The 67,724-nt window shown below is 56.5% G+C and overlaps 4 protein-coding genes, 1 long non-coding RNA gene and 1 pseudogene across 36 annotated transcripts; 3 read left to right on the top strand and 3 right to left on the bottom strand.

Annotated features, from left to right (window-relative positions):
- The first annotated feature begins 8,700 nt into the window (after window positions 1-8,700).
- On the top strand, window positions 8,701-22,440 carry TTYH1 (tweety family member 1). Of its 5 annotated transcripts, none has more exons than XM_081514384.1 (14): window positions 8,701-8,921; window positions 11,818-11,996; window positions 13,853-13,964; window positions 14,789-15,009; window positions 17,203-17,298; window positions 18,581-18,653; window positions 19,061-19,136; window positions 19,560-19,615; window positions 19,752-19,844; window positions 20,183-20,275; window positions 21,427-21,569; window positions 21,697-21,742; window positions 21,899-21,979; window positions 22,100-22,440. In XM_081514384.1, the coding sequence occupies exons 1-13, from the start codon at window positions 8,796-8,798 to the stop codon at window positions 21,935-21,937; spliced, it is 1,353 nt and encodes a 450-aa protein (XP_081370510.1). In that variant the 5' UTR covers window positions 8,701-8,795; the 3' UTR covers window positions 21,938-21,979; window positions 22,100-22,440. The 5 variants fall into 5 exon arrangements, with proteins under 5 accessions (XP_081370510.1, XP_081370512.1, XP_081370509.1 ...); XM_081514386.1 differs by having other exon boundaries at window positions 11,818-12,155; XM_081514383.1 differs by lacking the exon at window positions 21,697-21,742.
- Window positions 22,441-25,356: 2,916 nt separating this feature from the next.
- On the bottom strand, window positions 25,357-27,631 carry LOC145515024 (uncharacterized). The gene is made up of 2 exons (XR_014060632.1): window positions 26,398-27,631; window positions 25,357-26,283 (listed from the first exon to the last, which is right to left on the bottom strand). It is a non-coding gene; the product is annotated as an uncharacterized LOC145515024 (long non-coding RNA).
- On the top strand, window positions 25,621-36,215 carry LENG8 (leukocyte receptor cluster member 8). Of its 26 annotated transcripts, none has more exons than XM_081514372.1 (16): window positions 25,621-25,735; window positions 27,413-27,505; window positions 28,124-28,298; window positions 28,643-28,747; window positions 29,336-29,428; window positions 30,261-30,513; window positions 30,684-30,822; window positions 30,938-31,126; window positions 31,406-31,684; window positions 31,766-31,906; window positions 32,054-32,339; window positions 32,791-32,892; window positions 32,965-33,033; window positions 33,136-33,265; window positions 33,347-33,554; window positions 35,033-36,215. In XM_081514372.1, the coding sequence occupies exons 2-16, from the start codon at window positions 27,468-27,470 to the stop codon at window positions 35,193-35,195; spliced, it is 2,370 nt and encodes a 789-aa protein (XP_081370498.1). In that variant the 5' UTR covers window positions 25,621-25,735; window positions 27,413-27,467; the 3' UTR covers window positions 35,196-36,215. The 26 variants fall into 26 exon arrangements, with proteins under 26 accessions (XP_081370498.1, XP_081370500.1, XP_081370495.1 ...); XM_081514374.1 differs by having other exon boundaries at window positions 30,681-30,821; window positions 30,922-31,126; XM_081514369.1 differs by having other exon boundaries at window positions 30,681-30,822.
- LOC145512486 (uncharacterized) lies at window positions 35,248-36,215 on the top strand (annotated as a pseudogene). The gene is made up of 2 exons (XR_014058518.1): window positions 35,248-35,258; window positions 35,372-36,215. The product of XR_014058518.1 is annotated as an uncharacterized LOC145512486 (transcript).
- LENG9 (leukocyte receptor cluster member 9) lies at window positions 35,954-37,877 on the bottom strand. Its single transcript, XM_081514382.1, has one exon. The coding sequence runs from the start codon at window positions 37,840-37,842 to the stop codon at window positions 36,259-36,261; it is 1,584 nt and encodes a 527-aa protein (XP_081370508.1). The 5' UTR covers window positions 37,843-37,877; the 3' UTR covers window positions 35,954-36,258.
- A 905-nt stretch (window positions 37,878-38,782) lies between these two features.
- Window positions 38,783-44,548, bottom strand: CDC42EP5 (CDC42 effector protein 5). Of its 2 annotated transcripts, XM_081508563.1 has the most exons (4): window positions 43,985-44,505; window positions 43,595-43,736; window positions 39,989-40,152; window positions 38,783-39,319 (listed from the first exon to the last, which is right to left on the bottom strand). In XM_081508563.1, exon 4 carries the CDS (start codon window positions 39,317-39,319, stop codon window positions 38,858-38,860), a length of 462 nt encoding a protein of 153 aa, XP_081364689.1. In that variant the 5' UTR covers window positions 39,989-40,152; window positions 43,595-43,736; window positions 43,985-44,505; the 3' UTR covers window positions 38,783-38,857. The 2 variants fall into 2 exon arrangements, with proteins under 2 accessions (XP_081364689.1, XP_081364690.1); XM_081508564.1 differs by lacking the exon at window positions 39,989-40,152 and having other exon boundaries at window positions 43,985-44,548.
- Window positions 44,549-67,724: the final 23,176 nt, after the last annotated feature.

Below are 67,724 nucleotides of genomic sequence, written 5' to 3'. Positions count from 1 at the left end.
TCTCAGTCTGCTCCTCCAAGTCTAAGCTTGTCCCTGCCTCAGGACCTTTGCACAGGCTGTTATTTCTGCCCAAAGCTCTCTCCCCGCAGCTTCTTCTCATCCTTCAGGGACCACCTTCTATCACTTCCTCCAAAATACCTCCCCATCATACCAAATAAAGTAGGTTTCTTGTTGCACCCAAGGGCTTCCCTGGTGGCTCAGTCGGTAAAGAATCCACCTGCAATGCAGGAGACCGGGGTTCGATCCTGGGTCGGGAAGATCCCCTGGAGAAGGAAATGGCAACCGACTCTAGTATTCTTGCCTGGGAAATCCCATGGACCAGGGAGCCTGGAGGGCTGCAGTCCATGGGGTCGTAAAAGAGTCAGACACAACTTAGCGATTAAGCAGCAAAACTCTGGTTATGTAAGATGTTAACATCAGGAAGCTTAAGCGAAGGGTATATGTGCCGCCTTTACAGCTCTTCCGTAGATCTACAGTCATTTCAAAATGACAGTGGAGGGGGTTCTTTGGTGGTCCAGTGGTTGGGACTCGGAGCTTTCACTACCTAGGGTGAAACCCTGGGCAGGGAACTAAGATCCTGGGTGCGGCCAAACAAATACAAGACAAAGCCTTCTCAAAGGGGAACATAAAAGGATGTTAAAAGAGGGAACAAGAAGAGCCTGGGAAGTGTCAGAAACGGACATTACCTTGATGGGGGTAATGGTTTTACAGTGTTTGCTTTTTTCCAAAGTCATCAAATGGCACACATTAAATACGCGTGCTTTTGTATATTACTTATATCTCAATAAAGCTGTTTAAAATACAGGGGAGTGGATTTCCTATATTTCTGCACTTTGAGGTAAGGGGAAAGCCCGTGAATGATAAATGCACGCCTGTTCTAAAGAGTAGCTTCATGAGACTTCCCTGGGGATCCAGGGGTTAAGACTCTGTGCTGCCACAGCAGGGGGCTCGGGTTCCATCCCTGGTCTGGGGATTAAGATCCTGCAAGCCGGTGGTTGGAGAAGGAAATGGCAACCCAGTCCAGTACTCTTGCCTTGAGAATCCTATGGACAGAGCAGCCCATGGGGTCGCAAAGAGTTGGGCACGACTGAGTGACTAACGCAGAAGCTGGTGGTGCGTCTAATAAATACATAGAAGTATCAGACATGCAGCGGCCTGTATTTTAAGACATCTCAGAGCCTCGCCAGGATGGAGCCGGAGTATGGTGGAAGAAGGCTGATCCTCTGAATTTGGGGGGTGTGAGGTTGAGGTGGTAGTCACTGGGTCGTGTCCGACTCTTTGCGACCCCGTGGACTGGAGCCCACCAGGCTCCTCTGTCCTGGGATGGTCCGGGCAGGAACACTGGAATGGGCTGCCAGGCCCTCCTCCAGGGGACCTTCCCCCATCCAGGGATGGAACCCCGGGCTCCCGCATTGCAGGCGGATTCTTTACGGACTGAGCCACCAGGGAAGCCGAGGTTGGGGTGAGGGGAGGTCAAGTTGAGCGACTGGTTGGAGCCGCCCCCGCTGGCACAGCCCACACACGTGCGCGCACACACACACACACAGCAGAAGCAGGTGTGACACCACGGGCGCCGCCAGGCAGTCAGAGCACCCTAGAGGCCTGCCCGAGGGGAAGAACAGGGGCCAGCGGGGTCAGGGCAGGACAGGAGACAGCGAGTGTGAGGGACAGGTGCCGCGCCGGGGACTTGCGGGGGAACCGCGACAGGCAGACTCCCACCGCGGAGTCTCTCACCGTCTAAGTTACTTTTCGCTCGTGTCCCGGTCTGCTGCGGGCCTCCCTGGACCCGTGGGGACATCCCACGCAGGACCCGAGAGACACGGGCCGGGCCTAGAGGAAATTTAGTGAGGCTGGTGGTCTCTGCAGATACCGCACTGGTCAGAAGCAATCATGCCCATCAGGGAGGAAAACGCGGGCAACTGGTGGGAAAGGATGTGAGGGAGGGATGTGAGGCTCGCGGCCGGGCCAGGACGGCCCCGCGGGATGCGGGCAATCTGCGCATCCCCGCCTCGGTCAGGGTCACTGCGCAGCCGCAGAACACACGCTTTCCCTGTAGACCTGAACCTGTTTCCTCGCCTGGTACCCGGTTAGCCTTGCTCTCCTCTGCCCTCCTGTAGACAAGATTTTTCTTCTTCCTTCCTTCCTCCCTCCCTCCCTTCCTTTTTCTTTCTCTCTCTTTCTGTACATCAATTTTAAAAATTGGAGTATAGTTGATTTACAATATTGTGTTGGTTTCAAGTGTACAGAAAATATGGGCTTCCCTGGTGGCTCAGCAAGTAAAAAAACCCTGCTTGCAATGCAGAAGACCTGGGTTCGATCCCTGGATGGGAAAGATCCCCCCCCCCCCCCCCGGGAGAAGGAAATGGCAACCCGCTCGAATAGTCTTGCCTGGAAACTTCCATGGAAAGTGGATCCTGGCAGGCTACAGTCCATGATGTCGCAAAAGAGTCTGACACAACTTAGCAACTATATTTATTACAACAACATAATATTTATATATTTAAATGAATAAACAACAACATTATATATATATACATAGAGAGAGAGAGAGAAATTCTTTTCCATTATAGGTTATTATAAGATATTGACTATAGCTCCCTCTGCTATACAGAAAATTCGTAAATCTCTTTTACGTGTACTAGCTGGTATCTGTTAATCCCACACTCCTAATGTATCCCTCCCTGCCCCTCCCTTTCCCGTTTAGTAACCATAGTTTGTTTTCTATGTCTGTAAGTCTGCCTCTGTTTTGTATATAAATTCATTTGTATTATTAACAATTTTTAGATTCCACATTGTGATATCATATATTATTTCTCTTTCTCTGTATGACTTCACTTAGTGTGATACTGCTAGGTCCATCCATGTTGGCATTATTTCATTCTTCTTTATGGCTGAGTAATATTCCATCGTATGTATCCACCACATCTTCTCAAGCCAGCCCTCTGTTGATGGACACTTGGGTTGTGTCCACATTTTGGCTATCATAAATAGTGCTGCTATGAACGTTGTGTGTGTGGCTCAGTCGTGTCCAGCTCTTTGCGACCCCGTGGACTGTAGCCCGCCAGGCTCCTCTGTCCCTGGGATTCTCCAGGCAGGAACCCTGGAGCAAACACTGTGGCAAAGACCCACAGACTCAGGGGTTTCTGCAACAGAAATTTATTTTCTGACAGTCCTGGAGGCTGAAAGTCTGCGATCGAGGTGTCGGCCGGTTTAGTTTCTTCTGAAACTCCTCTCCGTGGCCCGTAAGTGCCCCCATCCTCACTGTGTGCCCAGATGGCTGTCCCTCTGTCATGTCTGTGTCCTGATCCCCTCTTCTAATGAGGACTCCCCTCTAATGTCCTCACATTAACTTCATTACCTTGTCAAAGGCCCCTTCTCCAAGTATAGTCACATCTGAGGTGCTGAGGGTGACAACTTCAACGTGTGAATTTGGTGGGGACCCTGTGCAGCCCATGGACTTCCCTGCTAAAGAATCCACCACCTGTTCGATCATTGGATCGGGAAGACTCCCCTGGAAGAGGGCATGGCAACCCACCCCAGTGTTCTTGCCTGGGAAATCCCATGGACAGAGGAGCCTGGCGGGTTGCAGTCCATGGGGTCGCAGAGAGTCGGATCCGACTGAGCACACACAGCGTGCAGTTCGTAGCCCCTGTTCCGTGGTCTGTGTCACCTCTCAGCCATGGTTCTCTCCCACTGTGATGACTAACAAACCCAGCTTGTTCAACTGCAAGCAAGCGTGTTCCTGGCGGTCTTTGGCTGGAGAGCATCATTAGCGGCAGAAATCTGGTGCTGAGGAAGGGCAGCAGGAATTCTTGACGGGCTTGAGGGAAGGAGGAAAGGGGATTCCCGTGAGACAGAGAGACAGCAGCTGAATGCCTGGCACAACACGGGAAGCAGCGTCTATCTCAGACCTGGACAAAGAGGGTGAGGTGAGCAGGCAAATGAGCCAGGGGCCGGCCCCCTTACCCCCATCTGAGCTCAAGCCTCCCCTTGGAAAACAGGGAGTGACCGAGCTGGATGCCAGGGGGACATTCTGATATTAAGTTAGGCTGGACGGTTGACCCCCTGAAATCGGGACAGGTGGAAAACCCCCAGATGGCAAGAAAAATGTAGAATATCTGCTCTTCATATAGTGACGGGGGAGGGAAAGGGGACTCAGGCAGATGGAGTGTGAAGGCAGACCGAGAAGGAATGGAGCTGCTTCCTGTTCGCACCAGTGAGCCTAGACTTTTTTTTTTTACTCGATCATTTAAAAACAAAAAAGGGATTGCTTTATTTAAGTCAATTTTTAATTTTAGAACAGTTTTACACTTCCAGAAAAGTTTGCAAGGGTGGTACAGAGAGTTCCTATCCACCCTTGGCCCCCGTTGCCCCCGCCACTAAGATCTGACGTGGCTATGGTACCCCCGTCGCAGCGAGTGAACCTTGGTTCAGGCACGGTCGTTACCAAGGCCCACGTTGTATCTGCAGCTCCGTGGTTTTCATCTCCTGTCCTTCTTCTGTTCCAGGCCCCCATCCAGGAGACCACGCGACATGTCAGTCACCAAGTCTCCCGAGGCTCCCCTGGGCTCGGATGGTTTCTCCTCTTTTCCTTGTTTTTGGATAAACTTGAAGAGGACCCGTCGAGTGTTTTGTAGGATGTTCCCCCCTTGGGGTTTTTTTAAAAATAACTTTATTGATTCATCTGTGGCCATTGGTGGGTCTTTGTTGCTGCATGGGCTGCTCATTATGGTGGCGTCTTGTTGCAGAGCGCGGCTCTAGGGCAGTAGCTTCAGATGCAGCTCACGGGCTCAGTAGTTGCGGCTCCTGGGCTCTAGAGCGCAGGATCAGTGGCTGTGGTACTGGGGCTGAGTTGCTCCTCAGCACGTGGGATCTTCCTGGATCAGGGGCCCATGAACAGTTTCAAATGGTCTCCTGCATTGGCAGGCAGACCCTTTACCACTGAGCCATCAGGGAAGTCCCTCCCTTGGGGTTTGACTGATGCTTTTCTCATGATTAGCCTGGGGCCTGGGTCAGGGGGAAGAAAACCATGAAAGTAAAATGCCAGTCTCCTCACCCCACATCACGGCTACAGTCTATCAACAGGACTGTTGGTCCTGACCTTGAATTCCTGGCTGAGGCAGGGCTCATCAGGTTTCTCGACTGTAAACTTACTCTTTTTCTTTCACTTTCATGCCGTTCCTTTTAGAAGGATGTCATCGTGCTGAACCCACACTTAAGGACTAGGGACTCAAGCTCCACCTTTGAGGGTAGAGTATCCACATGGATTATCTGGAATTCTTCTGCGTGGGGAATTGCCCTCTTCTCTCTCCTCTATATATCACTTTATTTGATCAATTATTTATATCATTCTGGAATCACAGCCATTTATTTCTTATTTGGGTTATAATCCAATACTACTTTGTTGCGTTGCTCTAATCACAGCCCTGGGCTTCCCAGGTGGCACAGCAGTAAAGAATCCACCTGCCAATGCAGGAGACGTGGGTTCGATCCTGGGTTGGGAAGATCCCCTGGAGGAAGGCATGGCAACCCACTCCAGTATTCTGGCCTGGAGAATCCCATGGGCAGAGGAGCCTGGCGGGCTAAAGTCCATGGGGTCGCAAACAGTCGAACATAACTGAGCGGCTATGCTTAATTATGGCCTTGCCCTTTTCTTTTCGCAACATTTTATTATGAAAAGTTTCAAATAGACAAAAAAGTTGAAAGAATGTTACAGTGAAAAAAAAAAAAACCCACAAAGAATCTAATTATAAAATGAGCAAAGGACCTGAACAGACAAGTTTCTAAAGAACCCTACCCAGTGTTACATATCAATAATACCTTAATAAAGATGAAACACTAAAGAATGTTAAACTGAATAGATACCCACTACCTAGATGCTACCATGAATATTTTGCTTTATTACCTATCTATCACCCTGTCAATCCACCTTATTTATTTTTTGATGCATTTCTGATCCTTTTCAGGCTTCCCTGGTGGCTCAGAAGGTAAAGAATCTGCCTGCAACGTAGGAGGCCCGGGTTCAATCCCTGGGTTGGGAAGATCCTCTGGAGAAGGAAATGGAAACCCACTCCAGTACTCTTGCCTGAAGAATCCCATGGACAGAAGAGCCTGGCAGCCATGGGGTCGCGGAGAGTCGGACATGACTGAGTGACTAACGCGCACGCTGATCCATTTCACAGGAAACTGTAGGCACCACTAAACTTGCCCCCACACCGAAGCATGAACGTCATTAAATGGCTCTTTCTTTTTCCCTTGGGGTAAAATTTGCAGTGAAATGCAAAATTTGCACAAATCTCAAGTGTACTACAAAAGAGAAGCCACCCTTGTGCAACTCAAAACCTTATCAAGGTATAGAACAATGGCATCATTCTCCAAAACCCCTATCTGCCCTCCCACCAGTCGCCTTGCCCCCACCTCTAGAGGCAGCCGCCGTTCTGATGCCTATCACCCCCACAGGTTAGTTCTGCCTGTTCTTGAGCATCACCTGAATGGACTCGTAGCCATATGTACTCACAGTCAGTCCATGAAACAGAAGAGTCCCCCAGGGTTTAAGTTACAGGGAGCACAGGCTAAACTCTTTATCGAGGACCTGCCCTTGTCTTTCATCAAGAGAGGCTGATCAGGAGGCCTTCCTGGAGGAGGTGGCATTGCTGCCTCCCCAGGCTTCCTGCCTGTCTCTCTGGACTGCTCCTTCTCAGCCTCTTTACGGGCCCATTTCCCTCCGTTTGCCCCTTCCACAGCGATGCTGCTCAGAGTCTGGCTAGACCAGAGCTTACAAAAACCAGCCAGCTCCAACCCACAGACAGGTTTTATTTGGCCCACACAGTATTTTTTTTGTGTGTATTTGAATTAGCTTTAACATTTAAAAGCTGAGGGATTTTGCTTTTAAAAATATCTGCATTTCTGTCATCTCTTGAAAATTTGGAACATCTGGCGATGCAGTGTCCCGCTCCCCACATGGCAAGAACTGGCTGGGACAAAGTAGAATGACCTATGCTCTGAGCCCTCCCCCCATGGCAGGGTGGGAGGGCAGTCCTCGTACACCCAAGCTCTGAATTAGACACCTGTAGAGTCTGAGATGGTACTGGGATGCTTTTTCAGCCTAGGAATGCTCGGGGACCACCCTGGAATAACCACAGTCTTCCCCAGGAGAAGCAGACCCAGAGAGCAATTGCAGGAGAAGGTCAAGGAGAACAACTCTCTATCAGAGGGCATCTCAGATTGCCCATTCATCAATGTGATCACCATCCTAACGTTCATCACCACCAACTTCTTCATCACCACCACCATCATTATCCTCACCCTCACCTTCATCCTCACCTTTATCACCCTCACCATTATCACCATCTTCATCATCATCACCTTCATCATCACTGCCTTCATCATCACTGTCTTCATCATCACCATCACCTTCATCATCATCACCACCATCACCATCTTCATCATCACCATCTTCATCCTCATCCTCACCATCACCATCATCAACAGTCACTATTATCACTGTCCTCACCACCCTCATCCTCACCTTCATCACCGCATCATCACCATGGGCAGCCCCATAATTATCACCATTGTCATTACCTTCCTGACCCCCCCAACCAACACCATCACCACCACCATTATTTTCCTCGCTGGTCATGAGATGGGCAACTGCTCCCCAGGCCTTTCTCACCAATCTGCAGCAAAATATTGGGGCCATGTGGGTGGAGCACCACCTCCCCTTTCTCCACCCCTCACCCAGCCCATCTCATCTCCCCACTTCAAGAGAGGCCATGTATGAGGAGCCAGGTAGCAAAATCTAGCTAGCCCAGCTCCAAAGGTGTGGGGGAACCCCTAGGATAGATTCCTGGGAACTTAACTTCAGCAGTGACTGGCTGGGTGGTGGTGTTGAAATGGCCAGGTCCCCTCTACTTCCGCCTGTATCAGTGTGACATCGGTGGTTTCCTGTTAAGACTCAGCAGACAGAGTGGCTGGAAAAATACTCCATAAACTGTAAAATGAATGACAAGGGGCAGGGCGATCCTCACACACATGGAAGTAATGGTTAATCAGTTTAGAGAGGTTCTTTAACACATGGGAGACATCCTTATAAAGATGGGAGGGGTCCTCAAATAGGTGAGGAGGGCTGTTGTTCGAGTGGGAAGAATCCTTCTACACTTACACAGACACGTGGGTGCGCACTCCGGGGTGGTCTGTACACATAGGGAGGTTTGCATAGAGAAGCTGCGTCCTTATACAGACTTGAGTGGGAGAAGGCTTTTCACCCAAATGGGTTGCAGATGAGAATACGCTTATAGCAGTGAGGAATTTTACTGATTCAACGGACCATTCCTGGTAACTGATACTTATTTGTAAAATGCTGTGCAAATACTGCGACCCAGATACGAAGGTTCTTCCTGAAGATAAAGGGATCGTGGAGCTGTAGGGTGATACGACAGTACGAGCGGCCCTCTGTTGGATGTCGCTGTTTAGCCCATTCCCGCCAGGCGCCTCCGGGAGCAAAGCGGTGCCCGATCGCGGGCCGCAGGTGACGGTGGCCCCTGAGGGCCGGGGGCGCGGGGTGCCTGGCTAGCGCCGCCGCAGTGCGCCCCGCGGCCACCAGGGGCAGCACCGGCCCCGCCCGGCCGCACCGCCCCCCTCCTCCCCCAATCTCCGCCCCCCACCCCCTCCCTCCCCCCGCGCGCTCCCCTGAGCCCCGAGCCCCGCCAGACCCCGCTCAGCCCGCGCCCCGCTCCGCAGCCCAGGCGCCCGCAGCCCCGGCGTCGGCCCCGCGGAGCCTTCCCCCGGGGGCCATGGGGGCGCCCCCGGGCTACCGACCCTCGGCTTGGGTCCATTTGCTCCACCAGCTGCCCCGCGCCGACTTCCAGCTGCGGCCGGTGCCCAGCGGCTTCGCGCCCCAAGAACGAGAATACCAGCAGGTGGGAGCGGTCAGGGGGTCTTGGGGGGGAGCTCCAGAGCTTCTGGGTCCCGCGGGAGAAGGGGCTGGGGACCGATACTTATGTTCTCTGGGGTTGGGGGCCGGGCCCGGACTTTGGGGTACCCGAGGGGGCAGGAGCGTGGTTACCCGTAGCTGGAGGTTCCCCTGGGATGGGCGCAGGGAGCCAGACTCCTAGCTCCTTAAATAAGGTGGGGGCTGGGGCCTGGGCCCCAGGGTCCCAGAGGAGGGAGGGGACGGGGGAGGGGGGCCGTGGATTCCCGGGTCTCAGAGAGGATGCCTGGGAAGTCGGCCTTATGGGTCGTCATCAGAGGGGTAGGTCCACCGCGTCCTAAAGGATGACCCCTCCTGGGATCGGGGCAGTCCAGTTAAACGCGTCCCAGTTCAGGCGGGACCCAGGAGACAGGCGCTGGCATGGTGGAGGGGAAGAGGCTGGGGGGTGCCGCGCTTCTGGGACCTAATCGAAGCCTGAAATGGGGCAGGGGGTGTGAGGGGTCTTAGGGCTAGAGCTGGGAAGACCACTTGGAGGTGCTGGGAGAGGAGACCTCCAGCCAGTCCCGGGACGGGAGGGGCAGGGGGTGGGGGGGACGAGGTTCGGTTTGGGGGCTGGAGGGAGACAGAAACGGGGCCAGAGGGTGGGGCCGGGTGGGAGCCTTCAAGAAACCGGGGTCCCTGGGGAAGGGGGCCCAGCCTGGGTCACGCTCCACTCGGGGCCAAAGAACGGGGTCCCCTGACCCAGTTTAATTCAAGTCCTTGACTTTGAGATTAATAGGCAAGGCTTGGCTGAGCTGGGGGCGGGGCGGGGGTGGGGAGGATGGTGGAGCCTCGGGGTGGGTCCCGGGCTCTGCCTCTGAGGTCTGGACCTTTCCGATCGGTCCTGGGAAGCTCCCGGGACAGGGGGCTGGGGCTTGGCAAGCTTCGGAGGAGGGGGGGTCCCAGGAAAGCGGAGCGGGGATGAGTGCTGTGTTCTGAGCTATTTGGGTCATGGCTGGACTGAGCCGGCCATAAGCAGCTCCTCCCTGCCCGCTCCCCGCCACCCTCTCCCCACCACGCGGCCACCGCCAGCCCCTTGCCCACGGCCTCCGGTTTGCACAAGCCAGTCCACAGCACCTGCTCACGGCCAAGCAGACCTTCCCGCGCCGGTGCCCACTCGGCCACCGCCAGAGGCACTCGGGGAGACCCACTCTGCCCGGTTGTCGACAGTCAGGGTGTCAGCGCTGGGACCCATGGGCAGGAGGGGACATTGCCCCCTGGGGAGAGCACCCTGAGGGGACAGCTGGGAAGATAATCAGGGACTGGGCGCCACTGTGCTGGGGGGACACACTCACACCCAGCCAGACACACATTTGCACACATGCATTCACACACAGACATACACAGTCACATATGCATACATATACACCCATATACAGGCCTCCCAGGTGGCGCTAGTAGTAAAGAACCCACCTGCAATGCAGGAGACTTAAGAGACATGGGCTCAATCCCTGGGTCGGGAAGATCCCCTGTAGGAAGGCACGGCAACCCACTCCAGGATTCTTGCCTGGAGAATCCCATGGACAGAGGAGCCTGGTGGGCTACAGTCCATGGGGTCGCACATAGCTGGACACGACTGAGTAATTTAGCAAGCAAGCAAACACACCCATATACAGATATACATTCTTGCAACACTCACACATGCACACACATATATCACTCACATATGCACACATTCACACACTCATGTGTTCACACAGACACACTGACACCTACATTCACATACTACCTGTCTCTCTCACACACACACACACCCCACCACCACCAGAGACTACTCACGGATTCAAGGAATTGTGCTCAGAACTGCACAAGTGCACACAGATCACTCCCTCACACCTGCAGACGCAGGCGCTCCCATAGAGACACACGTACACACTCACCTACACACCCAGCACGCACACCCCAGTGTGAGGACAAAGCAGAGCCAGACTCAGCACTCGTGAGTCCAGAAGTCTGAGTGTGCTGCTGCTGTTGCCCCCCACGTGCTGTGTGGCTGAAGGGAAAGCGCAGCCCCTCTCTGGGCTTCAGGGCAGAGCCCAGAACTGCAGTGGAAAACCCTGCCTCCGACAGGAGCGCCCCGTCCTCGTCCTCGTGCAAAGGCTCTTCCGGCTGCAAACACGGCTCCTCTCTCCACCTCTGTCCTCCCGCGTTTGATGCTGTCTCGTCTCCATCTCCCTCTTTCCCTGAGTCTCTCCTCCCCCGCCACCCTGTGTGAGTCTCCCCCATCCTGCCTTTCTCTCCCCTCCCCCTGCTCAGCCCTCACTCTCAGCCTCCCCGTCCCCATCTCTGAGTCGTGTGCACGCGCACACGCCCTCCCCCTGAGGCCCTGGGTGACAGACTCACTGCGGTGGGTGTGCAGAGCTCAACCTTCGGGGAGAGTGAGCACGCAGGGAGTGGGAGGACCAGCGGGAGGAGGGAGGAGGAAGCCTGCCACCCCCAGCCTCAGACACACCACCAGGAGCCTGAACCCCCACCACCACCAGCCCCCTGATCCCCCATGGTTCCGGGGTCCAGACCTCTCCACGTCCTCCTATGGGGCTTCGTTCCAACTACCTGGTTTCGCTGGGGAGGAAACTGAGGCTCAGAGAGGGGACGGGCCCTCCAAAGGTCACACAGCCTTCGGAGGGCAGAGCCGAACTGGAACCCAAGACCTGGGCGTCCCAACTGGAAGTGCCCTCCAACCCTAAGTTGCACAGCTCCAGCACAGACCTGAAAACCACTGGGTGGGCTTGGCCCTCATCTCGCCAGGATGCCCGCCACCTGCACTGAGATCTCAGACCCAGCACCTCCGACCACTCGGGGAGGGTGCGCAGAGCCCCTCTGACGCCCATGTCACCCCCCCCCAGGCCCTGCTGCTGGTGGTGGCCTTGGCAGGCCTGGGCTTGGGCCTGAGCCTCGTTTTCATCGCCGTCTACCTCATCCGCTTCTGCTGCTGCCGCCCCCCCGAGCCCCCCGGGGCCAAGAGCCCCCCGCCTGGGGGAGGGTGCGTCACCTGGAACTGCATCGCTGCCCTTCTCGTCGGCTGGTAATGGGGCCCCAGGGTGGGCGGGCAGGGAGACAGGCTCCCCAAGCTCCCCATCTGCAGCCTTCCTGGTGTTGTCCCAGCAGGCAGACTTGCTCTCCCATTCGATGGATGGAGAAACTGAGGCCGGGAGAGGAGACATGACTTCCCCGGCAGGATGGGGTAGGGGATGAAGGCTGGGCAGTCAGACTGCTGGGGTTGATGTCTTTGAGTGGAACAGCTGTGTGACCTGCAGGAGTGGTATAACTCCTCCAGGCCTCAGTTTCCACATCTCTAGAATGGGCACTGTTGTCACACCCACCTCCCAGTTGTGGTGAGAGTGAGTGAAATGTTCAGTGCCTGGTCCCCAGCTGTGCTCTGTAAATGTGAACTTGTGACCTCATTCGTTAACTCATTGATCCATGCATTCAGCAGTTATTTCCTCAGTATCTACAACAGTACCAGGGAAGACTGACCAAGCCAGACAAGGGCCGTGCCCTCATGGAGCCAGTGATGGCCCAGTCAGGGACAGTAGGGGATGTCTCTGATACTGCAGCAGACCTGAGCTGGCCTGACTCCTTCCCACGGTGACCTCGCTGGACTCAGAGTTGTCACAACCAGTTCTGAAGAGGCAGGCTCAGAGAGAGGCAACTTTTCAAGGCCACCTGGGCCAAGTGGCAGAGTGCAGATTCAGACCCCAAAGCCCCAAGGAGCCCAGGGCCGCCTCCTGGGGTACCACCAGGGTGGAGAGGGACAGGGCACCTGGGGACACACCGGGTACCAGGGCCAGCTCTGAGGGAAGCCCCCTCCCAGCAGGGCACCCCCCACCACTCAGGACAGACCAGGGCGCTCAAGACCTGCCCCTTGAGTGGGGATGGGGGTGGGCCGGGTGGGCAGTGGCCAGAAAGATGGCACCCTCTTCTCCCCCCAACAGGCTGGGCTCTGCCACCCTGCAGGGAGCCCCCGTGTGGGGGATTGGGGGTGCGGGCGGGGGCGAGGGCTTCCTCCTCGGGCTCTCCCGAGTGGGGGTGTACGGGGGAGGCGGACAAAGGCCCCGCAGGGGAGCGGCACGGCCGGCCCCGTGGCCTGGGAACAAGAGCAGCTTTGTGGGACAGTGGACAATAGGTAGGGGCCGGTGTCCGATCCCAGGGCTGGGGGCGGGGCGGCGGGGCCTCCTCCACCCCAGTGCAGCCCTGGCTCCCCTCCGCAAAGGGACACAGTGCGTTGGGGGTGGGGGGTGGGGGGTGAGGGGGAGCTTGGAGACCGTATTCAGGCCCCACAATGGAGCTCTGTCTGCTGGCAACTGAGGGGGGGGGGCACCCGGCTGCTGGCCCATGGGCCCACATTCCCTTGCTTCCCTCCCAGCTGTCCAGACACTTGGGTCCCCAGGGGAGGGGGAAGGCTGGGAGCTCCAGGCTCCGGGACCCCCCAGGAGGTGGTGGCCCTATGGAACCCCCAGGAGGCGGGGCAGAGGACGGCTGGAGCCTGAAGGGACAGGTGCTGAGGACCCTGGATGTTTGGGGGAAAGAATAGAGGAGTTGCGGGTGGGGCTTGCAGACACCAGAGGTGAGAACTTCCCATTCTGGGGCTGGGCATGACAGGGGTTCACTCCGGGGAGGTGCGAGTTAAATCTGGGGGCCCCCCCTCCCCGCCACCTCTCCACCCACCATTAGCATCACAATGACGTTCCTGGGCTGGGGGAGTGAGACCTTCTCGGTTACCTTGGCAACCAGTGGGGGCCAGGCTGGAGACGTTCCTTTCCCACGAAGGGCTGGACCAATGGGATGGGGTGGGAGACACGATTGGGTGTGTGAGGAGGTGGGGGGGCGGCCCCCAGGGTCCCAGGACCGGTTGTGATTTCCCTTCCCTCCTCCTCTTAGCGCTGGCATTGGCATCGGTTTCTATGGCAACAGTGAGACCAGCGATGGGGTGTCCCAGCTCAGCTCTGCACTACTGCATGCCAACCACACGCTCACCACCATTGACCACCTGGTGAGGGGACCAGGCATGGGCCAGACCCCAGACCCGCACCCAGACTGCTTCCCCACACCTGGCCAAAGGAACCCCCTGCCCCCAGGAGACAGGATCTGAACTCGGAGCTGAGGCCCCAGATGCAGAATGTCAGGTTCCAACATGCAGATCTCAGAGTGTCCAGCCAACCCCCAACCCTGACAGCCAGTCAGGGTTTCACACATGGCACCCTCAGAACCTCAGCCCAGATCTGGGATTAGAGGCTGAAACCCAGACCCCCAGACTCATTGCATCCCCAGCCCTGGGCTTCAATTCACAGCCCAAACCATTCAGAGACCAAACACCAAGACCCTGCCCTCGGGGCAGATCCAGGGCCAGAAACCTGGCCCCTGGCCAAGTGCGAGGTGGGAGACCTGAACACTGAGACCCAGGACTCAGCCAGGAAGCCTCGCTCTGACCCCCAAGATTCCAGACGCAAGGCTGAGACCAGCCCGACCTCAGACTTTAGACTTCACGTCCGGTTGCAGCCCTGGGCCTCGGAACCCAGACTTGCGACCCCAGACTCAGGAAGGCAGGTGCCAACCTCAGTCCTAGGATGCCAGGCTTCATCTCAGCCCTGGGCTCACCCGCTCACCTCTCCAACTCCTGAAAGAAGCCACAGAAGCGCACAAGCCAAACCGCAGGGCCCCTCGTTCGCTTCTTCCATCCTCAGATGCCCTAGCACCCAATCCCGGACAGCCGGCCCCGCTCACTCCTGCTTCACCCCTGCCACCCTGGCCCCTGCCCTCCCACCCAGAGGACATCCTCTCCTGACTCCAGATGCCACCCCCCACCCCCGCACCCAGGTGCTGGAGATGGTGGAGAGGCTGGATGAGGCCGTGAGGACGGAGCTGACCACGCTGGAGGAGGTGCTGACGCAGCGCACGGAGCTGGTGGCTGCTGCCCGGGGTGCCCGGCGGCAGGCGGAAACCGTGGCCCAGCAGCTCCAAGGTCTGGCCTTCTGGCGGGGGGTGCCCCTGAGCCCCCTGCAGGTGGCCGAAGATGTGTCCTTTGTAGAGGAGTACAGGTGGGTGGCCTCTCTTCCTGTCCTGGGTGGCAGGGCACTGCTGCCTGGGGGGCTGTGTGTCCGAAGGACATCAGGCAACGCCTGGAGACATTTAGGTCACATCACAGCTCGGGGAGGGGATGCTACTGGCTACTGATGGGCAGAAACCAGAGAAGCTTCTGAACGTTCTACAAGGCACAGGACAGTGCCCCCCTCCCCGAAAGCACTACGTGATGTGTCAGAAGGTGACAGCATAGAGAGACAAACCAAGTGATGTCACGCCCACCGAAGGACTCATCCATTCACTCACTCCCTCAGTTCACTCATTCATTCATTCATTCACCCTTGACCCAGCCATTCATCAATTCACTCTTGCACTTCACTCATTCACTCCCAGGCTAAATACGTCACCCCTTCAGTCATCCATATGACGTGTATCCTTTCAACAGACACTATATTTATTTACATCTTCTGGGGAGAGACGTGTGCCCACGTGGTCAGGATCAGGAGCTCTAAAGCCAGATGGCCACTGCCTAACCACGTGCTCTTAAATGAATCACGTGCCAGCTCTGTGCCTCGGTGTCCCCGTGAGGTACCCGTGGGAGTAACAGGTGGCGAGGCCCTCATTGGGTTGTGAAGAGGCAGGCGAGTCTGTATCTGTTAAGTGCTGAAAGGGGCAACCAGCACACGTTAGCCAGGTGCCTGTAAAATGTAGGTTTTATAAGGTAGAGCGGTTTCCGCCTGTCACGCAGCAGGTGAACAAATGCACAATTGAGATACTGTCTGTAGGTGAGTGGTAAGAGCTCTGGAGAAAATTAGGCAGGAGATGAGAACAGGAGGGTCTGGGGACAGAGGCTGGCAGTTTTTGGAGTGGTGGGGGGACAGTCATTCCAGGAAGGCCACATGGAGAAGGTAACATTTGAAGGAGGGGAGGGAACCAGTTATTGGGACATCAGACAGCCGCCCATCCCAGCGACCAACATGCTGGAGTCCTTGTCGCTTCGTCCACTAGGAATGATTTCTTTTGCTCATCCAACACCTGGGGGCCCGACCAGACATGGGGGCGGAGAGACAGAGAAGACTTTTGTCCTGGATTCTGTGCTCCAGGGGGAGGCAGACCCGGTTTGAAGCAGCCCATAATTTGGATGCCCACCATGGGCATCAGACAGGCCTGGGTCCCAGTGAGTTCAAGTTCTGGGTTGTGACCAAGTCCAGGGGCCACAGCTCCATTTCAGGGGGACTGGGGGTAGGAGTGTAGACTTTGCCAGGGTGAGGCAGACCCACCATCTATAAGAAATAGCTGTTGGATACACCCAAGAATCTACCTGCAACACCAGAGACGCAGGAGATGTGGGTTTGATCCCTGGGTAGGGAAGATTCCCTGGAGGAGGGCATGGCAACCCACTCCAGTATTCTTGCCTGGAGAATCCCAGGGACGGTGGAGCCTGGTGGGCTGCCGTCTATGGGGTCGCACAGAGTCGGACACGACTGAAGCGACTTAGCAGCAGCAGCAGCAGCAATGGGCCAGCACTGTGCTGTAGCCTCACGGGCTTTGTCCTCTGCGGTCAGAGTGTGTCGATTATTAACTAATACTGAACTCTTCGGTACCCTTTAGAGTCCCCTGATTTGTGTTCAAGCTAACGTTTAAGTGCGGCCACGTGCTTGGCATGCTCCTCGGTGCTTTATGGGTTCTCTCAGCCTTATGACAGCCTTAGGAAGTAGGTGCTGCTATTCTCCCCAAGAGTTACCAGCAGGGAAACCGAAGCACAGAAGCTGCGGGCTGGCAGGAAGCGGAGGGGCTGGCGTTGCGGCCCAGCCCATCTGCCTGCAGACACTGAGCCCTTGGGTTGTGCCCTGTGATGCTGGATGCAGGCCTGGGAACAAGTCCTGCTAAGACTCTCCAGCCTGCGGTGAAGGGGCTGGGGCTCCAAGAGGCCAAATCACGGGTGTCAGTCACATGGCTCGTGTGTGGCTTGGTGCCGGTATGGTTCCGGTGACCTGCCTCAAGCCCTGTGCTCTAAATAGCTATAGGGACTGGCCTCCTGTGCACCCATTTCACAGACGAGCTTGGCTGAGGCCTGGAGACTGGGCATCAGGGAGATCACAGAGATCCAGGCAGAGGTGGGCCCTTCTGCCGTGTCCCAGTCCGGGAGCCTGGCTGCTCAAAAGGCTGGGTTGACTGCTTCCGCCTCACCCCTGTCGCCCCCTCCCCAGGTGGCTGGCCTACGTCCTCCTGCTGCTCCTTGAGCTACTGGTCTGTCTCTTCACCCTCCTGGGCCTGGCAAAGCAGAGCAAGTGGCTGGTGATCGTGTAAGTCCGGGTGGCCTTCCTGGCTGTGGCGCATGTCACAGGGCGAGATCCCACGGCGCTCTTATGAGAGGGGCCGCCGTCTTTCCGAGGCTCACGCTGGTTTCATTCCCTTGCCCCACAAACCTCCAGAGAGTTCCTGGGGTGGGCAGGCACGCAGGGACACAGAGCGGCCCAGGAGGGGCTGGGGCAGCAGACTCTCCTTATGGCAGGGAGTGCACCAAAATCCCAGAAAAGCAATAACAGTAATAACGCTTGTGCTGAGGACGAGGGTGATCACTGCCCCCTTTGGCTGCCATGACAACACCGTGAACCGAGGTGCTGTCAGAGGTCTGTCTGGCAGGCAGATGAGGGCTGCAAGGCAGAAGGCTGTCAAGTGGTATGTGGAATTAAGGACCACACTCTTACCGAAAGGTTCGTTATGTATGCCTGATGCTCTTCTGGAACCCTTGTGTTGACCTTATGAAGAGGTCCTTCCCGTCTCCCCATTTAACAGAAAACGAGACTGATGATCAGAAAGGTTAGGTCACTTCCCCAGGGTTGCACAGCCAGAAAGTGCTGGAGCTGATTCCACCCAGGCCAGCCTATCCCACTCACAGGAGCCCTTGTATCCTCTCTGGCCCTGTGGGGGTCCATGCTGGCACCCACCACCATCCCCATGCGCCCCCATGGGGTGAGTGGGCCTGCTATTCCATCCAGGCCCTCCTCTGAAGCTTGGAGATGGTAAAGCATGGCCGGTGGTCTGGGACTTGAGGCCGGGCCTTCAGTGTGACCCCCTGCAGGCACCCTTCTCGCTTGCGGACCACCCTCCAATGCTGATCCATCCCCCCCAGCAAAGAGAAAAACCAGGAGGCGATTTCAGCTCTGGAGCTGAGTCCACTCCTGGGCTGAGCTGGAGGCTGACCAGTGGGTGAAGCTGGGAGTGAGCTCCTGCGGAATTCAGAGCTGGGAAATGGGGCCCCGGGCCGGGCAGTCGCCCTCCCACGGTCCCACAGTCCAGAGCAAGGCTGGGGCAGACCTGGGCAGGAGCTGCCCGCACAGGGCCCTTCTCACTGCCAACCCCCTGCCCCCCGCCCCCAGAGGGGCCAGATGTTCAGTTTGACGTCAACACCTACAGGTCCACCCCTCCCCCTCCCCCACTGCTCTGCCTCTAACTGTTATCCTCTTGGCTCCAGAGGTTGGTGGGGGAGGGGGTGGGGCTGTGATGTGATCTGGGGTGGGAGGCGGTGAGGTGGGAGGTTAGGAACCCCAGAACTCCAATCCCACCCCTCCTCCCCCACTACAGGATGACAGTGATGAGTCTCCTGGTTCTAGTCCTGAGCTGGGGCTCCATGGGCCTGGAGGCAGCCACAGCCGTGGTGAGGACCAGGGGCGGGGAGGTGGGGTGGGGGGACAGGCACCTGGGATCCAAGACTGCAGGTGGCTGAAGGCCCCTGACTCCCAGGCCCTGGGGCAGAGGGGAATAGAGGCCTTAGATTCTGAGAGGAAGGACTTGGGAGACAGCATCACAGGTTCTGCGGTTTGAAGCCAGTGTCCTAGGTGCTGAGGGGCTGGAGTCCTGGACCCCTGGGTCTAAGGGAGGAGGTGTGAGGTCTGGACCCTAGGGTCTGAGGAGGAGGGGCTGGGGGCCTGGACCCCTGGGTCTGAGGGAGAAGGGGCTGGGGTTTGGACCCCCGGGTCTGAGGAGGAGTGGCTAGGGGCACTGAACCCTGTGGCGTGTGAAGCAGGGGCATGTCTGTCCGAGCCCCCTCTGTGCCACTCTCAGGGCCTCAGTGACTTCTGCTCCAGTCCAGACAGCTACATCCTGAACCTGACCCAGGAGGAGACCGGCCTTGGCTCAGGTGATCACACCTCCGGGCGCATGCCCTGCATCCTCAGGCCTCTACGCCTGGGGTGGGGTAGGGGTGGCAGCCCTGCCCAGTTCTGTCCAGCAGAAGCTCTCAACACCTGCCCTGGCGGGCTGGAAAAGAGGGAAGGGATAAAGACGCTGAGAAAAGGGGTCAGGAAGAGGGGCGGGCTGGGCCATTTGGAGAAAATGGGGAGCACAGTTGGGTCAGGGAAGGTGCAGAAGCAGGGCTGTGGGGGTGTTCAGATCAGCTCGTTCGGGCTGTGGCTGCAGCAGAAGGGAGTAGGGGCTCGGAGAGCTGGGGGCTCGGGTCCTGAGCCGAGAGGGTGGAAAGTGTGGCCCTGCCTCTGCCGCCTGTCCGCGGGGAGGTTCCCGGGGCTCACGCTCACGGCCTCCCCTCTCTTCCCTCCCGCTTCAGACATCCTGAACTATTATTTCCTCTGCAACCAGGCCGCCTCCAACCCCTTTCAACAGGTTAGGGCTGCAGGCGAGGGAGCCAGGGGAGGAGGGCGCGGCTGGGGCCTGGATTTAGGGACCCGGATGTAGGAGGAAAGGGGGCTAGGGGGTGGTCAACCGCTGGGCCCTCCTCCCTCCCTCTGTCTTCTCGCAGAGGCTGACTCTGTCCCAGCGAGCTCTGGCCAACATCCACTCCCAGCTGCAGGGCCTGGAGCGGGAAGCTGTGCCCCAGTTCCCTTCTGCGCAGGTCGGCGGGCTTGGTGCTCCCCCTGCACCCCAATCCCAAGCTGGGGAGGGGGCGGGGCCTGGAGAGGTGGGCGGAGTCCTGGGAAGGGGCGGGTCGGCGGTTGTGGGCGGGGCCCGCCGAAGGGGCAGGCCGAGGGCTGTGGGTGGGGCCCCGGGGCGTGGGGCGGGCGGAGGGGCGGGGCCTGGAGAGGCGGGCGGGGTCCTGGGAAGGGGCGGGTCGGCGTTTGTGGGCGGGGCCCGCCGAAGGGGCAGGCCGAGGGCTGTGGGTGCCGCCCGGGGGCCTGGCGCGGTGGGCGGAGCCCGGAGAGTTCCTCGGATAACACGCCCCTCCCACCGCAGAAGCCTGTGCTGTCCTTGGAGGAGACGCTTAATGTGACAGAAGGAAGCTTCCACCAGTTGGTGGCACTGCTACATTGTCGTGGCCTGCACAAGGTGACCCCTGTCCCCCTCCCCAAATTATGCTCCCAGGGGAGCCTCTGCCTGGATCCGGAAGCCTAGGCCTCTCCATGTGGCTTCCTGCCCCTACCCTCCTCAGCCCTTCCTCCAGCAAGTCCTTCTGGACTCCAAGCACAGCTCACGCCGGCAGCTCCGCTCCCGACGGCCGGCCGCAGAGCCTCTTCCCTCTCCCCACAGCAGCTCGCAGCCCAGCGAGCCTTTTAAACGCAATCTGATCTTCTTCCTCCGCTTAGAAGCCTCCAGCAGTTCCCCCCGCTTGCGGATTAAAGTCCTGGCTTCTCGCCTGACCTGCAGGGGCCCATGTGGTTAGCCCTGGCTGGTTTCTGGCCTCAGCCCTTTGCACCCCATCCTCCCCCTTCAGGGAGTGGTCAGGGACCTCCCACCGCAGGGTTCCTTCCTGCCTGTACCATCTCTGCTGTAGCAGGGAGGGGAGGGGCGCCCAATACTACTTTCCAAACCGCCGCTCTCATCAGCTCCTTGTGGTCTGAAGTGACCTTCTGGGGCTTGGTTACCGAAGTCGCCCCAGCGCTTGGAGCAGCAGGCCAGTCCCTGCTGAATGCCTTAGAGCCCAGCATTCAGGAATCGCTGGTTTCTAGGGATGACAGCCGTGTCAGCCAGTGCTTCCTGAGCAGGCATTACCGTGCAGGGGGCAGGTCTACGCCAGGTGTTTTGCTAAAGCCATCTTCTCACTGTTGTTCTAAGCCAGGGATTTTTGCCCTGGGGGACAGTTGGCAGTGTGTGGAGACATCCTTGGGGGTCTCAGCCCCGGGAGAGGGTGCTGTGGGCGGAGGCCAGGGCTTCACCACCCCCCGCCCCCTGCCAACACAAACACACACGCAGTGTGGGAAGTGTCCAGGACAAGAAGCCTGGCACTCAATCAAGGCCAACCGGCGGCAGTAGCTGGGTGTGGGGTGGTGGGTTCTCAGTGATGCACAGGAAGTCATGACTGGGGTCATGCCTGCGGGTGTGATAAACGACAGTGACCACAGCACACTGAGCGCTTCCCGTGACAGGGGAGGAAACTGTGGTGCAGAGAGGCTGAGGGATTTTCTCAGTGAGGCACAGCTGGGTGGACGGTCCGGGCCATGGGCGTTGGCTGCTGACCCCTCCCATCTCTCCCGCCCCAGGATTATGGCTCAGCCCTGCGTGGCCTGTGTGAAGACACCCTGGAAGGACTGCTCTTTCTGCTTCTCTTCTCCCTCTTGTCTGCTGGGGCCCTGGCCACAGTCCTCTGCAGCCTGCCCCGCGCCTGGGCCCTCTTCCCACCCAGGTCAGCAGGGGAGGGGGCTGAAGTCCTGGGGGAGGGGATGGGGGAGCACCATCAAGCCACTGCTGGGGACCGCGCCCTCATGGGTCCCCCTTCCTGCTTCTCTGCTACTCCCATTGTTGCACCCCAGTGATGACTACGAGGACACAGATGATGATGACCCTTTCAACCCTCAGGTACCAGACCCCCGGGCTCGGGGGAGGAGGGGCTGGGGGCCTGGACTCCTGTCTGAGGGAGCAGGGGCTGGGCACCTGGAATCCTGGTCTGAGGACCCACATCGCCAAGCCCAGTTCCCTAGTCATGCCCTCTCCCGCCCCACACCTCCCTGGCAGGAATCCAAGCGCTTCGTGCAGTGGCAGTCATCAATCTGAGCCCTTTCTCCAGTCCAGACTGGAGCCTGGTCTCCATCTCTGGTGAGCATCTAGACTGACACCCAGCTCCCAAGCCGGCCTCCAGCCCCTGACCTCACCTCCTTCCTTCATTTCTTCCCTCCCTCCCACCTGCATCTGGTTTGTTTTTGCCTCTCTCTGCAGTTCCTTCGCCGGCTGCCGGAGAAGACCCCACTAACCCAGCCTCACTGGGCTCCCACCACTAACAATGCCCTGGCCACGGACACCTTAAACAGGACTGCCTCCCTGCCCTGCCCCTCTCGGTGTCCTTAGCCCTGAAAGTAAGCCCGGAGGGCAGGCCAGGGCCTGGGGGCGTTGTGGGGAGAGGGGAGAAAGCCAGCCCCGCCACCCCTCATCCCTGGAGGGATGAGAGTGCCCTCCGGCCCCCGCCACACCCCAGAGGACTTAGAGCCCCACTCTCCACTTGCAGCACCCAACTTGGGAATGGGCCGATTTGAAATAAAAGGGAAGACTTCATTTTACAAGCAGCTGGGTCCTTATTTTTCCCTTATCTTGCCTCACAGTTGGGGGTGGGGGTGGGCAGAGAGCCCATCACCTCTGCTCCCACCTGGCTTCCTGGCCCCCAGGTGTTTCTGCTCCCGGTCCCGATGCTGCACCACTTTCTTTACCAAAAAAAAAAAAAAAAATCCCCCCTCCCCTGGCCCCCTATCTAAAGCAGCACACATGTCCTGACACAGGAAGAGACGCAGATCCCTGGAACAGAAGACAGTCTAGAAATAGATCTCAGAGTGCGTGTGTGTATGACAGAAGACAGATTTCAAGTCAGGGCAAAAAGGACTGGTTTCAAAAGAATGCTGATATGATTAGCTTTCCATCTGGAAGAAAACAGTCTGCATACAATACAGGCAAAAAAATCCAAATGCAGACGAGTAAGGGGCTTCCCTGGCGGCTCAGATGGTAAAGAATCTGCCTGCAATGCGGGAGACTTGAGTTCCAGCCTTGGATCTGGAAGATCCCCTGGAGGAGGGCATGGCAACCCACTCCAGTATTCTTGCCTGGAGAATCCCATGGGCAGAGGAGCCTGGCTGGCTACAGTCCATGGGGTTGCAGAGTCAGGCACGAGTGAGTGACTAAGCATAGCACAGCACAAGGGGACAGAAGTATTTCAAGAGAAAGGAGGAGACTCTTGTATCTCTCAGTTGGAGGGGGAGGGCTTTCAGTGAGACATCCTGAAGACAGAAACGGAAAAATAACTTATTTGACAAATTGTGGAATGAGAAAAATACCATAAAGTCCAAAGGCAGATTGATGGTCTGGGGAAAATTAAAACAAAAACAATAAAATAGATAATTCTTAATACATACATATAAGCTGCAAAGTTATATCCACAAATCAAGAAAAAGACCACCCAACATAAAAATAAGCAAGGGAGAAGACCATTCAACGAAATGAAAATCCCAACACTGGTGGACAGACTAAAAAGCATTCAAACCCTGATGATTAGGAAGTGAACTTTAAAACTTTGGGGGTCTCCAGTGGCTCAGTGGTAAAGAATCTGCCTGCAGTGCAGGAGACCTGGGTTCGATCCCTGTGTCAGGAAGATCCCCTGGAGAAGGGAATGGCAAACTGCTCCAGTATTCTTGCCTTGAAAATCTCATGGACAGAGAAGCCTGGTGGACTATACGGTCCATGGGATTGAAAAAGAGTTGGACACAACTGAGCAACTGAACAACAAGTTGCCTGTCTGGTGTGAATGTCCATCTATGTCTCTGTGGGAACACTGATGGGGTTACTCCTGATGCTGAGCAGGGTACTGAGGGTCATGTCCTCTGTGGAAAATAAACCAAATGTTCTCTCTTGAAAATCTGAAAAAAACAGCCCCGAGGGTTTCAGGACAGGGCTTGTTGGCCCAGAGCGCCAGATGCCCAATGTGGGGCCTGCCATGGGGGGGACTGCTCCATGCTTGCTAATCATTTCCATCTTGTGCACTGCAAGGCATGTTCAAGAAAGCCCTTGACGTGTGGGCCTGAAGCTGGGAAAGAGAAATGGACCATGGTTTCCAAAGAGGGACACCGGGGCCCACCTGCAGGTCACTGTCATTACTGTGAGCTGTTTGGTGCCCTGTTGAGGGGTTGGCCCGGAGGCTCTTCTAGCCGCTTTGCTCTCAAATGCTGCCCTCTAGTGCCTCTGAGTCTGTGTTCAGAAGCCGATGCCCCTGGATGTGTTGGACATTCAGAGAGTACTCTGAGATTCATGCTGCCTGATTTCCTGGGAGTCTTCATTAACTGGGAAGCCTGGTGGCTCAGATGGTTAAGAGACTCCCCGCAATGCAGGAGACCTAGGTTCAATCTCCCCTGGAGAAGGGAATGGCTACTCACTCCAGTATTTGTGCCTGGAGAATTCCATGGACAGAGGAGCCTGGCAGGCTACAGTCCTAATCAAGGGAAAAAAACCATTTTGGTCTAACTTTAACAAAAAGTAAACCTATTTTCATTTTCTGGGCAAAGTGGTGAAATTCAAACAAAGTCTGCAGTTAACAATATTGTGCCAACGTTGGTGTCTTAGTTTTAACAAACATACTACAGCATTGCAGGGAAACTGGGTTTAGGGTAGGCAGGACTCTGAATTATCTTTGCAACATTTATTGTAAGCCTAAACTTGCCTTAAAACATAAAGTTTAATTTAAAAAGTGAAGGGGTGAAAAAAAAAATGACCAACTGTGCTAATACTAACAAAATGACACGCAATTATCAACAGAAAAGTTTTTAATAATAGAAAATTGGAAAGAAATCGCTGCTTCTTAAATACCACCTACTGCAACTACAGTGACCTGCCCGTGAACTGCAGTGGATAATTCTATCATTCAGAATCGTGGGTGGGAACAGGATTACTGAAAAGATTACTTGCAAGGAATCTAAAGACAGGCCTTTTTAAATTGTGCGTGTGTGTGTCCAGTCGTTTCAGCCGTGTCCGACTCTGAAACAGCCTACCATGGATTGCAGCTCTCTAGCGTCCTCTGTCCATGGGATTCTCCAGGCAAGAATACTGGAGTGGGTTGCCATGCCTTCCTCCAGGGGATCTTCCCTGACCCAGGAATCAAACCTGTGTCTCTTGTGTCGCCTGCAATGGCAGGCAGGTTCTTTACCACTAGCACCACCGGGGAAGCCCTTTTTAAACGGGAGGGTCCCAATTCTTCAGCCGGACAAGGATGGCCTTTCAGGACCTGCTACCTGCCCACATCCACAGATCTATCTCTTGACGCCAGGACCCCTGACTTCTGGTCCCCCAGAGCCACCCCCGCAATCCCCAAGCTACGCCTGCTTCCCGCCCCTTCCAGTTTCATTTTCTAGGGAAGTCCCCCTTTCCGGCCGGAGGCTGTTCTTAGGGCCTATCTTTGGGTCCATCGTTCCACATCACTGCACGGTGGGGACTCTCAGAACTACTCAGCACACCGATTTATACCTAGAAATAGTAATGGCTGCCACCAACTGGGCCAAAACAAGGATGCCTGGGAGGGCATGGGGCCCGAGCGCTCTACCGAGCGTGTCCCCTCAGGGCCACCGTCCGCAGCCCGGCTTCCGCCTTGTCTTAAAACGCCCCCCATGGTTGCGTCACAGGAGGGCGGGTTCTAATCAAGTCCGCGGCGTCTATTGGCTGCCGGTGGCGGGAGGCGGGGCGAAGCATCGGCGTGACGTCAAGACGCCGCGGTCCGGACGTCGAAACTTAAAGACAGGAGCCAGCCGGGTTGAGAGCAGTCGCGGAGCCCTGTTGCCGTTGTCTGGAACCGCCGCTGACGAGTCCCGGGGTCGTACGGCCGAGGTGGGTGTGGCGAGCAGGGGGGCCGGGCGGGCGGGCGGAGACGACCTTTCCTTCTGGCCTTCCGCCCCGCAGCCCCCGAGGCCTTGGCGGCCGTCGCACCAACGGACGCCGCGCGCGAGCGACGACAGGGTGTGGCGGGGGCGCGGGCCAGTGCGCCTGCGCGCGGGGAGCGGGGCGGGCGGCCGCACACCCTCGCGCCTGCGCCGTCGGGCGCCGCTCTCCGCCCCCGCGCTCAGAATTCCTGGGCCCCGAGCACCCCTTTCTTCAACTCCCATTGACCCGGCGGTTCCACCTGGAGAACCGCGTTGCCCCGGGCGACGGGCCCCCTTGCTCTTTCTTCGCCGCCTCGCGCCGCTCCCCGGGACGTGGTGCGCAGGCGCGGCTCAGCGCGCCCGGGGCGGTGGCTCCGGGTCGATGGCTGGGATCGGGATCCGGGCGGGCTGTTCCTCCGCCCGGCGTCCTCGTTTGCGTTCCCTGGGCTCGCGGGACGGCCAGGTGCCCCGCTCGCATCCGCGTCTCCTTCCTCCCCTTCAGACCTGCCGGGAAACCTCCCTCCCGAGTTGCACCAGACTTGAGCCTAAGTCCTCCTGTCCCGGGGCTCCCCCTCAACCCTCCCCCACCTCGGGACCGCCGACCTCCGCGCCCCCCACCCTTTCGCTCACCCCCGTTCCGTCTCTTCTCTGAGGCCCTTTCTTCTTTAGGACTTCTCCCGGCTCCAGACTCCTGTTCCTGTCGCCCCACCTGTAGGACTTCCGGGTTCTCCAGCGGGACCCGCTTTTGGGCACACCCATCCTTCTCAGTCATCCCCTCGAGTCCGGGTCCCTTCCACCCAGTCTTCGCCCCCAGGGCGCGCCTTCACTTTCTTGCAGTCCTCTCCCTCCCGCTCTTAAGTCCCTATCGATATTTGGGGTCTTTTCGGGCACCCGCAAAACGTTCTGTCCAGACCGCCAGCCAAGAGGATTTGATGCCTCTTCTCCTGGACCTACTGCCGTTTCTAGGAACGTCCCGTGTAAGAGCATTCTCTGTCCTTAGGGGACCTTCCGGAAATTAGTCTCTTTAAGAGTTTTCTAAGAACTCATTTATTTACTTCAGGGCTCCTCTCTGCCTTCTTCTGGCTCCAGGAGTAACTTCCGGAAATCCCCATTTCCTCCCAGGTTTCTCCCTTCTCCAGTACAGTGCTTTCTCCTCTTCTCTCAAGACTCCCTCAAACTCGTCCCTCTTTACAGGCTTCCCTTCAGAAGTCTTTCCCAGTCTCCCAGCCTTAAGCTTCAGTCAGACCTTGTTCATTAGCGCTTCCTTTCAGCAGCTGTCTTCCTCCCTACCCCTTGCCTGAGGTCCCCCCACCCGCCCTCTGACCCTCCTCCGATCTGTCTCAGGGTTTCCCTTGAACCTTTCCCTTTCTTCATTTGGGTTTCAGATCCTTCTTTTTCTCTTTGGGAAATTCCTTTCACCTTTCTTGCGTTCAGATCCTTTCTTTTCCATCTAGAGCGCTGCAGGGGGCAGCCAGGGTCTTTCCCTGGCACTGTAGCCCATTTATTTCTTTATTGTCTTCAGGCCGTTTACCCCACTGGCTCCTTCCTTCTCTGGCTTCTTGTGAGTCATCTGCTTCCCTTCCCTGGTTTGTGACATGTTTCTTGCTCCTTCTTGATTCTCCCTAACTCGTTTTTTGCCTTACAGACAGTGAAAAAGCATTCTGGCTCCCGAGGTCCACCCCTTACACCCCAGGGTGCAGATGGCGGCCAATGTGGGTGATCAGCGCAGCACAGATTGGTCAGTGGGGCTGGAGGGATGGCATGGGGGTGGGGGCGGTGAGAGGAAGCAAGGCCCAGTGTTGGGCTCTGGGTGGGCCCTCATGCAGCATGGGGGTCGTGATGCTGCGGTCCTTGTGCTTGGGCTGGGGGTGAGGCGCTTGTGTGAGCTTTCATCATCCACAGTACAGTGCTTGAGTCACAAAACTCTGATGACTCGGTTCATCAACTGTGATTAAAGGGGCAGCCTCTAACACTTCATACTTAATTTTTTTGTTTGTTTAGTTCTTATTTTTTCCAAAACAGTGTGGTGATTAACTTTCTGACTGAGGTGGTATCAGACAGAATTTGTGGATTCCTAAAAACATTTAGGCCTGCCTAGGCCCCAGGTCTTAAGTTCTGTGGGTACTGGGCATCTTTTTGTTTGACTTTTAACAACAATATGTAGCAGGCACCTGTAAAGTACCTTAGATAGACAATGGCGTTTATGGCTCATGGAAAGCTGTGAAGCAGGAACTGTCAGCACATCACAGGTTAGACGTTGAGGCTGTGGGATTCCAGCCCTGGTGTTTGCTGGCCTCCATCCTGCCCACTGGTCTGTGGTGGGAAGGTGGGCTGACTCCACGTGCTCTTCCTGCAGGTCCTCTCAGTACAGCATGGTGGCCGGGACAGGCAGAGAGAACGGCATGGAGACTCCCATGCACGAGAATCCGGAGTGGGAGAAGGCCCGCCAGGCCCTGGCCAGCATCAGCAAAGCGGGAGCCGCTGGCAGCTCCACCAAGGCCAGCAGCAACGGGCCTGTGGCCAGTGCACAAGTGAGAGAAGTCCCTGCGGCACTGGGCACCCTGAGCGGGGTGGGGAGCACAGTGGTGTCCTCTGGGATCTCCAGGGCAGGGCGCTCTGAAGGTGCTCCTGGAGCCCATGAGGGGGGATGCACGGTCTGTCTCCTCGAGGAGTCTAGGGCCACGTGGTCCTCACCTCAGGGAGTCCAGCCTGAAGAGGGAGAGGTGCCTGGGTGGGATGGCAGAGGGGGTGGCTCTCTGTGGAGAGGTGTGGACCCAGCTCCGTCCCTGAGCAGTTAGCTCCCAGGAAATGGAGCTGCTGGGCGCGGCCTGGGCTCCTGCCTGCAGCCCTCAGGCCCGCCACCCTCTGCCCACAGTATGTGTCGCAGGCAGAGGCCTCGGCCCTGCAGCAGCAGCAGCAGTACTACCAGTGGTACCAGCAATACAACTACACCTACCCCTACAGCTACTACTACCCGGTGGTGAGTGCCCAGCGGGGGCGGCGGGCTCCGGGGCGGCTGATGGCTTGACCACAGCAGGAATGACTGCTGGAAGACCCTCCCCTGGCTCGAGGCCATCCACACCTCCCCAAACCGTGCTCATGTTACCACAGAGCCTCCTCCGTCTCCGTGCACCCTGGGCCCACTGCTGCCCCCGCTCCCTACGCTCCTTGCAGAGGACTGCCCAGGACAGGCGTCCTGAGAGCGGCAGGCCCGCTCCGCCTGCCACTCTGCTTTTCTGCTTGGCCTTCTTTCTTCACTTACTGGGGGGAGTGTTAGGTGTCTGCAGCTGACTTCAGCCCTGGGTTTCTGTGTGTATGGTGGTTGTAGTGTTTAGACGGGGTAGCGCTCAGTAGATAGCTGTTGAACATGGTGAAACGTGGGACAGAGGGAGGTTTTCACCTTATAACCTGTAGCGTGAGCCAGTTTGGTGCGTTTATGCGGTGGAGAGGGGAGGGGTGAGAGGTCAGTAGCGGATTGCTGCTGAGGGCTGGGAGAGAGCAGGGCCAGGCCCCCTGCCCTGGCAGGAGTGGGCCTGTGGCTGACCCCTTGCCTCCTTGCCCCCAGCAGAGCGTGTACCAGAGCTACGGCTCCCCCTCCCAGTATGGGATGGCCAGCTCCTACGGCTCAGCCGCGCCCCAGCACCAGGGGCCTCTGAACCAGGTAATCCCCTTGCCCAGCCCTGTGGCCTGTCCAGGCAGGGGTATGGTGGGAGACGAGGAGGAGCCCATGCCAGGGACGTGGATGGACCTGGGTTTCAGTCTACCTGTCCCCCCCGCCCCCTTACAAGTCCTGTGCTTTGTGTCTGAGCCGTGCCGTCGGGTGGGAGGGCTCCTATGAGCATGTGCACCACGCGTGTGTGCTGACAGCATGTGACCTGTGCCCAGGCGGTCACTGCTGAGGGAGGTGCTGTTGTGGGTGGAGATGGTTTATGCCATCCACACTCGCTGAAGTCTAACTGGTAGACTGGGAAGCATGATTTAGGATTATTTCATGTGGCATAGTGTCGCTGAAAAGATTTTAAATCCCATTATTCCTTTCTGGAACCTTACCTGCTACCTGGAACAGCAAAGCAATCATCATATTCTTTATTTTTAACGTGAAGGACTTATAAAAAGAAAGATGTAACATTTTAAAAATGTGTAAAATAATAGGTAACTTAAAAATAAGTACAACGAATGGACTTCCATTTGCCGCCCAGCTTGAGAAAGGCAACAGAAGGCATTAACGTGTTTTAAGGTCACCTGCCATCGGGGCAGCTCTCGGCGAGAGGGGGACTGCCATGCCAGCAGCTCGGAGCCATGGGCAAGCAGTCCGGGGCAGAGCTCGGGCCCCCTGGCGGTCAGCAGGGTGGCTGTGGTAGCCGAGTCCACACCCGAGGGTCGCTCTGAGGTTGGAGTGGGGAGATGGACGCTGAGGGATGTGAACGGTGAAAACCAGAGTGAGGGCTGGCCCGGAGCGCCCGCTCCGCCCTCAGCGCCTGCTTCCCCCACAGCCCCCCGTCCCGGGCATGGACGAAGGCATGCCCTACCAGGCGGCCCCTCAGCAGCTGCCCGCGGCCCAGCCCCCTCAGCCCGCCAACCCCCCGCACGGGGCCCATCCTCTGAGCAGCGGCCCCCAGCCTGGGACAGCCCCCGCCACCCAGCACAGCCAGGCAGGACCCGCATCGGGCCAGGCCTACGGGCAGCACACCTACACTGAGCCCGCCAAGCCCAAGAAGGGCCAGCAGCTGTGGAATCGCATGAAGCGTGAGCGCCTCGGGCTGGGGAGCCGGGGCGCAGGGCGGGGTCCTCACTGGTGGGAGGCCTGTGGGCGCTCTGACCTCACTTCCAGCGTTGGGACCGTGCAGGCTGTGGGTGTGGCTGCTCGGGAAGGGGGCGGGGCCAGCTGACCTGAGCTTTACATGCTCTCACAGCAGCCCCTGGGACTGGGGGACTCAAGTTCAACATCCAGAAACGGCCCTTTCCCGTCACAAGCCAGAACTTCAGCTCCACCACGGAGGGCCAGCACAGCGGCTTCGGCCCCCAGCCCAACCCTGAGAAAGCCCAGAACCACAGGTGACCGCCTGCTGCCCTTGAGAAAGCTGATGGTGCTCCCTTCCTCCCGTGGGCTCCCTGGGTGTTTCGAGGGGGGCTGTTCCCGAACTGGCTGTACACGCCCGCCCTCCACCAGGGGGAACCTGTCTGGGAAGCCGGACGACTGGCCGCAGGACATGAAGGAGTACGTGGAGCGCTGCTTCACCGCCTGCGAGTCAGAGGAGGACAAGGACCGCACGGAGAAGCTGCTTAAGGAGGTGCTGCAGGCGCGGCTGCAGGACGGCTCGGCCTACACCATCGACTGGAGCCGCGAGCCCCTGCCCGGGTGAGTCAAGGGGAAGACACAGGGTGCCTGGGGCTGAAGGGAGCCCCGCAGAGAGGCGGGCAGGAGGGTTGGGTCCCGGAGCGGGAGTTGGCGGGGACCAGAATCCCGAGGGTTGCGCGCTGGTGGGCGTGTTATTCAGTGGCTCGGAGCACCTGCACTTTCTGCACCTTGTTAGCCGCCTCCGATGCCTGGGAAGGTGCCCTTCCTCCTGAGCGCGTGTTCCCCGGGTGAGGGGCTGGGGGCGCCAGGCTGTGATGCTCTGCTCTGCCGTGTCCTCAGGCTGACTCGGGAGCCTGTGGCCGAGAGCCCCAAGAAGAAGCGGTGGGAGGCGCCCAGCACCCTCCATCCTCCCAGGGGGGTAGCCTCTGCGACCAGGGGCGGGGGTGCCCAGTCCCAGCGAGGGACGCCGGGGGCTGGGGGTGCCGGCCGAGCCCGGGGCAGCAGCTTCGCCAAGTTCGGCAACCGCAACGTCTTCATGAAGGACCACAGCTCCTCCTCCAGCACCGACTCCCGCTCCCGCTCCTCCTCCCGATCCCCCACCCGCCACTTCCGCCGCAGGTGCCGGGGGCCCCGGGCTGGCGGCGGGGGGCCCCACGGGGGCCGGGCCAGGCCTCACCTTCCCACCCCTCCCTCCGGCAGCGACTCGCACTCGGATTCCGAGAGTTCCTGCTCAGGCAACGAGTGTCACCCTGTGGGCCGCAGGAACCCACCCCCGAAGGGCCGGGGAGGCCGGGGGGCCCACATGGACCGGGGCCGGGGCCGGGCACAGCGGGGCAAAAGGTGAGCCTTGGGCTGACGGCGGGAGGGGCTGGTTTGGGGGTTCTGGGAGGAAGAGGGCTGTGTCTCGGGAGCGTCGGAGAGGGCGGTGCCACGCCCCCCCACCCCGTACCCCCATCCCCCCATACACACCCCCACCCCCTCCCCCAGGCACGACGTGGCGCCCACTAAGCGCAGCCGCAAGAAGATGGCGGCCCTGGAGTGTGAGGACCCCGAGCGCGAGCTGAAGAAGCAGAAGCGGGCGGCGCGCTTCCAGCACGGACACTCGCGCCGCCTGCGCCTGGAGCCCCTGGTGCTGCAGGTGGGCAGCCTGGAGGGCGGCGGGGCCGACCCCGACTGGCAGGAGCTGCAGATCGTGGGCACCTGCCTGGACGTCACCAAGCACTACCTGCGCCTCACCTGCGCTCCCGACCCGTCCACCGTGCGTCCCGTGCCGGTGAGTGCCCAGCGCGAGGGCAGCGCCTCCGTCCCCAGGGGGCCGGGCCGGGGAGATGCGGTGACGGGCAGGGGGCTGGCGTGCCCAGGGGTGCTTGACCCAGAGCTTGCACTCCGGAGACGAGTCCGGGAGGCGGGGCCGGCCTCGGAGCCTCCATCCCTACTGAGGAGGAGGCGGCCCGTGTCCCAGGCCGGCGCCTGTGAGATCTGGTGAGTCCCTGAGGCCCGAGCTGGGAGTGGGGCTCAGTGCCCTCCCAAGGCGGATGGGTGCGGGAGGCTGAGGCTGGGAGTGCGCTCTGTTTGGGGTCCTCGTTTTTAATGTTGACACGCAGTCCCTGAGGGTCTGATGTTGGACCCCCTGTCGGGACTCAAGTTCGTGGGTCCCTGGCAGGTTTTAGCTTTTCCGGCTGGTCCTGCTCGGGTCACATTGAGGCTTACTTCACCTGCCGTAGGTTCTGAAGAAGTCGCTGTGCATGGTTAAGTCCCACTGGAAGGAGAAGCAGGACTACGCTTTTGCCTGCGAGCAGATGAAGTCCATCCGGCAGGACCTGACGGTGAGGCGGGGCCAGGGAGGGGCCGATGGGGTGGGGCCAGCTCTGTTGTGACGCCTGCGCTCCCACCATCAGGTGCAGGGTGTGCGCACCGAGTTCACGGTGGAGGTGTACGAGACCCACGCGCGCATCGCCTTGGAGAAGGTGAGGGGCTGACAGGACCGCACCCCCGCGCCCCGGGCTTCCAGCCGTCCCCCCGCCCAGCTGTGCGGTCCTCACTCTGCCCCCTCACACCCTGCCTTCCAGGGAGACCACGAAGAGTTCAACCAGTGCCAGACGCAGCTCAAGTCGCTGTACGCCGAGAACCTGCCGGGCAACGTGGGCGAGTTCACCGCCTACCGGATCCTCTATTACATCTTCACCAAGAACTCGGGAGGTGAGGCGCAGCCTTGCGGGACGGCGGCCCGGGCCTCTGAGGCTGCCCCCGCCCCCCCTGACCCTGTGTCTCTGGCTGCAGACATCACCACGGAGCTGGCCTACCTGACTCGGGAGCTGAAGGCGGACCCCTGCGTGGCCCACGCCCTGGCGCTCAGGGCCGCCTGGGCTCTGGGCAACTACCACCGCTTCTTCCGGCTCTACTCTCACGCGCCCTGCATGTCTGGCTACCTCGTGGACAAGTTTGCCGACCGGGAGCGCAAGGCTGCCCTCAAGGCAATGATCAAAACGTATGTAAAGCTGAGCTCCGCCCCGCCCCTCCGCCCCGCCCCGGCCTCAGGCCCCGCCCAGGCCGCGGCCCGCTCCATCTCCTCCCCTCCCACCTGTGCGCTCCAGCCTCGTCTGGACCTGCTCCCCTGTGCACAGCCGCCCTCTCCCCTCCTGCCGCTCTCTGCTCACGTCAGCCTGCACCCTCTGGCATCATTGTCCCCTTGTCCGGGCCCCCACCTCCCCGGCCCTCCTGAGGCTGGGCCCCCCCGCAGTGTGAGCCGCCCCACTGTGGGGCAGCCCGCAGAGCCGGCCCCGCCCTCGGCAGCTGTGGGCTCCGGGACCCGGCCTTGCGCCTTCAGGAGAGCTCAGATGAGTTTAGGGCCGGGTGTCACGGGCAAGCGAGGCCGGACGGCTCCTCGAAGAGGGTGCCCTCTGCCTTGGGCAACGGTGTGCTCGCGTCTGTCAGGAGGGAGGCGCCCCAGGTGGGCTCAGGACACCCCTTGTTTTGTCACGGCCAGGGTCCTCCCGGCTTCTAGGGCTGGGGGCCGGGGATGCGCTGAGCGTCCCACGGTGCCCAGATCACCCCAGCAGGGCCACCTCCTGAGGTGACAGGCTGCCAAGCCCTGCTCAGAGGTCCCAAGGGGCCTTGGGAGCCACGGGGCGGTCTGGGTGGGGACGGACACCCACTGAAGGTTAGGAGGCTCCTTGTGGGCTCCAGTGTGGGTCGAGAACGTTTAAGAGTGAGGTAGAGGGCGGGGCCACGGAAACACAGTTAGTGGGGTGGACTCAGCGGAGGCGGCAGGGTGCGGGCTGCTGCCAGCCCAGAGCACCGAGGGGCCTGTGTCTGAAGGGGCCCGCGTATCTGAAGGGGCCCGGCGTCTTTGGCAGAGACCGCCCCCCCTCCCAGGGCCAGTCCCGCAGACAGCCAGGGCTCCAGGCAGGAGGGGTCCAGGGTTCCCGCCAGTGCACCCTCAGTGGCAGTGGCCGTGCCTCGGAGCCCTGCTCCTGGGCACGTACAGCTGGGTGGGCCCGGTGGCCTGCACAGGCCCAGCCTCCTCAGCCAGGTGCTCAGCTTTCTCTGACCACGGTGAGGTCCCCAGGAGGGGTGGGTCCCCAGATAGCGGTCAGCCCCCACCCCGCCCTTCCCCGCATCACGCCCCACCCCCATCCCCTCCCCTCGGCCGCGATGGGCCCTCTTGTGAGGGTCTGCGCAGGCCCAGCCAGCAGAGGAGCCAGCTGGCCCTTCCCTCCCACCCCCTCCTCCTGTCCCCCGCTCAGGTAAGTAAGGGCGACGGGGGGCGCAGCCGGGGCTGGGGCCCCGACCCCACCGCGGGCCCCCCCGAGCCGCTGAGGTGGGGAGGCTGCGGGTGGGAGTGGGGCTGGCAGGTAACGCGCTGAGGAAGCCTCTCGGGCGCCCGAACGGGGGCGCCCCCTCCCTGCCCGTGGGGCCCTCCCGCGTCCACCGCCGCCTCATCACCTTCTCCTCTTGTCTCCTTAGCTTCCGCCCAGCGCTGCCCGTCTCCTACCTGCAGGCCGAGCTGGCCTTCGAGGGCGAGGCCGCCTGCCGGGCCTTCCTGGAGCCCCTGGGCCTGGCCTACACGGGCCCGGACAACTCCAGCATCGACTGCCGCCTCAGCCTGGCGCAGCTGCCGGCCTTCTGAGCACCAGCGCCGCGGGGGCGGGGGGCCGGGCTGCAGATCTTGTCTTTGAGCCATGGACTTGGGGTGTAAATTAATTCGTGGGGAGAGGGCTCCAGGAAGAGCCCTCGTCCCTGCCCCCGTTTTCCCACCGGGGAGTCTGTACAGAGATTTTTCTACGTTTTTATTTTTGGCCTTAGAGGGCTGGGGAAAGGGAGGGTGGGGCAGCGGAGGGCTGGGGGCGCGGTCTGTAGGCTGGTCTGTCCGTCTGGCCCTCCACTAATGCTGTCTCAGTGTTTTTTCTCTCTCTCTCTCGAGCTCGTACTCCAGTACCGACCCAGCACCCTGGCCCGTCCCATGCCGGGGGGCAGGGCAAGAAGACAGGCCGCTCCGCCCGCGCCCACCAGCGGCGGGGGCACGCCCGCCGCCCGCCGCCCGCCCACCACACCACAGACTCTTGTTGCCAGCCCTCCGGGGCCTCAGTGTTTGGGGCGAGGGGAGCCGCGTAGAGACTGTGCCCTGCCCTCGGCCCCCGAGCCCAGAAGCCGCCGCCGCCGCCACCTGCCACGCCGCCGCCACACTGAGGATTCCGGAGGCCGCCGCGGGACCTCGCCGGCCGGGCCGCCTCGTCTGCAGTTGTATTGAGTTGTCTCCGTGTCCCCTCCCCCGTGTCTCCCCTGCCCCGCCCCCTCCTCGCCCTCCTCCCTTGGTTCAGCACAGGTAAAGCGGTTACCCTCCCTCCCCGCCTCATGGATCACCAGCTCACGTCATGTTTCCTTCTCTTTTCTTTTTGTGTGTGTTTATTTAAGTTATTTTTCTTCCTCCCCTTTTCTTTTCCGTCTCCCTCCCTCTTCTGCCATGTAACTGGAGGGTGCGATGAGTTTGCGAACAGCTGGACTGTCAGGCTGCTTCTCTTACAGATGTCCTCCTCTGCCTCCCCTCCCCCCTCTCCCTTCCCCCCTTTCCTTCCTTCATTCTTTCCTCGGAGCACTGAGCACCGCTTGGAAGCTTGAGAGAAACCAAATTAAAGAGAGAGAGAGAGAAGCCGCGTGTGCGTTTTGTCCTTCCTCTGTGTGGGGCCCGGCCCTTACTTTTGGGGTTGACCTGCCAGGCGGATCTCGGCCACTGCCTGGTAGGTGCCCCCGGCCCTGCCCACGCGGCACAGCCAGAGTTTCCCCAGGGGCTGGCTCCCCAGCTCCTGCCGGGGGCTGACCACGGGGAGGCAGACTTGGGCGCCCTGGGGCACCTTGGCCAGGGTGAGGTGGGGGCGTATCCCCCCGCGGGGCTGCAGCACCCTCAGCCCTTCGGCCTCCAGCCTCTGGCTTAGCCTCTGGGCCAAGCTCTCCAGGGATGGGGACGGGGGAGCGCAGAGCACGTGGGAGCCCAGGCGCACCAGGCGACCGAACCTCAGCCTCGGAGGGACCTCAAGCCCGGGGTCCGAGAGCGCGCGTCTGAGCGCGGTCACCGCGGCCATCGTCTCCCCGGGGCCCGCCAGCTTCAGCAGGGCCAGGGTCAGGTGCAGGGCCTCAGCCGGCACCGTGAAGGCCGCGCGGGCTGGTGCCCCTCGAACCAGGTCTTCCTGGACCTTGGCCACCTCGGCTCGCAGCTCAGGCTCCGTCACCATGAGGGCCACAAAGTGCGTGGGGCGGGGCTGGCGAGGGCCCACAGCCCTGGCCGCTCCTCGGTCCACAGGCCAGACCCCGGGACCCCACTCCGTTCCCGTCTCAGACAGGCATCCCGAGGGCTTCCCGCCCCGGGTCTCCACGGTTCTGGCGGTGGTGGCGGCGCCAGCTGGCTGCAGCGCCCTTCCTGGCGCCATCCACGGGGAAGCTTGGCCTCCAGGGTCCGCCGACTCCCGCTCCTGGGTCCTCGCTAATGTGCCCGCCAGCGTCAGGCGCCCAGCTTCGGGGCTTCCCCCGTTCGAGGTCAAGGCTGCCCAGAGTCGCGTCTGGGCTGCCTGTACGGGCCCCCCCGCATCGGTGCCAAGGTGGGTGGCAGCTATGCCGTCCGTATCCCCACCGCTGAGCGCATCTCCGACTGAGTCGGAATCCTCGCCGTCACTCGCATACCCGTTCCCGTGCGCGTCCCCGCCACGGTCTCCGCCGTCGTGCACGTCCCCGGGCTGGTGCGCGTCCACGCCGTCGCTCTCACCTCCGACTCCGTGCGCGTCCTCGCCGTCGAGCGCGTCCAGGATGGTGGGCCCACGGCCGGCCGCCAAGCCGGAGCCAAAGACTAGGTCAGTGCGCGAGGCGCGGTCCCATACCAGGCGGCCGCGGAAGCGGAAGTAGCGCACCCGGTGCTGCGGCACGGCCAGCACACCCGGCCCGAGCGCCGCTAGCGGCTCGTCCCAGCAGAAGGAAAGGAAGGGCTCCTCGCGCACGCCCAGGAAGCGGTCGACGTAGCCCACGGAGAAGTCGGCCGGGTCGAGGCGCGGGTCCCAGCGGATGCGCTGGATGACGGCCTCAGCCGTGCGCAGCGGCGGCTTCTTGGCTTTGGCCTGGTCTTCGGCCTCGCCTCTAGGCTGCGGCGGCGCCGGCGCCCCGGGGTGGGGCAGGCGGCAGCGGGCGCTGAAGCGGCAGCGGCCCTCCAGAAAGAAGCGGCAGGCCGGCGGGGGCGCGGGTTCCGCGACCAGGACCCCCGCGGGCGGCTCCGGCCCACCTGCCGCCGCCATAGGCGTAACGTACGGCGGGCGCGCTCGCCCGGCACGGGCCACTCCTCGCGGGGTCAGCCCAGCCCGGCCCGCCGTGACGTCACGGGCGCGGCTACGGCCCCTGCCCGGCCTGGAGAGCACCCCGCGCGCGGGCCCGCCGTGCGCCGAGCCCGGGGAAGCCCGACACCTGCGGGCGATCGGGTTATGTTGTGGCCCCGCCCCGGCCCACGCCCGTATCGCGTGTGGCCCTGCCTCTCCCGGGCGCGTAGCCAGGGCCGCTCGGCTCCCTTAGGGTTCGCTAGGCGCGGGTTGGCTCCCTTAGGGTTCGCAGGCGCCGCTCGGCTCCTCTAGGGTTCGCAAGCGCGGGTCGGCACTCATGCGCCCCAGAGAACCTGGCTGCCCCCGCCCCCCCCAAGTATCTGCACTGCTGCCACGCCCCTCCGGGCCCCGCTCGGGCCTCGCCCTCCGCGGGAGAACCGGACGCCTGGGGGTTCAGAATGCACTTTGCAGCCTGGACTCCGGTCAACCCTGTCGGCCTCGGGGCGTCCCTTTCCTATGGGGGCCACGGCTCCTCCTGGCTACTTTTCCTGCGCGGCTGCTCCCGGGGTAAAGGACAGCCCTCCTGGGCGGGATCCACCGGCGGTGCGGAGCTCCCGGGGTCACAGCCCTCGGCCGGCCCCCGGGAGACGTCAGGCCGAGCCCGGAACCGCGTCCGGCCGGCAGCAGCGCGCGGCCCACTTTGCTCAAAGAACCCGGCGGTGGGAGCGACCGCGACGGGGCCCCGCCCCCTGGCCCTCTTAAAGGGGCCGCACCCCATTACACTAGGATCATCGAATTTCTACCACCATCTACCCGACGGGTACCAGAACCTCCCCCACACACACCTGGCTCTTAGGGGCGCCGGGACCCCGTCCCCCCGTCCCGTTACCGCTCCCCACGTGCAAAGTGAACAGACGAAACCCGGGACACAGACCTTGTCGGTTTATGTAGAAAGAAGTGGGGCGCTGGGCGGTAAGAGCGCAGGGAATGGGGGTGCCTACAGGCCGATGACGTCGTCCGGCTCGAGGTCCGCGTTGGCGAGGCAGCGGGCCCGCGGGTGCTGCGCCCCGGGGCCGGGGTCCACGTCGGGCTTGGCGGCAGCGGCGCCCGGGCGCTCAGCGTCCATGACGCCCAGCACCGCGTCCAGCATGGAGGGGCCCAAATCCAGGTGGAAGGACAGCAGCGGGTCGGCGGGCGCGGGCGCACGGAGGGCGGGCGGCGAGGCCTGCGGCACGGCGGGCGGCGGCGTGGAGCGCGGGGCCCCCGCGGGCGGCGCCCGGGGCTCGGGGGGCGGCCCGCCGCCGTGGCGGCTTAGGAACGAGGTGTCCCCGAAGGCGTCGCCGCCGCGCCCCACGTGCAGCGTGTGCCGGAAGTCGCCGAGCGGCGCGGAGATGGACAAGGCGCCGCGCTCTGGCCGCTTCTTGGGCTGCGCGGGACCCAACTGCTTCAGCACCGGCATCTGCGGGGTAGGAGCGGGTTAGCACGGCCTCCCCCAGGGGGCGCTGCCGAGGCTGCCTGTCGCGTTCCCAGCCCTGGCCTAGCCTGCTGTGCAAAGGATGCTCTGGACACGCCCAGCACGACAGTGGTGGGGGTACGGGGGTTACTCCCATTTTACAGCTGGGGAAACTGAGGCCCGAGGTCACAGCTGCTTGATTCAAAACTCAGACTCAAATTTAGGTCTGCCTGTATGTTAACTGCACTTAGAACTAACGTTTGAGGATTTCATACTCCAGAGAACGAGCAAAACACGCTTCACCAAGCCTGCAGGCTGCTTCCCAAAGTTGGCAGAAACTCCACCCTGAAGACGGGCTCCCCTAGCGGCTCAAATGGTAAAGAATCTGCCTGCAATGTAGCAGACCCGGGTTCGATCCCTGGGTCGGGAAGTCCCCTGAAGGGAATGGCAACCCACTCCAGTACTCTTGCCTAGAGAATTGCCTGGACAGAGGAGCCTGACGGGCTAAGGTCTGTGGGGTCACAAAGAGTCGGACATGACTGAGCAATTATCACTCACTCCACCCTGAAGACAGAGCTGCCCCTACCCTTTAGGGGAAGAGACACGGTGCCCAGCGCCTGTCACACGTCTAGAGGCCCGCACACAGTTTTAAACGTTTTAATTTATTATTATTACCTTTCTGAGCCTCCGGTCCTTAACTGAGGCCGCTGGCCACCAGCTCACGCAGGGTGGGGACAGGTGCAAATCTTCCTCTCCGGAGCCACCTTCCGGGCCCACAGAGCTCACACAGTCCAGAGGAGGGCAGAGGAGGCCCTCTCGGATGAGGGGAGCCCCCCACCCTGTCAATACACAAGGTACAGAAGCCCCTTCTGAGCTGAGGGATGCTGTGTTTTGATTTATTTCAAAATGTCTGGATTATGTTTGTCTTTATAACAACGCGGTCGTAAAATATAATTATAACATATATAATTATATCCATGAAAGCTTTGCCTGGGACACACGAAAGTCATAATGTAGGCTGGCCTGAGGATTCTAATTTGGGAGGTTTAGGGTGGCCCTGGGAAATCTGTATACATGCACATGTATGTGTGTGTGCGTGTGTCTGCATGCACGCTCAGTCATGTCCGACTCTTTGTAACCGCATGGACTGCAGTCAGCCAGGCTCCTCCGTCCATGGGATTCTCCAGGCAAGAACACTGGAGTGGGTTGCCATTTCCTCCTGCAGGGATCTTCCCCACCCAGGGATCAAACCTGCATCTCCTGTATTTGTGGACTCTTTACCACCGAGACCATCCCCCCACACCCACAGCGTTTTACACAGTGTTTTACAATTTCGAATTATCTGGTTTTGAAACAAGCAACATAGTATCTTACTTCTTGCTAACAGTAACAGTAATAATAATGCAAAATTTCCTATGTTAAAACATGGCAAGAATGGCATAAATTCCAATCTGGCAGCTCATGAACTATAAACCAGGTGCCCTATGGCCACGTGACTGCACACGGACTTAATGGTAAATAGATATGTCCGCCAACCTTTGCCCATATCCTGGAACTTGGCTGTTTTTATGGAACTTCTGGGAGGGACTTTGATGACCTTCTACTTTTGTTTTAACAGTCACTGTTATAATAAACATTCTTTCTATTTGAATTGAAGCCCCACCTTTGCCGACTGTATGAACTGAGATAAACGATGTGGTTGCTTGGCTTGTTTTCTGTCTGAAAATGGGTAAAATAACATTACTTTCCTTGTAGGGCACACAGAAACACTCAAAGAAAACTCTATATGTAACACCACCAGCCAATTGCTAGTGATAGCACTGGGGGTGGGGGGAGATGTGTCCCCAAACAAAACTCTGGAACAAAAGTTAGATTTCATAAAATCCTCTGAAGCAGGCAAAGTATTGTCCTTTTAGCAACCACCACCCTGGGAAATATCGTCGATAATGTGGAGAAAAATTAAAGCCAAAGGATTTTAAATAATTATAGATGGCTGAGGTCTGACGGCTGTCCACTCCCCTACTCAAACACACAACACACACTTTACATTTATTTCTCTTGAAAAACCAGTCTTGCTTGACCAGCTCTATAGCGCTTCTCAAAATTCCCTAACCTCAACCCAGGTGAATAAATATATTTTACTGCAATCTGGAACACAATCACCATTCCTTCCCCACCCCACCCAGTATATAAGGGAAACAACATTTTATGAAATGAGACTACTCATCACATGCTAGGCATTTGGATAGTTTCAATTCTAATCTATATTATTATTATTATTATTTTGGCCGTGCTATACAGGATTTTAGTTCCCCAACCAGGCATCGAACCCACACCCCCTGCAGTGGAAGCCCAGAGTCCTAACCACTGGACCACCAGGGAATTCCCTGTTACTCTTTTTTAACGCTGACATCTGCTCATTAACAAATCTTAATCCACAGTTTAAAAAAAAAAATGCTGTCTCAGAGCTAGCAGCGCCCCATCTCACTGAGCCATGAATTATAGGTGAAAAAAGCAGAACGCGGAAAGCCAGCTGCCCAGACTTGGATCTGACTGTGCACATTGCTGTGTTGCTTTAGGCAAATTACTTACCCTTTCTGACCTCACTTCCTCATCTCAAAAATGGAATGGTACTCATAGGATAATTCATAGTCTCTTTGCAAGAAATAGTGAGGGGGAATTCCCTGGCAGTCCAGTGGTGAGGACTATGAGCTATCACTGCCAAGGGCGCTGGTTCAATCCCTGTTCAGGGAACTAAGACCCTGTTAGCTAATCAGTGCAACCAGAATTAAAAAAAAAAAAAAAGAATTGGTGAGATATTGTCCTGGGGAAAGTCTTGGCATGGTACAGATGCTCAGAGAGGGTACATGACTCCCCGAGGTCACAAAGCAGCTCTGCAGGTCTCCGGAGCCCAGAGTCATGCCCTCCACTGCCAGCTGCCCCTTGCACTGGCCCTCCCCGGCCGGCTCTCCGCCACTGCTTCCTCTCCCTGCCCACCCCCCACCTGGCCCTCATCCCATCCTCCCACCACCCTCCAGGATGATAGCTCTGCCCTTTTCCAGCGCTCAGCAGCTCCTTAAGATCTTGGTCTCTCACAAGCCATGCAGACAGAAGGAGGGGGAAAAAAAAAAACAACTTGTTTTTTGACACCAAACACACCTGGAACTAACTTTCTCAACCTCACACCTCAGTTTGCTCCTCTGAAAAATGGGCAATTGGAATGCCTGTTTGCAAGGGGCTGTCCTAGAGCATACTCATGGTGCTGACATTTGTTTCCCAAGCATTTATCCTGGGCCAGGCAGGGGGTCTCAGCGCTTCAGGCACATGAAGGAACTCCTGTAGTCCTCCTAACAGTCCCCTATGAGGGCAGAACCCCGCTATTATGTCTGCTTTAGAAATGCAGGTGACAACTTGAGGCACAGAGAGGTGAAGTAACTGGCCCTGGGTCACACAGCAGCAAATACTGCCTGAATCTGGAACGCAGGCAGACTAACTCCGGAGTTGGAAGGATGTTAAATACCTCTCATGGTCCCCAAAGGGTAGGGCGTGCAGACCCGTGGGAAAATAATAATAATGCTTTCATATCAAGGCCAGGGACCTACACCCTTGACCCTGTTTGTTTGCTTTTCTTTTTTTTTTTTTTCCATTCCAGGTAAGAACAATGAGTTAGAAATTGTTTTTGAAAGCCACCGCTCCTCCTGGCCAGTTCTGAGAACTCGGGGTGACTGGGGGGTGGGGAGCAGTCCCTCCTCTTCTCCAAGCCTCAGTGTCCCCTGAAATAGAAGGCTCGAATCTCCCTTGTGTGCCTGATGCAATGAGGTCATGCTCGGAAAAAGCCAGTGGCAGGGCCAGCTCTACACAGAGGGGCTGTTGTGTGTGACGACCTCGGGCCAGGCAGAGAGCAGGAGCCTCGACCCTGGATCTGCGCGCCCCTCCTCCCGCCTCCACGCGCCCCCCCTTTCCTGCTGCGGGGCGGGGGGGGGGGGGGTTGGGACGCACAGCTGGCCCTGCTCCGTCCTCCCCGGGCCCCAGCCCGCCCCACATTCAGCCTGGCTAGTTCTCAGCCCCGTGGGAGAGGCGACCAGGCGGGCGGCACCCGGACGGCGCGGGGGGGACCGGGTACTGGGACTCCCCCCGACCCCCTTGGGGCTCCTGAGCGCGCTTCCCGAGGCCACGTGGCTGTGGCCCGGGCCTCAGCGGCCGCCGTCCCTTGGGCCGTCTGTCTGCCCCGCTCCCCTCTGGACTTGCCTGGGGACCCCGGGGCCGTCGATGCCCCCTTACCTCGCGGTCCTTGCCGAACCGGGCGGGCGCGATCTCAGGCTCCGGCTCCGCCCGGGACCCGCTCCTCTCGGTTCGGGGCCCGCCTCCGCCTCCTAGTCCCAGGCCCGCGCCTCCCTTTGCCTTCCTCCGGGCGGGATCTCACCTGCGAAGGGACCGTCAGGCGGAACCTGGAGGGTCACTCACGACCGGACGGCCGGTCCGCAGCCCCCCCTCCTTCTCTCCTGGGTCCCGGGAGCCCTGGCTCCTAGCTCAGTTCCTCCTCGGCCTCAGGACGCGAGGGGGTCCCAAATCCCGCCTCCCCACCCCCCGCCCCCGGCCTCCCCTCAACCAGCCCCAGGAGTCTGAGCCCCATGCCCGCCGCCAGACTCTGCCACCATGTCCCCTCTTTACCTGCACCGGGAACGGAAGCGTCAGCCCCTCTCGGGGGCCATGATGGGAGCCCAGAGGGGCGCAGTCCCCGCCCGGTCCGGCTCGGCCCGTCTGGGGCCGAGAGGGTTAAGGCAGTAGGCCCCTCCTAGGCCTTCTTTATCCCTCCGCCCCCGCCCCCCCCCCCGGCCCCCCGCCCAAAAGTTGGCCTCTAGGATTTAAAGGACTGAGAAGTCGCGGCGGAAAAGCGGAGGCCCTTCCAGGCTGAGTGTGGGGGCGGGAAGTGGCCGGGACTGGATGTGCGGGAGGAAGGATCGCGGAGGGGTGGGGGATTGGATGGACGGGGCGGCCCCTCAGCCCGGCCCCTCCCCTGCCAGCCTGGAATTTCCTGCAAGTGGGGAAGTCTGGCTGTTTGGAAAGAGTAATTTCTTCCAGATTGCAGCGGTTAGGGGAGCGAGTGTGGGGCCTGGAAGAGAGAGAGAAACCGACAAGGTCAGGCAGTGAGACCGGCGGTAGGAGGGAGGGTGGAGGTGGCCACGGAGGGCGGCTCCCTGCCTGCGTTGGGGAGTTGAAGGTCCGGGCCTGGGCGTCACCTCGCTGGGGGCCCGCGCCTAGAGGTGACGAGAAGACTCAGGGTTGGGGGGAGGACGATCCCCCAGGGGGTGAGTGCGAGGAGAGCCCCACCCCGGGGAGGCTGCGTCCCCAGGGAGGAGGCCGGCTCGGTTGTGAGCTGGGAGGGGCTGGAGAGGAGGGAAAGAATGAGAATGCTGTCCGACTCTTTGCGACCCCATGGACTGTAGCCCACCCGCTCCTCTGTCCTTGAGGATTCTCCAGGCAAGCATACTGGAGAGGGATCTTCCCCACCCAGGGCTCGAACCCAGGTCTTCGACATTGCAGGCAGACGCTTTACCTTCTGAGCCACCTTTGCAGCCAAGACCGGGGAGGGTCTTGGATAAGGAGGAGGTGTAGCTTGACCTGAATCTTCCGAAGCGGGAGGAGTGCATGCCCGGAGGGAGCGGGCCAGGCCGCCAGGTGGAGCCCAGGGCGCTGAGGCCCCGGGTGGAGCCTGGTTTGCCTGGAGAGATCGGGGTTGGAAGCCACGGGGAGCATTTGTCCTGAGTCGGGTATTAAGCGGGAAATACGGTCAGAACTTAAAGGGGCAGAGAGTCTCCTTCACAGTCCAGAAGGGGGATGGACTGGAACAGGCTGGGACGGTGGCTCGGATGGTAAAGGATCCACCTGTGATGCAGGAGACTCGAGTTCCATCCCTGGGTCGGGAAGACCCCCTGGAGGAGGGCACAGCAACCCACTCCAGTATTCTTGCCTGGAGAATCCCATGGACAGAGGAGCCATGGAGTGGCAAAGAGGCAGACACGACTGAGCAACTAACACTTTTTTCTTTCACATCCAAGGCAAAATTTAAGGTGGGGAAGGGGAGTGGTCACCCAAACCTCAGGAGCCAAGGTAAATGTTTAAATAACGGCATTTTAGTTAGTTATTTTCTATTGATGTTTGGGTTCACATTACAGTGCATCTATTTTAAAGGGATTTAGTATATTCTCAATGTCGCACGACCATCACCTCTATCTGATTCCAAAACACTCATCACCTCAAGCAGACAAACAAAAGACAAATTCCGGACATGGGTTCAATCCCTGATCCCAGAAGGTCCCACACGCCGCAGAGCGACTAAGCCCTGGAGCTACAACCACTGAGGCTGTGCTCGAGAGGCTGTGAGCCACAACCACTGCGCCCTCACACGGCAACCACTGGAGACCACGAGCCTAGAGCCCACGCTCTGCAAAGGCACCCGCCGAGACGGGAGGCCCGTGTACCTGAATCAGACAGTAGCCCCTGCTCACAGAAACTAGCAAAAGTCCGCATGCTGCAACAAAAGCTTAATGTAGCTAAAAATAAATAAATAAAATAAATCTTTTTTTAAAAAAGAATCCAGCTGCAGTGCAGGAGACACAGGAGACCTGGGTTCGATCCCTGGGTTGGGAAGATACCCTGGAGAAAGAAATTGCAACCCACGGCAGTATTCTTGCCAGGGAAGTGGAATGGACGGAGGAGCCTGGTGGGCTACGGTCCATGGGGTCGCAGAGTCGGACACGACTGAAGCAACTTAGCACACACACACAGCCTAGTCATAGGTTTCAGGGATTCATGCCTGGACATCTTTAGACGTGCGTTCTGTCTACCCCAAGGACCTTCAGAGGGCAGGTCTTGGGGGATGCTGGGGTGACCACTAAGCTGGAGAGCCTGGGAGGAGGAGCAAGAGGACAGAGACTCTGGAGACTCTGACCCAGAGCAGAGGGAAGGGCAGTCACCCCCACCAGAGCAGAGGGGAGCGCCTGTACGGTCCCTGGGGGCTCCATGCCCAGCAGGGCCCTATACTTGTTTAATGGTTTGCTCTATCTTGAAATTATTAATCCTTTTGAACAAGGGACCCTGCATCTTCCTCTGCCATGCACCCTGAAAACTATGTAGCTGGTTCTGGTTGAAGTGGGAAGAACAGAGGCCTGAGATGAAGTGGCTGTGAAGGGTGACACTGAGAGATAAGAAAGGGGGGAACGTGGACCAGGGCCCAGCACTACCAGAGAAGGAGGAAGGGGGTGGGTTGTGGATGCCCTGGGAGGACACACATGTCCCCTCATTGCAGGCTCAGAAGCAGACCAAGTCTGATCAAAAAAAAATTCCACTGGATTTGATAACAAGCCACAGGCCACCAGTGGCCTGAGTGAGAACCACCCGCGGGGGCTGGGTGGGTGGGAGCCAGCTTCCTGTGGGGGAGGGGAGGGAGACAGGGAGGAGGATTTGGGAATCCAAGGAAGGAGAAGGAGACAGGGTATCTGGAGGAAGAGGTAGGGGTCAGAGAAGGAATTTTGTTTCTTTGCTTGATTTGGATACATTTGCTGCTATTTTGTTTCTTTCTTCAAAAAAGTAATTTTTAGTTACATAAAGGATACGTGAACACATCCTCCTTGGGAAATAAGGGGGAAAACTGTAGGTAGTAAGGCCTTGATGATCTTGTCCAGTCCAAGGCCATGAAATTAGTTTGAGATGGGGTCGCTGAGAGTAGGACACGACTGAGCGACTTCACTTTCACTTTTCACTTTCATGCAATGGAGAAGGAAATAGCAACCCACTCCAGTGTTCTTGCCGGGGAAATGGAATGTTGGAGGAACCTGGGGGGCCACAGTCCACGGGGTTGCAAAGAGTCGCACACGACTGAGCGACTCAACAACAGCAATACACCATTCACTGGGTTGAGCTCTTACGCGTAGCCCTGTGGTTCCGCACTGGGAGCTACTGGCATTTGGGGCTGGGTCATTCCTTGTGGTGGGGGCGGCCTGTGCCCTGAGGGATGCTCGGTAGGGACCCAGGGCTCCCCCCACCGATGCTAGTAGCTCTCCCTCCCCGTGATTTAGATTCCTCACTGTTTCCGAGTGGCTCCCCTGGAAGGGGGATAAAGGCCCTGGTTGGGAACAGCTGAGCAACATGGTGCTCATTTTAAATACACAGAGGATGGGCTTCCCCGGTGGTCCAGGGGCTAAGACTCCGTGTTCCCAATGCCGGGGCCCAGGTTCAATTCCTGGTCAGGGAACTAGATTGCACATGCCACAACTAAGACGCTGTGCAGCCAAAGAAATAGATGTTAAACACACACAAAAGAACTTTCCCTGGGTGACTTTGGGCTAGCACTTCTTTCCCACTTGGCAGTTTCTTTTGGAACTCATTCATGCACATTTTAAAAGGGGGCTATGAACTTACTTCAGCATCTTGAAGAAAGTACATAACAACGAGAAGAATAGCAGCTAACGCTCGTGGAAGGGTCGGAATTGTTTAGGAACGGTTCTAAGCTCTTTGCTTATGTAACCTTAATCTTCAGAATAACTCTGTGGGCAAGAGAGGCGGGTGGTATTACTATTCCCATTTTACAAAATAAGAAACTGAGGCACAGAAAGGGTTTTCTGCTTTGTTTGTTGTTGGGTCTTTAGGAATCTTAGTTCGTGCAGCTGTAAAACTGTGTGCGTGGGATTTGAACTCAGGCAGGCTGACCCTGACTGAGAAGGAGAGATGGAACATAGAAGAGAGGAAGGTTGTATGATGGACGGGACCCCCAGCAGCAGGGGGGAAAAGGATCTGTCCAACAGAACCTTCTGGAATGGTGGGCATGTCCGGTACAGTAGTCACATGTGGCTGTCGGCACTTGGAAAGTAGCTAGTGGGGCGGGAACTAAAATTTTAATGGTATTTCATATTGATTCTACAAGGAAATCGCCACTGAGCCAGTGGTCCAGGTATCGCGTAGCCCCGGTCCAGAGCACCTGAGGAGGTTTAGCTCCCCAGCGGGGGCTCCGCTTGGAAAGCAGGATGGCGGGCGGACGGGCGGCTGCAGTCTGGACTACTAGGCGGGGGTGCTTGTGGGCTCTGCCCTGCTGGCCCCGCCCTGGGCAGGGAGGTTCAGCTGTGCTGGGAAGGGAGGGGAAGGGAAGGGAAGCTGCTTCAGATCTGAAAGTGTCAGTCGCTCAGTCGTACCCGACTCTTTGCGTGCCGTGGACCATACCCCGCCAAGCTCCTCCACCAGGGGATCTTTCTGACCCAGGGCTCGAACTGCAGGACAACATCTACAGAACACCTTGCTGTGTGCAGGCTCTGTCCCAAGCCCTGCTCCCACGTTCTCTCAGTTAGGCCTTGTATCAACCTACGAGGCAGGTGCTGTGCATAAGGTCCATTGAACGGATGAGGAAACTGAGTCAGCATGGCAGGGCCCCTACCAAGGGCCAGGGAGAGTCAGGGGCCGGAAGTGTGGTGACCTACACCGGAAGTGTGGAATTTCCCCTGCTGCTCAGGGATGCCAGCAGAGGATGCTGATGGTCGGGGGAGTGACCCAGGGTTCGGGTTTTGCCATCGAGAAGTATTTCTAAGAACCAAAAGGACTTTGAAAGAGTCTCCTTCTAGAGGCAGAGCGGGAAGGGAGGGAGCCAGGGAGGGGAGGAACAGACCGGGTGAGGCTGAGACCAAAGAGAGAGGAATCCAGAAGGAGGCGTGAGAGAGAGACAGGATCCATCCACCGTCCACAGGCGGAGCCCTAGGTCTGCGGCCAGCCTCTGGAGCTCCCCCTCCTTCCAGCTGCGAGGCTCTCAGGGCCGCCTGCATCCCACCCCCCACCAGTTCAGAAGCAGTTTTGTTTCTTTGGTTTGGATACACCCACTGCCATTTTTGTCTCTTTTTGTAAACGTACTTTTCAGTTACATAAACAATACTCCCTCCTTATAAAGACAGAAAGGATTTTGGGGTGGTTGTGGGGGAACCGCACCACACAGATTGTGAGATCTTAGTTTCCCCACCGGGGACAGGGCAGAGCCCTAATCACTGGGCCGCCTGGGAATCCCCCGTCCCTGAAAAGGGAGAAAGGAAAAATAACCCTAACAAATAAGGTTTTGATGCCCTCATCCAATCCAATTCTCATGAAACTGGTGTGGGGTATACACCTCCCAGTTTTGTGTTGGTCTCTTCCAAACACGTAGACCAGCGTTTCTGCACCCAGATCTATTGGCATTTGGGGCCCGGTCATTCTTTGTGGGGTGTAGGGTCCTGTGCACTGTGGGATGCTCAGCTCAGCCCTAGGGCTCCGCCCACTGAATGCCAGAGCTCCTCCTCCCCGTGCTTTGGATAACCAACAATATTTCCAAATGACCGTCTCCAGTCCCACCTCCTGGCTGCAACGCCAGCAGGAAAAGCTCCTGGGATCCATTGCAGGTTCCAAAAAGGAAGGGAGTATCTGGGCACAATTGGCAAAGGTGAGGAAATAGAGAAGGGCCGAGAGATAATTTGTGCAAACCTCTGGCCAAAATACCATGAGCCTTGGTCTTCCATCTGGGGACGGGAGATTTCTAAGGTTCTTCCTGCCTTGCTGCTAAAGGCTGGCAGGTGGGACCACGCATTGGTGTCAGATGGCGTTGATCGGAACTCCAGTTTCCTAGTCAAGTCACCTTTCAGCTTGTACCTTTAGTTTCTTCATCTGTGTCAGAGGTCTAAGGACCCTCACAAAAACGCTAAGAATAATTCATAAAAGCAGTACTCATTACCAAACAGAAGCAGTTTATCAGACTGTGTCTAGGTGCTTGGTGATGACGGTAATGGTAACAGCAGTAATAACAGCCCACTTTCTTGAATGCATGCTAAGTACTTGCCAGACATTTTACTGCACGCATCACATGTAAAGCATTTAGTTTCTCAAGAAAACCCTACAGAGCGGGTCCTGGCATTATCCTCATTTGATGGGTGACAAAGTAGTGGCATGAGGGTGACTTTGTCTAAGTCACAAAGTTAATAAAAGGCAGTTGTTGTTGAGTCACTAAGTCGTTTCTGACTCTTTGTGACCCCATGGACTTCAGCATGCCAGGCTTCCCTGTCCTTCACTACTCCTGGAGTTTACTGAAACTCATGTCCATCGAGTCAGTGATGCCATTCAACCATCTCATCCTCTGCCACCCCCTTCTCCTCCTGCCTTCAATCTTTCCCAGCATCGGGGTCTTTTCCAGTGAGTCAGCTGTTCACATCATGTGGTCAAAGTATTGGAGCTTCAGCATCAGTCAGAACTCTGATACAATCCCAGGATGCCTGCCTCCAGATTCTCCCTCTTAGCTAAACTGCTCGCCTCCTGTGAGAAACAGAATGTAATAGTCTCCGACCATCTGCTTCCCACGAAGCAGACACCACTGTTATTGCCATTTCACAGAAAAGCAAAGTGAGCCTCAGGGCGGCATAACGACGCTCCCAAGGACACAGAGCTAGCAAGAGGCAGATCTAGGTTTTGAAACCTGTTTGTTGCGAGCCCAGTCTGTTATCTTTGGGCCACACCTAAATATCTGGTGTGCTGACCCTGGTCTGGTAGAAGACAGTTCTGAGGGGGTAGAGGAGAAAGAACATTGTATGACCCCCTGGCTGCTCCAGCGTTGGTGACGCTGATCGCAGCGCCCGCACCATAAACTTCTGCGCTGTATTGCTCTTCGGTGTGTATGGATCTTGAACAGAATTTGAGTCACTGTCAACTGCTACTGCCCTCCTGGTGTTTGTCCAGTTTACCCGCATGCCTTGGGAGAATGTTTTGCTTGACTCCTGCGTGGAGACCACACAAGAGGACCACAGATGGGGCTCAGCTGATGAACACTGGCCAACCGAGACAGCAGGAAATGGTGCAGGCTACCTTGCCTTCATAGACTGTGACCATGGTGCTGAAACCAGACTCAACCGTTGAATCCCGGTCAGCACCGCGGACAGCAGCCGCAGAGCCTGCCTCCCTGGGGTTGGGTCCTGGCGGGTGAAAGAGTGAGGGTGTCCAGATACAGGTTGGGGGGTATGGGGGCCACCCAGACAAGGCGCCAGAATTTTTAAGGAGGGAGGGAAGCTCAATAATGTAGGATATGAGGACCAGACTGACCACATAGTACTGCCATCAGAAGACAATTCCTTGGACTTCCTGCTTTTCCTGTGGATAAGAATCCGCCTGCCAATGCAGGGACATGGGTTCGATCCCTGGTCCCGGGGGACATTCTACATGCCACGGAGCAAATAAAGCCTGTGCGCCACAGCTACTGAGCCCACGCGCCCTTGAGCTTGTGCTCCACAACAAGAGAAGCTGCTGCAGTGAGACGTCTACGCAATGCAATGATGGGCAGCCTCCACCTCCACACCTGGCTCAGGTCCCTGGAGCCTGGTCTCACAGGACATCACGGGGGCCTGGACGCTGAGCCCCAGCATCGGTGGTGGGGGGTGCAGAGAGGCGACCCTGCTGGGCTGCTGGGGAGTGGGCTTCCGGAGATGGGGGAGACAGACCCCTTCAGGGGAACCTGTGTCTTGTCCCCCAGACAAGGGTCAGAATGTGTGGCTCCTCCAGGCTGAGTGCCCCCTGTGGTGAGGTCCACCCTTCACCGGGCAAGTCACAAGGTCCAGGGGACCCCTGACCAGGGCTGGATGGTGCTTCGGGGCACCTTTTGGGTGAGGCCGTCCGTGTGCCATGTGTGGTCAGCCCCCAGGGTGTCCTAGATTCGGGGTCCCTCCACCACACTCTGAGCCCTCCCCAGAGGAGGTCACCATGAAGAGTCTGGGCAGTGATGCGGGCACAGCTCCAGGATGTGCAGAGGGCATGACCCCAGCACGATGGAGCAGGGGTCTCCGCCTTGCCCGCCCCTGGCCCCCTTTTCTCAGGAATCTCAGGGTGTTGTCCGGGGTTGAGTGAAGGCTGTGCATGGCCCGCGGTCAGATGCTGAGGATGGCGAGGGGCCAGGCTGAGTGGGACAGACCCTGGGCAGCCCCCACACAGCACCAGTCCTTCTCCTGTCCCCCACCATCACAGGACCCCCTGGAGGCGTCAGCTCCCCCACCACTCAGGGCTACTCCTCGGCTGGTGAGTAGCTGACCCCGGCCTGGAGGGGGGTCTGGGGTGTCTGTGCTGGGATCAGGGCACTGTCCTCTCCCGGGCTTGGCTCAGGGACTGTGAGAGCACATCAGGGGGCTGGCAGGCGCAGGGCACCGGGGTGCCCCTGACACCCATAAGGACCCTGGGAACAGCACCCACCTGGCTAGATGCCCCGCACCAGGCACCTGATGGCAGTAATGCCAGGATGGCCCATCGTGGGTGACACTTCCCGGACCTTCTCAGAGCCTCCGCCCCTTTTCCTGTGCAGAAATGAGCTTACAGATTCTTGTCCAAAGGCACAGGGATTGGAAGGGAGGAATCAGCCCAGGGCAGCCAGACTGGACCCCACACTCAGTGGGTTTGGCTGCCACTCCGCACCGCCCCCTTGCTGTCAGTGTCCACGGCGGGCCTGGCTCCGCGCTGAGAGAGGGACAGGGGGGCTTGGAGCTCAAGAGAAGGGACCGCTGATGGTTATGCCTGAGCAGCCTAGAAGGGAAGTCACTCCTGCGAAAGCCTAAAGTGGACATTGAGAGGGTTTCCCTGTGGAATCATTCCTTTCTGGAAAGTCATGTAGTCAGTTCTGCTGCAGGCAAGAACTAGAGTCCTGAGACCCGCAATCAACTTCTAGGAGAGTCAGTATCCATGTGGTCCCTCCCCCAGTCAACGAGCTCCTTGGAGAGAAGGTGTAGCATTTGTTTCTGGAGACTTAGCTTTTGTGTTTGGCTGTTTCCAGGGGCCAGCTTTGGTGCCTGACTCTTTCCAGAGTCCTAGTTATGTTCCTACAGTTGCTCAGCTGATTCCAGACGTGTTCTGTGAATCCTCCACTGCCCCCAGAGATAAATTTTCATTGTCTCCTGAGCTGACTCTACAAACCTTCCTAGAGTTCGGTTGGTGATCTTGAATCTGGGCTACGCTCATGCAGCTAACAGGTGATACACAGTTTTCTGGATCATGATACACCTTGTTCATAAATTGATGTTCTCACAGGCCCAAGTGCATCAACACTGCATGTGGTGCTGGGTACACAGTTTCTAGGTCCCAGTCTGTGCCTCCACCATCCCCCAAAACTTAGCAAGGGAAACAAGACAATTAGTGTTTTCTGATCCAAGAGTGTGTCTGGGTGAAGGCGCAGAGCTGCTCTCATCCCTTTACAAGCACACAGCCATGAATGCACAAATGCACCCATATGTACCCAAACACACCTGCACAGTGTAAAGTGTATACATGCATACATACACCCTGAATGCACGTATACACACAGAGACATATATGCACACACTGTACAAACATACACACTCTTGCAGACACTCACACGCGTGGACACAGTGGACTGGTCGAGGGAGTTGATGAGGCCATGTCTGCACAGGAAGGGCCCCTCGGGCTTTAGGTCCACCCAGAGGAACAAGCAGGCCCCCATCCCCCACCCCACCCCAGTTCATCCCCACTGGATGCCACGCATTCTCCAAACACGAGAGGGCCCAGCAGCTGTAGGACACTGTCATTGATCTGACCTACACCGCTCACCAGGCTAACGCCCTTCAGATTTGGCATTGGAGGCCATTCATCCCAACAAGAATACAACTGCTGCTGTAACAAATTACCACTCATATAGCAGCAACAAACAATTCAGCTTACTACCCTACAGTTCAGGGTGTCAGAAGTCTGAGATCAGTTACACGGGGCTGAAATCCGGGGTGGGCAGGGCTGTGTTCCTTCTGGAGGCTCCAGGGGAGGCTCCATTCCTTTACCTTTTGCAGCGTCTGGGGGCCGTCGGCACTTCTTGGCTCATGGCCCCTTCCTCCATCTTCGGATCCTCCCTCTGACAAGGACTCCTGCTTCTGTGGTCAAGTCTCATCTCCTCACTCTCTGACCCTCCTGCTTCTCTCTTACAAGAACCCTGGTGATTACATTGGGTCAACCTAGAATATCCAAGGTCATCTCCTCTTCCCAAGAGCCTTAACTCAGTTACAGCTGTAAAGACCCATTTTGCACCTAAGCTAACATAGCAGCTACGGTAACACAGCACCTGTCTACCTGAGTGGGTGTCCATCCGCAGCACCACCACCATTCGTGGGCTCCTCTGGTCTTGAATGCCTCACCCTGAATTCTTTGCATCTCCTTGCAGGGATGTTTCCTTCTGTTTCCACTAGCTTGTGAAATAATGAATTCTTGAGAGTCTATTTCCTGTGTCCCTAGAGCCTCTATGTAAGAGGAGGTCAGGTAGGAAGCAGTGGAGGCTGGAAACACCCCCAAAGTGTGACCCGCAGGTGCCCATAGGGACAGGTGGCCCCTGTGTGACGGGACTGAGGCTGCCCACCAGCACCGTGTCCTCCCTTCCTGGGCTCCCAGCGAGATGGGCTCTCAGCCTCCTTGCAGTTCTCTGTGTCCTGGAATGACGTTCACAGTGAGCAGGATGCACTGAGCTCCTTCCAGACCTGGCCCCAAACCCTCCCTCACAAGATCCTCACTGTTGGTCCTTCTTCTGGTGGGTACGGATGCCCTGGGCGACCTCGGTAGCACACACTGAGTGTGGCGCCTGGCTCGCAGGATGACAGTGGAGTAGAGCTCCCTGCACCTCTTGTATTAGTCCTGCTTCAGCTTCTGTAAAGTTGATGCTTTAACATGCGTGATACAGGCATAATCTGGTGTGAACATTAATAAAGGGAAACTTACTTTAAAATGGAGTTGCGAAGCCCCGAGGCAGAGCTCTTTCACCCTTGGCCTCTGCTACAGCTTACCTTACATTCCTGGGTAGAAGGATGGTTACTTTACCACCTAGCAGAAGGGTGACGATTTTTCTTCTCGCCCAGCAACAGCCACCAATGAGAAGTAGTCACAATGCAGCCAACAAAAAATAGGCCAGCTCGGCCAATCAGAAGCAGTCCAGCCAATAGGAAACAGCCACAGCCCAGCCAATGAGACATGGTGAATGTCCCACATGAGAAACAGCCACAGTTCAGTTCACTTCAGTTCAGCTCAGTTGCTCAGTCCAGCTGACTCTTTGTGACCCCATGGACTGCAGCACGTCAGGCCTCCCTGTCCACCGCCAACTCCCAGAGCTTGCTCAAAACTCATGTCCAGCCAGTCGCTGATGCCATCCAACCATCTCATCCTCCATCGTCACCTTCTCCTGCCTTTAGTCTTTCCCAGCAACAGGGTCTTTTCAAATGAGTCAGTTCTTCACATCAGGTGGCCAAAGTATTGGAGTTTCAGCTTCAGCATCAGTCCTTCCAATAATATTCAGAACTGATTTCCTTTAGGATGGACGGGTTGGATCTTCTTGCAGTCCAAGGGACTCTCAAGAGTCTTCTCCAACACCACAGTTCAAAAGCATCAATTCCTCAGGATTCAGCTTTCTTTATAGTCCAGCTCTCACATCTATACATGACTACTGGAAAAGCCATACCTTTGTCTAGATAGACCTTTGTTGGCAAAGTAATTTCTCTGCTTTTTAATAGGCTGTCTAGGTTTCATAGCTTTTCTTCCAAGGAGCAAAAGTCTTTTAATGTCATGGCTGCAGTCACCATCTGCAGTGATTTTGGAGCCCCCCTCCGCCCAAATAAAGTCTGTCACTGTTTCCATTGTTTCCCCATCTATTTGCCATGAAGTGATGGGACCAGATGCCATGATCTTAGTTTTTTGAATGTTGAGTTTTAAGCCAATTTTTTCACTCTTTTCTTTCACTTTCATCAAGAGGCTCTTTAGTTCTTCTTCACTTTCTGCCATAAGGATGGTGGCATCTACATATCTGAGGTTATTGATGTTTCTCCCAGCAATATTGATTCCAGCTTGTGCTTCATCCAGCCCAGCATTTTGCATGATGTCCTCTGCATATAAGTTAAATAAGTAGGGTGACAATATACAGCCTTGATGTACTCCTTTCCCGATTTCGAAACAGTGAAAATTCAGCTAATAAGAAATAGCCACAGATGAGCCAATAAGAAGCAGTGAAATTTTAGCCAATCAGAAACAGTAAAATTTTAGCCAATCAGAAACAGTAAAATTTTAGCCAGTGAGAAACAACCACAGATGAGCCAGTGAGTAGCAGTGAAAATTCAGCCAATGAGAAATGGCCACAGTCCAGCCAATCGGAAATATTCACAGATGAACCAATAAGAAACAGCGAAAGTCTAGCCAATGAGAAAGAGCCCCAACCCGCCAATGAGAAAAAGCCACAGTCGAGCCAATCCGAAACAGCAAAATTTTAACCAGTCAGAAACAGCCACAGATGAGCGAATCAGAAACAGCCAAATTTTAGCCAATGAGAAACAGCCACAGTCCAGTCAGTGAGAAACAGCCACAGATGAGTCAATCAGGAACACTGAAATTTTAGCCAATCAAAAACAGTCACATTCCAGCCTATGAGAAATCATCACCACCTGCACAGCTTGCTTTTCTCTAACAGGTTTGCATTTAAAGCACATCCCTTCAAGCATCCTCAATTTTTCTATATAAAGTAACATTCCTCTCCATTGCTCTCTGGACTTGACGCTGGTTTGCCACAGTTTGAATGTCCTGAATTGCAATTCCTCTGCCTTTCCTTAATAAACCCATTTTGCCTGCAAAAATAACTGGACCTTTAATTTTAGGGTTCAAGCTGGACACACCGTTTCCTAGATAAGCCAATAATATGTCTGAGTCACTTGCTCTGGCCTCCTGCCTCCCTCTTCCTCCCCCGCCCCCATCTCCCTACCCACTTCTTAGCAGGAATCCTCTTCCTGGTGCTCTTATCAAACTGTTGTCGTTTAGTTGCAAAGTCGTATTAGACTCCTTTGCAGCTCCATGGGCTGTAGCCCAAAGGTTCCCCTGTCCATGGGATTTCCCTGGGAAGAATACTGGAGTGGCTTGACACTTCCTTCTAAAGGGGACCTTGCCAGCCCAAGAATTGAACCCGAGTCTCCTGCGTTGGCAGAGGGATTCTTTATCACTGAGTCAAGCAATTATCAAACACAAACCAGTCAATCCAGAGTCCACACCCCCATCACCTCTTTTTCGGGCCTCCACAGTCTGGGCCACTATCCACCTGCCCTTGACGCTCCGGGGCCAGGTACAGGCCAACGAGGGACACCTCCTCCACCCCACAACCGGCTGAAATCATTAAACCAGCCAATCCCAAGCTGCGTACCTTTTTTGTCCATTCCTTCTTGTGGCAACCGCAGTAAAGCCTCTTGCCCACGTTCCCCTCTCACTCCATCTCCTTTCTGTCTCTGGAGCTTCCTCATGTGGCCCTGGAGGGTGGCATCCATGCCCCCTCCTCCTGGGAACTGTGAGTTGCAAAATACCTTTTCAACAGCTAGGCGTCTCCTCATGGCTCCCTCACTAACCCTCACATTTTAAAAATACACAGTGTTTTAAATCACCTCCGAGCTGAGCTGGAATCAGCTCCACCTGTTTATTGGGGGAGGAACTAATTCCTACCAAGAGGCCTTAGACTCTGGGGGTCTATTGGCTGCAATAATTACACAGCTGAAACACACATTCCGACAGTGAGAATGGTAGTGAGGTGTCTTTCGCCAGGGTAAGGGGTGACCTGGCCTTGGGTGTGCAGAAAGCAGAACCCCGTCTCTGCCTGAGTCAGAGCTTCCTCTTCCGTTCCCCGTGCACCATGTCAGTCCGCCCAGCGCTCTCTGATTCCACGCCTGGGAGGCCTCATGCCTCGCTCCCTGACCCCCACCCCCACCCCCACCTCCATCACTGACACGTGGAGGGACCTCACGTACGTGTTACAGGAACAGCTCCCCTCCTTCCTCCCCGGGTCTCTGTGTTCTTTCCTAACGTCAATTCCCACAGAGTCGGGTCCGGCCACATTTGCCCACTTGATCACTTCGCGTCACTGCTGAGGTTACAGGGCTTCTAAACAAGGCCGCTCCACGCTGTCTCAACAAACGCTTGGGGTCCGCGCGACCACGGCCCCGGAGCGGGACCAGCGGGGTCACCGGGAGCGCCTCGCCAGGAGAACTCAGATCCCACGCGTGGTCACTGTCCTGCTCATCGTGCAGTCAGCCCTGCGGTTCCCACTCAGAGCAAATCGGAGCGTTACCCCACAACGCCGCCAGGGGGCACCGGAGTTCAGTTCGCAATTTTCGCGTCTTTTCTTATTTTTAATAGAAACATAAATAATCCAGCCTACCAATGCAGGAGGCTCAAAAGACTCTGGTTGGATCCCTGGGCCGCAAAGATGCGCTGGAGGAGGGCATGGCAACCCACTCCGGTATTCTTGCTTGGAAAACTCCAGGGACAGAGGAGCTTGGAGGACACAGTCCATGGGGTCGCAGAGTTGCACGTGAATGAGCACACACAGGAAACCTGCATGCCTCTCACACATCCGGCATTTTCAAGTGTCCTTCTACATCTTAAGCAGATTTAATAGTTCACCCGAGATTCAGCCAGCTCCTACGATGGCTATTTTAGTTCTGTGCAAACACTGGCACATGTAACCCTTGAACAAACCCTCCACAGAATAAATATCCTACTCTCTCCTCCGCTTTTCTGCAAGAACCAAGGGAATGCAACATTAAATAACCTGCCCAAGGTCGGCCAGCTCTGAGTGACGGGGCCACAGACCCCCGTGGACACCTGCCCATCCGCCCCGGACTCAGGGCGGGCTGTGTCTCACCAGCCGGGAGGTTTCTGTCCTGGCGCAGAGGAGGGTGCCCAGCCCCCAGCTCACTCTGAGTGCTGACCTTTCTCATTTACACCGGAGGCGGATCCGCGAAGAGCTGCTTCCTGCCTGGGGCGGGCGTCTGCGCCTTTTCCTCTGGTTCCTGTGCTCAGTCTCCCCGTTCTGTTCTGTCCCTGCCTCTGTCTCTGCGTCCCTCTCTGTCTCTGTTCTTTCCCGCTCTTACTTATTATTCAGGACCGACAGGACAGACAGGTCGTCACACGGTTGTAAGGGGATTTGTGCGAGGAGGCCATCACAGGAACAGACTCTCGGGGTTCAGGAGGTGGAGGGTCCGATCCGGGACCTGCTGCAGACCCAGGAGAGCGGGTGACAGGGCCAGTGTGGGTGTGTGACAGCGCCAGAGCGGGTGTGTGACACCGTCAGTGTGTATGTGTGCCAGCCCCAGTGTGGGTGTGTGACTAAGCACAAACTCTCCCGTCAGCTTCACGTTATTCCCTCAGGAGGGGCACAGACAGGCTCTTTCACTTTTTCTATGACTGAGTAATAATCTTTTATACATATGTATACATATAAAACTCTCGGCACTTGTAACAACATTTGTGGACCTAGAGGGCATTGCTGCTGCTGCTGCTGCTGCTAAGTTGCTTCAGTCTTGTCCGACTCTGTGCGACCCCATAAACGGCAGCCCATCAGCCTCCGCTGTCCCCGGGATTCTCCAGGCAAGAACACTGGAGTGGGTTGCCATTTCCTTCTCCAGTGCATGAAAGGGAAAAGTGAAAGTGAAGTCGCTCAGTCGTGTCCGACTCTTCGTGACCCCATGGACTGCAGCCCACCAGGCTCCTCCGTCCATGGGATCTTCCAGGCAAGAGGCCTGGAGTGGGTGCCATTACCCTCTCGATGCTAAGTGAAATAAGTCAGAGAAAAACAAATTACTAGCTGATCTCATATATGGAATCTAAAATGCAAAACAAAGAAAACAGTATGAGAGAGACTCATAGAAGCAGAAAGTGAATGGGTGGCTGCAGGAAGGAAGGGGGTTCGAGGGGCAAAACACTGAAGGGGACAAACGTCCAGCTACAAATAAGTCACAAGCAAGTAACTTCAGCATAAGGAATATGGTCAGTAATGTAATAAATCTGTATGGAAATGGATGGTGAGCAGACTCACTGTGGTCATCATTTCATAACATATGCAAATGTAGAATCCTTACGAGGTGGACCTGAAACTAACATAACATTGCACATCAGATGTATTTCAATAAGAGAAGAGAACGAGGAGACTTCCCTGGTGGCCCAGCGGTTACGACTCTGCGCTTCCACTTCGGCGGGGAGAGCTTTGGATCTCTGGTTGGGGAACTAAGATCCCCACACGCCATGTGGCCAAAAACAAAAAGCAAACCCCCACTACACTGGGAATATTCACAATGGACACATCTGACAAAAAGAAACTCACATGCATAATAAGAAAAAGAGAAAGTGTCCCATTGTTTAGTAAAAATAATAATAATAAAGTTAGTTAACCCAATTTTTAAATGAGAAAATGATTCAAAAATTTCACAAAAATAAAATATCTAAATGGCCAAAGACAGATGGAAAATTCACAAGTTCATTAGTTACCAGAGACATGCAAAGTAAAACCACAAAGGCAACACCACCTCTCACAGGGGGGTGAAAATAAGAAGGTGGGAAAGCAGAGGGGCGGGTGAGGATGTGGGGTAGCCAGAATGCTCAGAGTGTGAACTGACACCATCACTTTGAACCATATTCAGAAGGGCCTACTGGAGCTGAGTAGATGCACAGCACTACACACGACAATTATGCACCGAGCTTTATTCCAACAGAAGCGCACGTATACGCTCACCACTGGACATGATTTAAGACATTCAAGGCAATACTTTCCATCCTAATGTAAACTGGAAGCTAAGCAAATGCCTCTTTACTCTAGGGGGGATGTACGCATGGTGGTGATTCACACAATAAAATACTCCACAGCACCCAGTTCAGTTCAGTTCAGTCGCTCAGTCGTGTCCGACTCTTTGCGACCCCATGAACCACAGCAGGGCAGGCCTCTCTGTCCATCACCAACTCCCGGAGTCTACCCAAACCCATGTCCATCGAGTCGGTGATGCCATCCAACCATCTCATCCTCTGTCGTCCCCTTCTCCTCCCGCCCCCAATCCTACCCAGCATTAGAGTCTTTTCCAATGAGTCAGCCCTTCGCATGAGGTGGCCAAAGTATTGGAGTTTCAGCTTCAACATCAGTCCTTCCAATGAACACCCAGGATTGATCTCTTTTAGGATGGATTGATTGGATCTCCTTGCAGTCCAAGGGACTCTCAAGAGTCTTCTCCAACACCACAGTTCAAAAGCATCAATTCTTCTGCGCTCAGCTTTCTTCAACGTCCAACTCTCACATCCATACATGACCAGTGGAAAAACCATAGCCTTGACTAGACGGGCTTTTGTTGGCAAAGTAATGTCTCTGCTTTTAAATATGCTATCTAGGTTGGCCATAAGCTTCCTTCCAAGGAGTAAGCGTCTTTTAATTTCATGGCTGCAGTCACCATCAGCAGTGATTCTGGAGCCCAAAAAAATAAAGTCTGACACTGTTTCCACTGTTTCCCCATCTATTTCCCATGGAGTGATGGGACCAGATGCCATGATCTTAGTTTTCTGAATGTTGAGCTTTAAGCCAACTTTTTCACTCTCTTCCTTCACCTTCATCAAGAGGCTCTTTAGTTCTTCTTCACTCTCTGCCATAAGGGTGGTGTCATCTGCATATCTGAGGTTATTGATATTTCTCCTGGTAATCTTGATTCCAGCTTGTGTTTCTTCCAGCCCAGCGTTTCTCATGATGTACTCTGCATAGAAGTTAAATAAGCAGGATGACAATATACAGCCTTGACGTACTCCTTTTCCTATTTGGAACCAGTCTGTTGTTCTATCTCCAGTTCTAACTGTTGCTTCCTGACCTGCATACAGGTTTCTCAAGAGACAGGTCAGATGGTCTGGTATTCCCATCTCTTTCAGAATTTTCCATAGTTTATTGTGATCCACACAATGAAACGCTTTGACATAGTCAATAAGGCAGAAGTAGATGTTTTTCTGGAACTCTCTTGCTTTTTCAATGATCCAGCGGATATTGGTAATTTGATCTCTGGTTCCTCTGCCTTTCCTAAAACCAGCTTGAACATCTGGAAGTTCACGGTTCCCGTATTGCTGAAGCCTGGCTTGGAGAATTTTGAGCATTACTTTACTAGCATGTGAGATGAGTGCAATTGTGCGGTAGTTTGAGCATTCTTTGGCATTGCCTTTCTTTGGGATTGGAACGAAAACTGACCTTTTCCAGTCCTGTGGCCACTGCTGAGTTTTCCAAATTTGCTGGCATATCGAGTGCAGCACTTTCACAGCATCACCTTTGAGGATTTGAAATAGCTCAACTGGAATTCCATCACCTCCACTAGCTTTGTTCGTAGTGATGCTTTCTAAGGCCCACTTGACTTCACATTCCAGGATGTCTGGCTCTAGGTGAGTGATCACACCATCGTGATTCTCTGGGTCGTGAAGCTCTTTTTTGTACAGTTCTTCTGTGTATTCTTGCCACCTCTTCTTAATATCTTCTGCTTCTGTTAGGTCCATACCATTTCTGTCCTTTATCGAGCCTATCCTTGCATGAAATGTTCCTTTGGTATCTCTAATTTTCTTGAAGAGATCTCTAGTCTTTCCCAATCTGTTGTTTTCCTCCATTTCTTTGCACTGATCGCTGAGGAAGGCTTTCTTATCTCTCCTTGCTATTCTTTGGAACTCTGCATTGAGATGGGAATATCTTTCCTTCTCTCCTTTGCTTTTTGCTTCTCTTCTCTTCCCAGCTATCTGTAAGGCCTCCTCAGACAGCCATTTTGCTTTTTTGCATTTCTTTTCCATGGAGATTTGCTTGATCCCTGTCTCCTATACAATGTCACAAACCTCTGTCCGTAGCTCATCAGGCACTCTGTCTATCAGGTCTAGTCCCTTAAATCTATTTGTCACTTCCACTGTATACTCATAAGGGATTTGATCTAGGTCATACCTGAATGGACTAGTGGTTTTCCGTACTTTCTTCAATTTAAGTCTGAATTTGGCAATAAGGAGTTCATGATCTAAGCCACAGTCTGCTCCTGGTCTTGTTTTTGCTGACTGTATAAAGCTTCTCTATCTTTGGCTGCAAAGAATATAATCACCAACCCAGAGTGTTAGACAAATCTTAAAATATTCGGTTGAGCAGAAGAAGCCACACACACACACACACACACACACACACACACACACACACACACTCAAAGAGGCTGCAGAGAATATTCACCCTGAGATAAAGAACCAAAACACTCAAATTTAACCCATGCTGTTAAAGTCAGCAAAGTCATTACCTTTGGAGAGAAGTTACTGGAAAACGTGAGTGCTCAATTTGTGAAAATTCACCAAGCTGTGCATTCAACATGTGTAATTTTTTGGGTATTATACTTCAATAAATGTCAACACACACACACACATACACAGAAACACATCAGTGAAAACCTGCTGAAAAATCCAAAGGCAAAACATTAAAAGCATGGGAAATAGACATATCATTTTCAAAGGAGCCACAGAGGAGATACAGTTTATCTGAACAGAGGTAATTAATGCTGTATTTAATGTGCTGAAAAAGCTAACTGCCATCCTAGAACTCTAGGACACCAGGAAACATCCTTCAAAACTAGAAGTGAAATAAAGACATTTCGGTGGGCAGTGAGAAACTGTATTCACCACCAACAGACGGCCAGGTTTTCTCGGCCCAAACCGCATCCTCTCCACTCCCCCTTCCACAGTCCAGGGCTGGAACACAGCCCCTCAGATAGAGATAGGTTTCTGCTAATAGGGGGACTGGGCACTGCCTGCTCATAGACCACCATCAGCGTCTGACAGAGCTCCTCCCGGGAGAAGCGGCCGATCCCTGGCCTCGGGGACAGAGAACAAGGGATTCCACGAGGGGCTCCCGTCCTGCAGGGCTCCGTGTGCACACGCGCCCTCCTACCCCCGGTCCTGCTCTCATTTCAGCACCCAGCTGGGGGCCCCCCGGGTCCCAAGCCCAGGGCCAGGTCCCAAGGTCTGTCTCCCCGTCACTCAGTCCCTCTGGGATTTTGCCTGTGCTCACAGGCCAGCCCTGCCTCCCCTGGTTCCTGCCCCGCCCGGGGACATGGGCAGAGAACCCACGTGATAGGATATTTTTAATGCGCTCGACACCTCCCTGGAATGTAACATATATCGCAATATTAAACACTCAGGGGAGGATTTCAGGGGTTTCATTTTCAGTACGAGGACCTGTTGGCATAAAATGATGTAACTCTTTCCGCAAGAACAGAGTCGGGACTGATGGTCAAGTCAGTGTGCGGCACAAAGCGTGTTCTGCTCACGGGTGGAGGATGGGGCTCCCACCTCGGGGTGCACCCGGAAGATCCCACACGCCCTGGAGCAGCTGAAGCCGGAGAGCCGCAACTACCAGGCCCACGCGCCTGGAGCCCGAGCTGCACAGGAGAAGCCTCTGCAACGAGAACCCACGCATCGCAACCAAGAGCGGCCTCCCCACCGCAACGACAGGGAGCCCGGGCAAAGCAGCCAAAACAGTAGAAATAAATACGTGAAAATCTCAAAAGGAGCTCTGGAGAGTTGGGGGCATGCGGCATGGGAACCCCATGCTGAGGACCCGAGGCTGGGAAGCCTGTTGGCGCAGGAGGTGCGGGCGGAGCTGGGGGCGCTCCGTGGAGGGGGCTCCTCCAGCGCCAGGCTTGCCCCTCGCCCTGCGGTCCGCTCCGCGCCGGGATTCTCTCACTGCCCCACCCCACGCCCCGGTGATGGGACACTTCCTCTGCACGGAGGCTGTGTGTCCCAGCGCCGTGTGCAGTGGATTTTCTGATGATGGAGCACAGACTACTTTAAACTCCTTCATTTGGAGCCTACTGGCCCCTGGACAAAGTCTCTGACTTAAGACTGTTTTTCCTTCTTAGAACGGTGCTCGTTGCATGCCTGCTGACAGGTGAGATGGACCAGAACTTAAGTCTACAAATAATAAATGCAGAGAAAAGGGAACCCTCCCACACTGTGAGTGAGAATGTAAATTGGTGCAGCCATTATGGAAAACAGTATGGAGGAAGGTCCCTCAAAAAAGGCAAAATACAGCTACCGTATGAACCAGCAATCCCACCCCTGGGCATAAGTCCAGAGAGAAGCATAATTGGAAAAGGTACACTCATACCCCAGTGTTCACTGCAGCACTGTTTGAAAGACAAACATCGTATGATTTCACTTATGCATGGAATCTAAAAAAAAGATATGGAAGAAATTATTTACAAAACATAAAGGGAATTGCAGACATAGAAAACAAACTGATGGTTACCAAAGACGAAGTAGGGAGAGACAAATTAGGAGTCGGGGGTTACAGATACACCCTAATGTATATAAAGTATATAAACAACAAGCACCTATGGTATAGCACAGGGAAAACTATACTCAGCATCCTGTAATAACCCATGATGGAAAAGATTCTGAAAAGGTATATCACTCAACGATTTCTCTGCACAGCTGAAACTAACACAGCATTGTAAATCAACTGGACTCCAATATAAATAAACAAGTAATCTGTGTCACAGCAAATCCAAGGCTAAACGCACTTTTACATTTGCAAAGCGGGAGTAAGATGATCAATCTAGACCTTAAGGTCCCATTTTCTACTGGGTCCAGTCGGCAGTGGAGCAACGGTTGGAAATCAGGCACGGAATTCACCGAGACGAATCTCTTCCCAGTCTCACTCGGCAGTCTGAAGACAGGAAATGAGATTGTGTGCAGAGTGGAGAAAGCCAGAGTCTAGAATGTGCTCAGAAAGACCGGGGTGGTGGGAGAGTCAGTCTGCCACAGATCAGACTGCACCCTAGCATCTGGGGTTCCCCTCATGTAACAATAAACTCCCCAACAGATCAGTTCAGTTCAGCCGCTCAGCCGTGTCCGACTCTTTGCAACCCCATGGACTGCAGCACACCAGGCCTGCCTGTCCATCACCAACTCCCGGAGTTGACTCAAACTCATGTCCATTGAGTCGGTGATGCCATCCAACCATCTCATCCTCTGTTGTCCCCTTCTCCTCCTGCCTTCATGGATCAGACTTCACTAAATCCAATCAGAAGGTGAACCTCACCCGCTAGACACAACTTCTTGGGGAGGGTGGGCACCATCCTTCTTAACGTCACAGGACAATGGAGCATGGCTTCCTGTGGGTCCCAGAACACCCATGCCACCAAAGGAACACGGAGGTGACCCATGCACCCTGATTAGACAGTGTTCTGAGGATCTCCTATAGGCTTGATTCTAGAGTCAAACACATTCAGAAATCAGTTAGCGTTAACGACGCCTGTGACGTTTTTATTTCTTCTAAAGTGTTAGGGCTCACCCATCTGAAGATCTTTGCCCAAGATATTGTTGAATGCTTCCTTCTCTTTCCCTATAATTTCACTTGATTTAGAAAATGCCAATTCATTCCTGGCATTTAGCTATAATGAAATAATTTAGCTTTCCCGCATCACCTTCAAACCCAAACCCATAAACTCTGTGATTTCTTTATTTCATGCTGACCTATTGCTGTAAACCATTCCCCCCAGGACCAATCTTGTTTCCCACTTTAGACTTATCTGTGTAACTGTTGTGTTAATTTAGTTTTTCTTTGACACCAGACCTTCCATGAGGGCGGGGAATACATCTGCTTTGCCCAATTTTATCTCCTCATTTCCTAGGAAAAGTGAAAGTCGTGTCCAAATCTTTTCGACCCCGTGGACTGAAGCCCGCCAGGTTCCTCTGCCCATGCAATTCCCCAGGCAAGAATACTGGAGTGGGTGGCTGTCCTCTTCTCCAAGGGATCTTCCCAACCCAGGGATCGAACTCAGGTCTCCCACATTGCAGGCGGATTCTTCACCATCTTAGTCACTAGGTAAATTCATTTCCTGGGATGGCCACAGGTTGACATGCTTAAATATTTCTTGAGTGAACAGGGATAAGATTCCTAAATGGGGAAGGATGAACAAAAGGGCAAGTCCAAGCAGTCATGGAATGGTTGTTAAGGTGAGTGATCTCGAGCAGTCAGAGAAGAGATGATGTCATTGGAAAAAACAAACCAAGCACCTCATGTCATTTTCCAGCCCCAGAATTACTGTGAGTTACCCTGAAAGCACAACCTAAGACAAGGATGAAAGTGTAGGCAGTTTATCTGAGAAGCAAGAAGGTGGGAGTGGGGCAGGGAGAGTGTGAAGGAAAGGAATTCCTGTAGAGAAGCTTCCTGAGGTCCCTGCAGGAGGTGTTGGCAGGGGCTCCACCAGGCCCTCCAGAGTGTAGAGAGCGCCCTGCAGGGTCTTCCCTCCGAAGACAGAGACACTTGGGAACGTATTCATGGGCTCCTGTTCCCCACTGCTTGGAATTGCCCCAGGGATGGTACAGCCTTCCAGGTTGAGGTCCGAGGTCCGGGCTGAAATTGGTTCTGACATCTACAGAGCCGTCAACCACATGGAACAAGAAAGAGAAGGTCACCACAGGGATGTGAAATGGAGGCTAAAAACACAGGCTTGAAAACCTCTGTTCATCGGGTTGAATCCAGTCTGTTAACTTGACCTCACCCCTTCTGAAAGCCTCTGCGTCTTTGCCTTCTGGACCAGAAGACAAT

This window comes from Giraffa tippelskirchi, chromosome 7 (genome assembly GCF_054371585.1).
Source record: "Giraffa tippelskirchi isolate mGirTip1 chromosome 7, T2T-mGirTip1v1.2.pri, whole genome shotgun sequence".
Taxonomy (NCBI): Eukaryota; Metazoa; Chordata; class Mammalia; order Artiodactyla; family Giraffidae; genus Giraffa; species Giraffa tippelskirchi.
The sequence above is the reverse complement of the archived record's forward strand: the minus strand, read 5'-3'. Positions and strand labels throughout refer to the sequence as shown.

What these genes read in the sequence shown, in the direction of transcription:
- TTYH1 (XM_081514383.1), top strand. Translation starts at nt 8,796, where the DNA reads ATGGGGGCGCCCCCGGGCTACCGACCCTCGGCTTGGGTCCATTTGCTC. An exon ending in AGCAAGTGGCTGGTGATCGT is followed by an intron (nt 17,299 to 18,580) that starts GTAAGTCCGGGT and finishes CCCCCACTACAG; the next exon opens with GATGACAGTGATGAGTCTCC. An exon ending in TGGGCCCTCTTCCCACCCAG is followed by an intron (nt 21,570 to 21,898) that starts GTCAGCAGGGGA and finishes CCTCCCTGGCAG; the next exon opens with GAATCCAAGCGCTTCGTGCA.
- LENG8 (XM_081514353.1), top strand. Translation starts at nt 27,468, where the DNA reads ATGGCGGCCAATGTGGGTGATCAGCGCAGCACAGATTG. An exon ending in ACAGCTACTACTACCCGGTG is followed by an intron (nt 28,748 to 29,332) that starts GTGAGTGCCCAG and finishes CCTTGCCCCCAG; the next exon opens with CAGAGCGTGTACCAGAGCTA. An exon ending in AGCCGCGAGCCCCTGCCCGG is followed by an intron (nt 31,127 to 31,405) that starts GTGAGTCAAGGG and finishes CCGTGTCCTCAG; the next exon opens with GCTGACTCGGGAGCCTGTGG.
- LENG9 (XM_081514382.1), bottom strand. Translation starts at nt 37,842, where the DNA reads ATGGCGGCGGCAGGTGGGCCGGAGCCGCCCGCGGGGGTCCTGGTCGCG.
- CDC42EP5 (XM_081508564.1), bottom strand. Translation starts at nt 39,319, where the DNA reads ATGCCGGTGCTGAAGCAGTTGGGTCCCGCGCAGCCCAAGAAGCGGCCA.